Source organism: Chlorocebus sabaeus, chromosome 20 (assembly GCF_047675955.1).
Source record: "Chlorocebus sabaeus isolate Y175 chromosome 20, mChlSab1.0.hap1, whole genome shotgun sequence".
In the NCBI taxonomy this organism is placed as follows: Eukaryota; Metazoa; Chordata; class Mammalia; order Primates; family Cercopithecidae; genus Chlorocebus; species Chlorocebus sabaeus.
In genome coordinates, this window is record NC_132923.1 from 32,800,213 (window position 1) to 32,872,301 (window position 72,089).

General features: G+C 35.7%; 1 pseudogene; it reads right to left on the reverse strand.

Annotated features, from left to right (window-relative positions):
- Positions 1-15,319: 15,319 nt before the first annotated feature.
- LOC103225893 (AP-2 complex subunit beta pseudogene) lies at positions 15,320-31,923 on the reverse strand (annotated as a pseudogene).
- Positions 31,924-72,089: the final 40,166 nt, after the last annotated feature.

Here is a 72,089-nt window from a genome sequence, read left to right on the forward strand (position 1 = left end):
AGAGCCAAGGGCAGACAGTGGTCCTTTATGAGGTCTGCAAATCAATTCAGTGGGCTTACATAGTAATGTTTTGGGTTTTTTCTTTGCCTGTTGTTACTGATAAAAAGAAGAGAAAATAACAAAACAGAAACAAAAAGAATAGGAAATAGAAAACAGAGGGAAAAAGAATGGAAGAAAGAAAAGGAGAGAAAAGAAGAAAGAAAAGAGAAGATGAAAGTGAGGAGAGAAAACTAAAAGGAGAGGATAAAACATTACAACACATTGCTGAATACATGACACTGATTTCAGTAAATATGTATGTTGACATAGTGAATATGGGGTTTTGTGGACTGGTGTTCTAAGAAGTGATGAGAAAACGTAAAATGTAATTCTTGCTGTGATCCATGGCTTAAAAAGTTTGAAAAGGGCTACATTAGCCTAGGTGGTACCACTGAAGGATTTTAAACATATGAATGGCATCCTCTTTGAATTTTAGATTCATCTGTCATAAAGCCTATGGGTGAACAGCCACTTCTTTAGCATATTGTACATACACATGATCTGAGATTTTCATTTCAACATATTGAAAGCAAAATTCTTTAATTTGACATGCAAATGAGAATGCATATTTTATACATATAAGAATGGCAAGTTTCCAGGAGGGTCTTTTCTTATTCAACATTTAATTCATTTACGTAAATATATGTATCTAGTACCTGCACTGGTCAACCCCAAGCTGCTTCAGCTCTACTATTGCAGTTGTAGCCACTATGTCAGTGCAACTGTGTGAGGCACTCAGAGTCAGGATGATCCAACAGAGCCCTTTCTGAGAGTCTGACTCAGAGACCACACGATAGTTAATAAAATGATTGTGTTTACTTTGAGCTACTAATTTTTGGTGTGATTTGTTAGCCAGCAATAAGTAAAGAGATATACTGACAAACCAATAAATATATAATCAAATGATGATTAAGTGCTAAGGAACAAAAATAAAGAAGAACATGGCTAAGAGGTATAAGAGAAGTGGGAGAAAATAAGTACCATACCATAAAAGCTAGTCAGAAAAGACCTCACTGATAAGGTAATATCGGAGCAGAGTAAGGAAGGTAAAGGAGAAGCCCTACATAGATTTAGGGAAAGAAAATTCCTGAGAGAAGATGCGGTAGATACTAAGGCTGAAGCCCAGAATGCTTGGTATGTTAAAGGAACACCTAAAAGAGTGAATAAGAAAGAGGGTATGTTACTAGTCTGTTCTTGCATTCTAAAAAGAAATACCTAAGACTAGGTAATTTATAAAGAAAAGAGGTTTAATTGGCTCATGGTTCTGTAGACTGTACAGGAAACATGGCAACATCTGCTTCTGGGGAGGCCACAGGGGGTTTTTACTCATGGCAGAAGGCAAAGAATGAGCAGGTGTCTCAGATGGCAGGAGCAGGACCAAAAGAGAGAGGAAAAAGATGCTAAACATTGTTAAGTAACCACATATCATGAGAACTCACTCACTATTTTGACAGAGTACCAAGGGGAAAATCCACCCCCATAATCCAATCACCCCCACCAGGACCCACCTCCAACACTGAATATTACAACTCCAAACAATATAATTCCACTCCTGACCTCTCAAAATCTTATGTCCTTCTCACATTTCAAAATACAATCATCCCTTCTCAACAGTCCCCCAAAGTCATAACTCATTCTAGCATTAACTAAAAAATCCAAAGTCCAAAATCTCATCTGAGACAAAGCAAGTCCCTTCCACCTATGAACCTGTAAAATCAATAGCAAGTTAGTTACTTTCAAGATACATGGGAGGTATAAGCATTGGGTAAATATTCCAATTCTAAAAGGGATAAATCAGCCCAAAAGGAAGGGCTACAGGAACCATGGAAGTCTGGATGAAACCCAGCAGGACAATCACTTAAAACTCCAAAATCTTCTTCTTTAATTTCATGTCTCACATCCAGGCACACTAATGCAAAGGCTCCCAAGGTCTTGGGCATCTCTGCCTCTGTGACTTTCCAGGCTTCAGCCCCCACTGCTGCTCTCATGGGCTGGTGCTGAGTGCCTATGGCTTCTCCAGGCAACAGGTGCAAGCTGTGGTGTATCTACTATTCTGGGGGCTGAAGGATGGGTGCCCTCTTTTCACAGCTCTAGTAGGCAGTCCCTCAGTGGGGACTCTGTGGTGGGGCTCCAATCCCACTTTTCCCCTCAGCACTGCTTCAGTAGAGGTTCTCAAAAGAGGGCTCTGCCCCTGCACTAGGCTTCTGCCTGGATATCTTTTTTTTCATACATCCTCTGTAACCTAGGTGGAGGCTCCCAAACATCATCTCATGCCTTCTGTGCACATGCAGGTTTAACAGCATGTGGAAGCCACCAAGGCTTATGACTTAAACCATCTGATATGGTTTGGGTCTGTGTTCCAACCGAAATCTTATGCTAAATTGTACTCCCATATTTCCCACTTGTTATGGGAGGGACCTGGTGGGAGATAATTTGAATCATGGGGGTGGTTTCCCCCATGCTGTTCTCACAGTAGTGAATAAGTCTCATGAGATCTGATTGTTTTTATCAGGAATGTCCACTTTTGCATCTTCCACATTTCCTTTTGCTGCCACCATGTAAGAAGTGCTTTTCACCTCCTGCCATGATTCTGAGGCCTCATCAGCCATGCAGAACTGTAAGTCCACTTAAACCATTTTTTCTTCACAGTCTTGGGTATGTCTTTATCAGCAATGTGAAAATGGACTAATATAGTAAATTGGTACCAGTGGAGTGTGGCATTGCTGAAAAGATATCCAAAACTGTGAAAATAACTTTGAAGCTGTGTAACAGGCAGAGGTTGGAAGAGTTTGGAGGGCTCAGAAGAACACAGGAAAATGTGGGAAAGTCTGGAACTTCCTAGAGACTTGTTGAATGACTATGACAGAAATGCTGATAGTGATATGAACAATAAGGTCCAGGTTGAGGCAGTCTCAGCTGGAGATGCGAAATTTGTTGTGAACTGAAACAAAGGTGACTCTTGTTATGCTTCAGCGAAGAGACTGGTGCCATTTTACCCCTGCCCTAGATATCTGTGGAACTTTGAACTTGACATGATTTAGACTATCTGGTGGAAGAAATTTCTAAGCAGCAAAACATTCAAGAGGTGACTTGGGTGCTATTCAAAGCATTCAGTTTTAAAAGGAAAGCAGAGCATAAAAGTTTGGGAAATTTGCAGCTTGACAATTTAATAGAAAAGAAAAACCTATTTTCTGAGGAGAAATGTAAGCCAACTGCAGAAAAAAAATTGCGTAAGTAATGAGGAGTCAAATGTTATTTGCAAAAACAATGGGGAAAAATATCTCTGGGGAGGCCGGGCGCGGTGGCTCACACCTGTAATCCCAGCACTTTGGGAGGCCGAGGCGGGAGGATCACGAGGTCAGGAGATTGAGACCATCCTGGCTAACGCAGTGAAACCCGTCTCTACTAAAAACACACACACACACACACACACAATATCTCCGGGGCATGTCAGAGGTCTTCACAACAGCCTCTCCCATCATAGACCTGGAGACCTAAGAGAAAATGGTTTCATGGACTGGACTCAGGGTCCCCATGCAGTGTGCAGCCTAGGGACTTAGTTCCCTGAATCCCAGCTGCTCCAGGCATGGCCGAAAGAGGGTTGGGCCATGGTTTCAGAGCGTGCAACATAGAGCTTGGGCTGTGGCTTCAGAGGATGCAAGCCCCAAGCTTTGGCAGCTTCCATATGGTGTTGAGCCAGCGGGTCCACAGAAGTCAATAACTGAGGTTTGGGAACCTCTGTCGGGATTTCAGAAAATGTATGGAAATGGCTCAGTGCTGAAGGGGCAGGGTGCTCATGAAGAACCTCGGTTAAGGCAGTGCAGAAGGGAAATGTGGGGTCAAAGCCCCCCACAGAGTACCAACTGGAGCATCACCTAGTGGAGCTGTGAGAGAAGTGCCACTGTCCTCCACACCCCAGAATGATAGATTTACTGACAGTTTGCACCGTGTGCCTGGAAAAGCCTCAGACACTCAACACCAGCCTGTGAAAGCAGCCAGAAGGAAGACTAAACCCTGCAAAGCCACAGGGGCAGAGCTATCCAAGACCATGGGAACCCACCTCTTCCATCAGCATGACCCAATGCAAGAAATGGCATCAAAGGAAATCATTTTGGAGCTTTTATATTTGACTGCCCTGCTGGATTTCGGACTTGCATGGGCCTGGTAGCCCCTTTATTTTGGCCAATTTCCCCTATTTGGAATGGCTATATTTACTCAATGACAGTACCCCCATTGCATCTAGGAAGTAACTAACTTGCTTTTGATTTTACAGGCTCGAAGATGGAAGGGACTTGCCTTGTCTCAGGTAAGACTTTGGACTGTGGACTTTTGAATTAGTGTTGAAATGAGTTAAGACTTTGGAGGATGGTTGGCAAGGCATGACTGGTCTTGAGATATGAGGACATGAGATTTGGAGGGGCCAGGGGCAAAATAATATGGTTTGGCTCTGTATCCCTACCCAAATCTTATCTTAAATTGTACTCCCATAATTCCTACGTATTGTGGGAGGGTCCCAGAGGGAGATAATTTGAATCATGGGGGTGGTTTCCTCCATACTGTTTTCATGGTAGTGAATAAGTCTCATGAGATCTGACGGTTTTATGAGGAATTTCCGCTTTTGCATCTGCCTCATTTTTCCTGCCACCTCCATGTAAGAAGTGCCTTTTGCCTCCTGCCATGATTCTGAGGCCTCCCCAGCCATGTGGAACTGTAAGTCCAATTAAACCACTTATTCTTCCCAGTCTCTGGTATGTGTTTATCAGCAGCATGAAAATTGACTAACATTCCCTCTGAAGCAGCAGCCTAAGGACCTGGTACCCTTTGAGCCATGTCTGCTGCTAGCACGGCTGGGATCCAGGAAGCAGTGTTCCAAGGCTGCACAGAGCAGCAGTGACCTGGGCCTGGTTCATAAAACCATTTTTCCCTGTTAGGCCTCCAGGCCTTTGACGGAGGGAGTGCCTGGAAAGTCTCTTAAATGCCTTCAAGGTCTTTCCACCATTGTCTTGCCTATGAACATTTGGCTCTTCTTTAGCTTATGTGAATTTCTGCAGCCTGCTTGAATTCCTTCCCTGAGAATGGGCTTTTCTTTTCTACCAATGGCTGGGATAAACATTTTTCAAACTTTTACACTCTGATTCCCTTTTAAATATAAGAGCTCCAGTTTTAGGTCATTTTTGTGCTCACACATATGAGCATAGCTGTTGTTTCAAGCAGCCAGGGCACAGTTTGAACACTTCGCTGCTTAGAAATTTCTTTTGCCAGATACCCTAAATCACTCTCAAGTTCAAAATTGCACAGATCTCTAGGGCAGGGGCATAATCCGACCAATCTCTTTGTTAAAGCACAGTAAAAGTGACCTTTACTTCAGTTCCCCATAAGTTCCTCGTTCCCATCTAAGACTTCCTCAGCCTGGACTTCATTGTCCATATCCCTATCAGAATTTTGGTCACAACAATTCAACAAGTCTCTAGAAAGTTCCAAATTTTTCCTTATCTTCCTGTTTTCCTCTGAGCCATCCAAACTGTTCCAACCTCTGCCCATTACCCAGTTCCAAAGCTGCTTCCACATTTTCTGGTATCTTTATAGCAATGTCCTATTCCTCAGTACCAATTTTCTGTATTAGTCTGTTCTCGCATTAGTATAAGGAAATACCTAAGACTAGGTAATTTATAAAGAAAAGTGGTTTAATTGGTTCATGCTCCTCTGGCTGTACCGGAAGCATGGCAGCATCTGCTTCTGGGGAAATATCAGGGAGCTTTTACTCATGGCAGAAGACAAACTGGGAACAATCATTTTACATGGCAGAAGCAGAACTGGGAGAGAGCGAGGAGGTGCTACAAACTTTTAAAGGACCGGTTCTCACAAGAACTCACTCACTACTGAAACACAGTATAAAGAAGGAAATCCACCCCCATGATCCAATTACTTTCCACTAGGCCCCATCTCCAGCACTGAAAGTTACAATTCAGTGTGAGATTTGAAGGGGGACACAGATCCAAACTATATCAGGGCAGCAGTATGAGCTCGTAGAGAAGGCAGGATGATGGGGAATGGGGAAAAGCCAAAGTACAAAGAGCTTTGTAGGCTATATTAAGAATTCCTACTTTCACTCCGGGTGAGATGGAAAACTCTGGAGTACTTCTGAAAAGTGACGTGATATTTTGAGTGATCTATGTGGTTTCTGTGTAGAGATTAGAAGGGGCAGAAGGGAAAATGCAAATTAAAAATGAATGGCTTAATTCTCTCTGTTGAAAATAAGAGTCTCCTCTTCCTTTTCTTGGAGCATTTACTTTAGAAATCTTATTACTTCTCTCCCTGCCTCTTTAAAATACACATAAATCCTTTTAAAAGCTAAATAAGCCTATTGCTAGCTTTACAGCCCCAGAAATGTCTTTCTCAAGGACCTCAGAGTCACCTATGTGAGATGCAGTCGTCATATATACATATACATGGCACCCTTGTCTCCCAGTTTCTGTGGGAAAGCAAAGACTAACTCTTCAGGGACTCATTCCAAGTTGTAAAACAAACTTTTTCATGAAGATACAAAAACTTCATTATTTCTTTGGATAAAGGCAATTAGCTTACACAGATGGTCACCCCAATTATGAAATGAATTTAGAATGAACTATGTGTGACAAATGGTGCTGTCAAGACCTCTTATTTGGGGCCTAGTTATTGTTTATCTTGAGAACATTTATGTAACGAGTTATAACTGCTTGGCTAAATAAAAGGGTGAAATTTTTTTCTGTCTTTTCAGTCTCTTAGTCCATTGCCTGTGGTACACATCACATTCTAGTTTAGTGCTTATTTAATAATCTAACTGTTACTTTCTCTTCTGCAATTGTGAACAGGTTTTTTGAGTTAGGAGGATATTTTGTTTCTAATTATATTTTCCAATGAAGAGAAAGAGCAGAATCAAATAAAACAGTTAAGAAATTACTGTGGTATTCCAAAAGACCAATAATGGTGAAGTGTGTTGTGTGAAGCAGTGGAAACTAAAAATGTAAGTTTCATGAGTGCCAAGGCTGTGTTTTCAGCAACTAACAATGTGTCACATGGCCAAAGGCATCTATGTGTTCATTTATTCATCTAATTAGCATTTATATAATTCTTTACTATCTTTCAAATATGAGTCTAGACTCCAATAGAAATTAAAAGAAATTCTACTTTTGTTATTTATCAAATTTCCAAGTTTTTAATTTTTTCTGATAATTATTCCATAACTTCTTAATTATTCTAAGCTCTCAATCAGCATACAAGATACAGAGCTTATTTATTCCAGTTCATATACATTTTTAGAGTGTTTTCTTTTGCAGATTATTCATCAAATCAAAATATACTAAACTTAACCATTCCGAATCGTGTATTTAGCAATAAATTCCATGGAATTATATATAAGTCTATATTAGATATAAAAATAATAAAAATGACAATTATCCTAAAATAATAAAACAAGATTTAAAAACAAAGTTTATTAAAGTTTGTGTGCCCATTACTTATGTAGTTGGTGTCTTATTACCTTTCTTTTTTTTTTTTTTTTTTTTTTTTTTCCGGAGAAAGAGAAAAATAAAAAAAAAAGGAAAGCATCCTGGATAATTTTTCCCATAATAGAAAAAATAGAATTAATTGATGATTTCCAATCTGCTCACATTTTCTGACTAACCTGTCTGATATGACTTAAAGTGAGACATTTCTACTGGAATTTTTGAAGGGTAAAGGGAATCTGTACTCATAATTTGAAATGCAGAAAAGTTCAGGCTTATCTCAAAAGAAAATAATGTAAAAAGAAATACTAATAAGAGTATAAAGTGAGCATCATTGAAACCAGTAGGTATCAAGAGCTGCTTAAGCATTTTGTTTAGCATAAGGGTCACTCCAGAGAGTTTCTTTGAATGCACTCTGATGGGTGATATTCCAGTATAACTCTCAACTTCTTGAAACAGGGCAATTTAATTTTCTCAGAACAAGAAAATGAAAATATCCAACTTGTTTCATTGACTTCTGGGCTACCACTGGGACTAGCTCTCAGCAGGCCTAAGTGTCCCAAACATAAAGGAATGATTTTTATCCTCCTAATTGGTTTTATTTTATTAACACAAAACATATTCCATTATGTTAAGAAATAGGACATTTAAGACAAGCAAATCTAAGCATCTACGTAATCAAACCAAAACATGAAATAATTGTGTATGCTATTTTGGCCAAGGAAAATACCACATTGTAGAAATTAGTCTGAGTTCTTAAATCACTTTGAAACGCCGTCTAAAAAATTGAATTTATTAGACGTTTGTTCAATTTTCTGGTTTGTGTTGATTAAGCTAAGTAAATGGCAATGCTTTTAAGTAGAAAAAACTTTTTGAATTTGAAATTAGAATACTCATGTCCTTAATTTCTACACATGTAAACTTAAGCAAGTGAGGTAACATTAAATTGAGTCTTTCCTTCTCTGCAAAATAGAATTAATTGTAACATTTTTCCCTGTGTAACACTGTTAGGATCGGAGGATGCAATTAAAACATGTTTGACAATAGTAATCTATTTCTAAATACAAGGCATGTTATTACCTCCATAATTAGAAATGTTAATTATTGAATGATATTACAAATGTACAAAAATGTTTTCACTTATTTTATTTGACATTTAGAAATTTTATGATAGTCTATAGCTATTAAAAGTGCTCCAATAACCCAAGTGCTAATATTACCGGGCAGATGAGGATCCAGGTTGGTAGGAACAAAATCTGAATTGTTTATGATATATACCTAATGTCTAGATGTTAGTAGATGATATACTCATCTGGAATAGTTAGTAAGTAACATATTATATTCTTAGCACTTTAGTGTCCATGAGTGCAGTATCTTGTCATGCCTTTGCTTGAAGGAAGTAACAAAGAAAATTATCTGCCTAAAGGGAAGGAGCGCATTAGAGAAGGTAGAAACCACATTCACACTCCTCTCCTAATTAAGTTTTAAACAATTATTTATTGATTTCCTTTTGTTGCAGGCATGGGATAACTTTGATATAATATATCCTACAAAGGACAAGAGAGTAGAAAAAGGTAAAAGACACATTTATATGTATTTATTTATTCATTCAACAAAAATTTATTGTACCCAGGACCATTCTAAGCAAAAGGGACACAGCAATAAATAGAACCTTATACTTGTCCCCACAAAACTTACAGAGTGATCAGTAAATAGATGTTTACAGTAAGGAAACCTGATATGATTGGTAAATGCAGAAAACACGAGAACATTAGCCTAAACTTAGAGTCACTGAAGTCTGAACGAATAACAAATGTATACATTGATATCTGAAAAGTGACTTAGACAAACTGAGAGGTGAAGAGTGTCCTAGGAAGAGCCACTTCTTATATAAATATATGCAGACAAGATGAAAGGAATCCCTCCACCCCACTCCTAACCTGGGACTAAGGTTCTTCATTAAACACAACTGTTATCACCCTGCAGTTCTAGAACACTCTTCACATTTGCAACTATTTATTTAAATGGCTATCTTATCAATTATTTTGCGATATCCACAAAGAAAGTGAAATTATTTGCTTTGTTTGTCACTGTATCCTCACGTCTTATTACAGGGATGGTTATTTTTTAAAAGCTCAATAAATAAAAGCTAAATACAAAATAAGTTTTAAAAAAAAGTTTAGTGAAGGTACAGCTGACAACACTAAAAGTAGTTCAGAGAAAAAATGAGATTGCAAGTATGGCCAAAGGTCATATCTTTATTTTAATTTAATGATAAAATCGCTGAACAGTCTTGTGGGGAGACTAAGCTGATCAGAATTGTGCATTTTGGAATATTGCTTTAGCTTGACAGTAAGAGGCATTTGAGAGAGATCTCATCAGGAGAAAGAGATACCAGTTAGGAAAGTGTTGCAATAATCCTTATGATCGATAGTGGTAGTCTGGTATAAGGTATAGTGATACATATGAAGAATAGTGGATGCATTCTGGAAATATTTGGAAAGCTAACAAAAAAGGAAAGAACGACAGAGATCACTATTTCAATTCTGCCTTGACTAATCTTTTTGCACAATAAAAAATATATTTAATATCTAATATAAATTCAAATGTGAGCATATAGGGAAGCTCACATCCATAATAAGAAACCATTATAATACCATAGCACAAGGGCTATAACAGAGTAAGTACAAATAAAAATTATAGAAACAAATAAGGAACTTCACTCATTTATTCAACAAATATTAAATGATTACCCATTATGTACCAGGTACCATGTTTGTAACTGCCTTCAAGAAACATGCAGTATTGTGGGAAACTCAAAGAACTATAGTATAACAGTTAACTAGTGACAAACAGCTAGAATTTCCTGAGTGCTTACTAAAAGTGAACCATAGAACTAAATGGATTTATTGCTGTATCTTTCTTAACCTTTCTGAAAAACTTCTGATGATAATGAGTTAATGATTGTTATTTATTTATTTATTTATTTATTTATTTATTTATCTATTGAAATGGTGTTCGCTCTTGTGGCCCAGGCTGGAGTGCAGTGGCACAGTCTTGGTTCACTGCAACCTCTGCCTCCCAAATGATTCTCCTGTCTTGGCATCCCATGTAGCTGGGATTGCAGGCATGAGCCACCCATGTTGGTCAGCCTCGTCTCAACACCTGACCTCAGGTGATCCAACTGCCTGGGTCTCCCAAAGTGCTGGGATTACAGACGTTTGAGCCACCGTGCCTGGTGGTAATGATTGTTCTTTCTGTTACCTTTGTCGAGTTCTCTTCTCCTCAACCACTTAATGTTGAAATGAGTCAAGGACTCAGTTCTTGATTCTCTTCTCATATCCGTCTACACTTATGTGCAATGTGATTTTATTCCTTTCAGTGACTTTAAATGCATGTATTTGCTGTGACTCCTACATATAGATCTGCTACTCAGACCTTGCTCATAAACTCCAAAGTTCTTTATTAACTGCCTACCAGAAATGTCCTCAGGTAACAAAAATGAAATATTAATACCTGCTTCTTTATCAACCTTTTCCATTTCAGTGGATGGTACAGTCATTTCCAATGGCTCAGGGCAAAAATTGGGGATCATTTTGCACCCCTTTCTTACTCTCATACTGTATAGCTGATTTTATCAGGAAATTCTGTTGGTTTAATCTTCTAAAGATATCCACAATCTGACTGCTTCTTACCTCCTGCATGACCATAAACTTGGTCTGAGCTACTATCATTCCTTACCTTTGTCACGACTGGTCCCTACCTGGTCCCCCGTCATCTGCCATTGCACCCCTGTAGTCCAATCTCACCGGAGCAACTAGAGATATCTTTTTAAATTAAAAGCTAGATAATGTTACTTGTCTGCTAAAAGACCTGCAATAGCTCCGGTTTCCACAGAATTCAAAAATAGGTTCTACTCAATGGCTTATGTACTTCATTGAATAGTCCTCCAAAAGAGCATGTCTATCTGGAATACTGAAGTTTGACTTTTTTGGGAAATATAGTCTTTGCAAATATGATAAAGTTAAGATGAGGTCATCGTGTATTACAATGGTCCCTGTTCTAATGACTGGTAGCTAGGAAGAGCAAAGGAAGGATATTTCTCTACAGCTTTGAGAGAAAGCTTGGTGCTACTGACATCTCAATTTTGCATTTATAGCCTTTATAGCCTCTAGAACTATGAAAAAATAAATTTATGTCATTTCAAGCCATCTAGCTTGTAGTAATTTGTTACAACCCTATGAGTCAAATATAGCTTAGAAGGTCCTGTGTGATCCACACCATCCACTCCCCAGTCTCATCACTAGCATATTCTACTGTAGCCACTCACAGTGCCTGCTACTTCTCATAAACAACAGGAATAGTTGTACCTTGGGCCAATTGTACTGTCTGACACATTATCCTGGAATGCTTTTCTGTTGAGTATCTGCACAGCTATCTCATGTCTTTCAAGCCTTTGATCAACTAGGAAGGTCTCAGTGAAGCTTGGCTTATCACACTATTTGAAATTGCAATTAGTCACAAGTTACAAAAAGCAAATAATCAAATTTTATTGATACTGTGGGCTTATCACATTAGACAAAATGTATTGGTAGAATGCCTTGCAGGAGTTTAATATACCATAATGGAAATAATGAACCCCACATATCTCTTGTGGACACCATAACATATAAACACAAGAAATATTTTGAGCATAAGTACTAAAGTGAATGGTGTGGGTTCTTCTGATGAATAAGAATTCACATCAAAGAAGATCTCAGCAGGGACAGGACACATGAAAGATGTTTGGAACTGTGAAACTTTGATGGGTCACTTAACATTTCTGGATATATATTCCTCATGTTAAGAATGGAGTGGTGAAACCAGATGATGTTTAAAAAATGCCCCATCCTTAACAATTTATTATCAACTCTACATATGATTAAACACAATCTTACAGAAAAAGGTGAGCTAATTGGCTATATCATTTTGCTTATAATAGTTTGCTTTCACCATTAGCATTTGATTTCCTGATGAGTACACAAATGCTACCTTCACAGACAACAATATGAAAACCACAAATTCCCTAAACTTCTAAAAAATTGCTATTGTTGACAAGATTATAGAAGTTCATTGGCAATATATTTGTGTTTCATCATCCCCAATCTAATTATGAAACTATGAAGAAAAAGGTTGGGATTGAGGGAACAGTGAAGACTACAGTATTATACTGGGGAAATAAGATATAGTCAATCTGGTAAAAGACAGAAAATATTGAAGAAACGATCAAATGCTGAAGAAAGAGGCTACTAAAATATATCAGACAGTAATGTATGTGTTTATATGAGAAAACTAGAGAAAGCATGTATCAATAAGATTTAAAATTAGAAGCTGGAATAACAGTCTTAGGAACAACAACAACAGACAAAAAACAAACAAGCAAACAAACAAAAAAAACACCACTACTTAGAAAACTTGAAATAGCAACAGGAATTTCCATAGATAAGTATTTTTTAAAATAAAGTTTGCCTAAGTCAGATCCACTTTATCCTTCAATTAACTGCCTGTTCTTCGAAATGATAAAATAACGATCTCAGAGTGCCCAAATAATTGAGTGCTCTTGAATTATATGAATAAGATTACATTCTTTGTTCTTTTACCCTCTACTGAAATTGGTGTAATGCTTGTAAAAAGATATTCACTTGACAGTTCTAAACATGTAAGCCCTCTATTAACCTAGAAAGCAGGGACAGAATACAAAGGAGATTCCAACAGCTTCACATGAGCTGTGTGCATGCTAAACACTGCTCTTGTTGGACCACTTGTAAAGTGAGAGGTTCATAGTTCATAGACCATTCAGCTCTTTCACTGTTGCTGGCATATTCAGAGATGAAGCTAATTAACCACATATTTGTAAAATTATTTCAGCTCAGAGAGAATCTCCAGAGATATGTTCCTCAGTTTAATGGTGAATTTGCCTCCATTCTGATATTGGCTAAAGAATGTTAATTCATTTCACTCAAGTTAATAAAATAAATGGACCATTCAACCATCCTGTACTCTTATTTTGCCTTAAACGATGTATTTTTATTTCTGTGATCTTCAATTTTATTATTTTTACTATGTACAACCTAAATACATAAGGTGGGAGAAAGATGTATTCTAACCTGAAAATTCCAGGTTATGTAGGTGACACTATAAAAAATTATCTTAAAAGCTTCGCACTCAACATCCATGAGCTAATGTTGAGACCTGCAAAGTGGGTGAAATATTTGAAATTATATCAAATAATATTATATATCTTTATAAACTTGATATGTTGACTGTAGCTAATGTAAAAAAAATACACAATTTAGAAAATCTAAGCACCAAATTCATTATGCACTAGTACTTCCCAGGTATAAGCAATGTTCCCTTATACCAAAAGTTGTCCTCAAAGTGTTGTTCACATTCCTGCATTGGCACAAATTGCTAAGAATTTTATCAAACTGTGAAATGTAACTCCACAGATAAGAAAAAAAGACTCTATATGATAAATCCCCATTTTTCATTTAATACATGTCTGTTTTCCAAAGTTGATGACCCAGAGAATTTAAAACTCAGAAGAAAAATTCCATTAATTCACAATGTGTAATAATATTGAGAAAAGTTATATAAAATTAGAAAATCAAAAGAATGAAGTCATATCGAGAGTATGGCACACACTTTTAATGTCATACCAGAGAATTACTTAAGAATCTCTACGTGTGTTTGAATTTATTTTTCAGTTAGAGGTCAAACATTTACATGTTTCATCTTCAATTGTGGACTTATATCTGGTAGAAAAAATAATTCCAAAGATTTTTTAATATTGCCATATAGCAAATTAACTATTTAACACTGCAGTCTTATTTTAGCATTTTTTCCTTCAAAATAGGTATAGACAGATTCTCAATATCATTTTGTCCTATCTTTACAATATTAAGTACTTTATTAAGAATTAATGAATTAAATTAAGATCTGTGGCATGGGTTTATTTATTTAAGAATCATATTTTAAACTACTTGAAAATTAGGTTTTGATTATAAAACGTTCATGTTAAATAAACTTCAGTTTCTAAACTTTCCAAGTCACCTTCCTTGTTGCTTGATCATGAATAGGCAGACTATTTCATTCCTAAATCTCACTTTTCTAATCAAAATAAAGAAATAATAAAATATAATTTTATTCTAATCAACAGTAGCATATTCATTTGAAGTACACATGGACATTCTCCAGGATAGACAATATTTTAGGCCACTAAACAAGTTTTAATAACTGTTAAAGGATTAAAATTGTACAGTGATTCTTTTCTGATCACAATGGAATGAAACTGAAAAACAATAGTAGAAGTGGGAAATCTACAAGTATGTGTAAATTAAACAACACACTTTTTTTTCAGCAACACGTTCTTGCTTTAATACTTGTTGTCTTTTTCTGCTTTTGAAACGAGCTCTCAATTACAAAATACCAAACTACACTCAAAAGAGGGTGTAGAAAAAGCCGGCCATTGGCACAGCATGGAGAAGCCCACAAGTAAGCACAGATAGCATTAGCAGGTGGCAAGAGGTGGGAGGTGACTGAAGCAGTGGTTACCAATGTTCACAGGAAGCTAAAAGTATCCAACAGGTTATACTCTAATGTTGGCACAGGTTAGACAGGTTAGACTAGTTACTACCTTGCTGGGTTGCCTCAGTATGTTTGGGTTCAGATTCTACACAGCAATACAGTTTCTTCCAGTTAAGAATTCTTGGCTTGCACTGACCACAGCATGATTGGAAGGTAGTGGACCAGTTTTGTTAGTTTTTCAAAATGCCATCCCAGACTTGATGAATGTATTGAGAGACTTCAGGAGCTCTGCACTTCAGTGACAGCATATAATGGGGTTTCCCGGGTGGATACGTAGCTCAGCCAAAATCCAAATGCCATTAGTGAGCTTCAGGGATTTGTACAGCATGTTCTGCCCTTCCACATTCCTCTTGGCAGTAGTATAAACATTATTGTTTTGCAACTTGCTGGAAACAGTGTCAGCATTTAAATGACATTCCTTAATCTAAAACTGAAGTTCATTTCATTGGGAATATCCTTTCTTGCTGCAAGGAAGACCTGGTGCTCCATTTTGCTATCTTCTAAAAAGCACACTGAGTGGGGTGAGGTGGCTGAAGTAGAAGACATCAATATTGTTTTTCACAGCCACCAGCAGGTTATTCAGAGTTTCCATCTTCATGACTGCGCCCAAGGTGTTGAGAGGCAGGGAGACATCAATGTCCTGGTTTGGCATCAGTGGTGTATGGATGGCCATTCTTGTTAAACTAGGTTGCAAAATCTGTCATATGCTGCAGAGCTGTATTGGTGAAGTTCATTTCCATAAAGATGTGCCCTTGGTGGTGAGTCAGTGTTCCTGAAATCTCTAAGCCTTTATCCTTTAATGCAGGTAGCCAGAAAAAGACTTAGGAGCCACATACCCACCAGGTGCCGTGCCTATCCCTGTGGAGACTTCACACAGGTCATTCCGTCCACTGTTGACCACAGCAGGTGTAGATGAAGAAGCAAAGGTTGCAGACATCCACAATAGGATGAAGGATTATCCCACCAGACTATCTAGTCTTCCTCCCAAGAGATCCACTGCTCCCATATGCATGGAGGACCCCTGTGGCACATTGACTGAGGTCAAGTTTTAAAAGATGCCCCAGAAGATCACCTTAAGAGGGGATTACCTAAGGCTGTTTCGGGTTAGTTGCAGTGGTGGTACCAACAGGGCTGTCACCTGAATCAGTGCTCCCATGATGAAATGGCAACTGTTTACAATGGACTCCATGACTTCCTTCCACAAAAATATTTGGAGACTTATGATACACAGAGGCCAAAGAACCAATGTGCACGAGCTCTCCAGTAGAGTTAGCTTAATAAGGTCTGTCTCCTCAGAGATCAGTGACTTCTCAGACAAGACTACTTGTTTAGCTGTGACTTGGATGGTTGAGAGAACACACCAATAAATATAGCACCTGTCTTGAAGGTCAGGATTATCAGAATTCTGTACAGCACACTCTTAAACAACAAGTGGATCAAAAAAGAAATCATAAGGGAAATTATAAAATATCTTGAAACTGATGAAAATTATAGCATAACAGACCAAAGCTTACAGGATGCAGCAAACACAGTGTTATGAGAAAAAATTATAGCTGTAAATAAATGCTTATATTAAAAAGGAAAGAAGATATCACATCAATAAGCCTAAAATTACACTTCAGCAAATTAGAAATAGAAAAACAAACTAAACACGAAACTAGCTCTAAAAAGGAAATAATAAAAATTAGAGCAAAGATAAGCAAAATCAATAATAGAAAAACAATAGAAATAATAAAGGCAAGAGTTGGTTCTTTGGACAGTTCAACAAAATTGATAAACTGTTAGCTAGATGGACTAAGTAAAAGAGAAGATTCAAAAAAGTAACATCAGAAATGAGAGAGAGGACATTACTACTATTCCTTTTTTTTTTTTTTTTTTTTGAGACGGAGTCTCGCTCTGTCGCCCAGGCTGGAGTGCAGTGGCCGGATCTCTGCTCACTGCAAGCTCCGCCTCCCGGGTTCACGCCATTCTCCTGCCTCAGCCTCCCGAGTAGCTGGGACTACAGGCGCCCGCCACCTCGCCCGGCTAGTTTTTTGTATTTTTTTAGTAGAGACGGGGTTTCACCGGGTTAGCCAGGATGGTCTCGATCTCCTGACCTTGTGATCCGCCCGTCTCGGCCTCCCAAAGTGCTGGGATTACAGGCTTGAGCCACCGCGCCCGGCACATTACTACTATTTCTAAACGTACAAAAATATTACAAGAGAGTACTAAGATAAATTGCACTCCAAAAAATTTAATAGCTTAGATGAAATAGACATGTTCCTGGAAAAACAAAACCTACCAAGACTGAATCATGAAAAAGTAGAATATCTGAATAGACCTATAACAAATAAGGAGATTAAATCAATAATCAACAACCTCCCAACAAAGTAAAGCCCAAGACTAGATAGCTTAATGGGTAAATTTTCTCAAACATTTAAAGAATAATTAACACCCATTCTCCTTAAACTCTTCTGAAAATTTAAAGAACACTTTCAAGCCCAGTCTGAGTAAAGTATTAAACTGATACCAAAACCTAACCAAGAAAATACAGAAAAATAAATCTATAGACCAATATCATGATAAATGAATTACTCACCAAAAACATATTATCAAATTGAATTCAATAGCTCATTTAAAATATTATACACCATTACCAGTGGAATTTATTCCTGGAATGTAAGAATGGTTTAATATGTAAAAATCAATCAGTGTAATACATTACCAGAGTGAAGGGGAAACTAAACCACAAATTGATACAAAAAAATCAACAACATGATAAGATTCAACACTATTCCATGACCAATCAACCAACTATGAATAGAAATAAATTACTTCAAAATAATAAAGTCCATGTATGAAAAACCCAGCTAACCTCACACACAATGGTGAAAAACTGGAAGCATTACCATTAAGATTAAAAAGAAGACAAGAATGCTCACTTTTTGTCATTTCTATTCAACAAAGTACTGGAAGTCCTAGCCATGACAATTAGGCAAGAAAAAGAAATAAAAGGAATTCAAATTGAAAAGCCATAAGTAAAATTATCTCTGTTCACAAACAGTATAATTTTATAAGAAGAAAACCCTAAATATTTCACAAAAACATTTTTAGAAATAATAAATTCAACAAAGTTGTGGGATACAAATTTAACACAAAAGAAGTTGCATTTTTATACACTAACAATGAACAATATAAAATAAAAACTTTTTCACTTATAATAGTATTGAAAGGAATAAAATAAAATTCTTAGGAATAAATTAAACCAAGGTAGTGAAAGACTTGTACACTTAAAGTATAAAACATTGTTGAAAGATATTTTTAAAGAAATTAATAAATTAAGGTATACTGATTTCATAGACTACAAAACATAATATTGTTAAGATGTCACTAGCCCAGAGATATCTACAAATTCAATGCAATCTATCAAAATACCAATGATGACTTTTTTCCAGAAATTGAAAAATCTATCCTAAAATTTGCATGTAAATTCAAGGAATTCTGAACAGCCAAAACAATTTTGGAAAAGATGAATTAAGATACTTATCTTCTACATTCTGATTTTAAAACATATTACAAAGCTATGGCAATCAAAACAGTGTGGCACTGGCACAAAGATAGACATATGATTAATGAAATGGAATAGGGAATCTGGAAATAAACCTTCATATGTATTTTCAAATGACCTTCAGCCAGATTTCCCAGACCATTTCAGTAGAAAAAAGAAGCCTTTTAAACTAACTTTGTCAGAAAAATTGGAAATCCCCATGCAAAAGAATAAAGTTGGAATTAAAAATTAACACAAAATAGATCAAGGACCTAAACATAAGACCCAAAACTATAAAATTCTTAAAAAGAAAACATAGGAAAAAGCTTTATGATGTTTGACTTGGCAATATTTTCTTGGCCATGACAACAAAGGCACAGGCAAAATAAGTAGGCAAATTAGACATCAAAAATATTTTTTTTTATGCAAAAAAAGACACCATCAACAAAGTAAAAGGACAGCATGCAGAATTGGAGAAAAAATACTTGCAAATAATGTATCTGATAAAGTATTAATATTCAGAATATATGGAGAATTTCTAAAACTCAACAACAAAAACACAAACAATCCAATTTTAAAATAGACAAAGTAAATAAATAAATGTTCCTCCAAAGGAGATGTACAAATAGTAAGTACATGCATATATTCTCAACATCATTAATAATTAGGGAAATGCAAGTTAAAACCACAATGAGATACCATTTCTCACCCATTAGGGTGGCTATTATGAAAGAAACAGGAAATAACAAGCATTGATAAAGATGTGTAGACACTGGAACCCTTGTGTTTTGCTGGTAGGAATGTAAAATGGTATAGCCACTGTAGGCAACAGTATAGCATTTCCTCAAAAAGTTAAACATAGAATCATCCTGTGATCTACCAATTCCACTTTGATTACATACCTGCAAAAATTGAAAGCAGGGACATGAAGTGATATCTATACAACTATTTTTATAGCAGCATTATTTGCAATAGGCAAAAGGTAGAAGTCAATGGATAAACAAAATATAATTGTATACATACAACGAAATACTATTCAGCCTTAACAAAAAAATGATACTGTGGTACATGCTAAAACATGAATGGATCTTAAGGACATTATGCTGAGTGAAATAAGCCATTGACAAAAGGACAAATACGAGGATTACACTTAGGTATCTAGAGAAGTCACATTCATTGAGGTAGAAAGTAAAATGCTTGTTTCTCAGGGCTTCTGGGAGGGGGAAATAGGAAGTTATTATTTAATGGACACAGTGTTTCGGTTTCACAAAATAAATAAAAATTCTGTGTATGCATGGTGGTGATGGTAGCACAGCAATACTAACACACTTAATTCCACTTAACTGTATACTTTAAAAGGGCTAACACGGTAAGATTCATGTTATGTATATTTTACCATAAATAAAAAATAAATATTGAAGAAAATAAAACTATAAAAGGTGGATAGAATAAATATATCTGTGTTCCTCCTACAATGTCATCCTTAATCCAGCCTTTGAGGAATATAGTGCTAGTGAGAACTCTACAAACTGAATACATGGCTCTTGAAAGACTCCCACAGAAGCAAATTAACAAATTTGCCCTTGTGACTCCTTCAGGTACTAAATCTTCTTGAAGTATTCCTTTTTGTTTAGTGGGAGTATAATTTTTTTCCTATAAGCATGAACATATGTTCTTCACTCTACCTTCACCCTAGCATTTCCTAGCATAGAAATTCAGAAACATAACATCCATGCTATTCTTGTGCTGAAGATCCAATATTTGCAATAGGCAGCTCTGTACATATGATCTTTGTCCTTACAGTGTCTGCAGACTCAATTTCCTGAAATTCTCTCTGCATTGCTTCAAGTGGCAAAAGCATTTTCTATGTCGCTATGAACTGAATTTTTTCCCTCCAGAATTCAAATTTTGAAGCTATAACATCAGATGGTAATATAATATAATAAATAAATAAATAGTATAATAAATAGCATAGAATGAAATAGTAAAAATAGTATTTGAAGATAGGGCCTATAAAGGCATGATAAAGGTTAAATGAGGTAATAAATTGTGGCTCTAATCCAATAGGGCTGGTGCCCTTTATAAGAAGAGACACCACAGCAGTCTCTTTTCCAGCACACAAACAAGAGGTCATGTGAGCACACAATGATATATGACCATCTACAAGCCAGGAAGGAAACCCTCACTAGAAACTAAATGCTGCTGAACTGTGATCAGTGAGAAAATATATCTCTGGTGTTTCAGACACCCAATCGATTGCATTTTGTTATGGCTGCCTGAGCAGACTACGACATAGGCTCTTCTGGCCTGATGTTCTTCTTTTTCTCATATTACCACAAATGAAAATCAGACTCAAAAGATTTTTAAATTGGAAGTATCTTTCATGGAGTTCCCTAAGTCCAAGTGCACAGAGCTTTAGGGAAAAGCAGAGATCCTTGATCATGCTCCTTTTTTTTTTTTTTTTTTTTTTTGGTTTTTATTGAGATGGAGTCTCCTCTATTGCCCAGGCTGGAGTGCAGTGGCACGATCTCTGCTCACTACAACCTCCGCCTCCCAGGTTCAAGTGATTCTCATGCCTCAGCCTCCCAAATGGCTGGGATTTACAGATGTGCACCACCACTCTTGGCTAATTTTTGAATTTTTAGTAGAGACGGGATTTCACCATGTTGGCCAGTCTGGTCTCAAACTCCCGACCTCATGTGATCCACCCATCTTAGCCTCCGGAAGTGCTGGGATTATAGGTGTGAGCCACCACACCCAGCCTCTATCATTCATTTTTGCCTAAAAGTTCTGTGCTAGATTTCCACATTTTCCCTGAGTTTCTCCTAAGGCACTATCAAAGACTCTTTTAAAATTGATTACATACTTCTTTGAGGTTGTGATAATTTTCCCCAGTAATAGTTTTTGCTTGTGAATTATGTCCTGTAATATCTGCATTCCCTGATCTGCTAACAAAGATTCTTAGAATTTTTATAAGAAGATTTAGACACACCAAGCAGGTCAGGCAGAGACTTGAAAACACACATGCGCAAACACACATAGATACACACACCTTTGAGTTTGTGATGATTGCATTCAATTTTTCTCTCTTCACATTAGCTTAGGAAATCTTTCCATGTAGTTAGTTCACCACATGAAATCTATTTTTTGGCAAATTTTATCACTCACCCCCCATAATTGAATCTACATCTCAGAAGTCTTCATGCATGTAGTTTTCTAATATTCACAGGAGCCATCTAGCCAAGACAGAAGGTGGCAAGTCAGGTTGTAGATACCTGGTAGTCAATAAATCACCGAGGGCTGGTCTCCATTAGGTTGCTCTGTTTTGCTTTTTAATTTACTGTAAACAACATAGAACAGGCAAACAAGAGGATTTGGTTGAAACAGTGTGGTTGTGGCTCTTCCAAAACTTTTAAACAAAATGCAACAATATCCCAGTTAGTTATTAGACAAATCATCCCTCCAAGTTTGCCAGAAAAGATAATTACTTGCTCTTAAAACGGAGATCTTAACACAGGCTACCAAAGATTCCAAAGCCTGCCCTCCAAAACCATGTTCTGCCTATTTGGAAAAGAGAATTCCTGGCCTAAAAAGGATTCTATACCTTTTAAGTTGCTACTTATAATCTATTCAGGCTGTACCAGTCAAACTGGGATCCTTGCTCAATGTAATTTCTCCTTTTTGTGTGAGTCTGTGTGTTTAGTCCAAATTCGTTAAGTGTACAGTCGTCAGCTTTGGGCCTTCTAGGCAAGGTAGTTGTTAGAAGTGAATGTGTCCGTAATCCTTTCCATTCAGGTACCAACTCCTGCCATGCTTGATTCTTAAAGAATTTATGGAAAAGGAACACTCCAAGCAAATATGTACTTTTTATTCTTGTAAGAGCTCCTTCCAAAAATCCTTAAGTGGTTACCTATTCTTATTAAGGGGACTGAAAATGGTGTAAACTCAATAATGCCTGGCCTCTTGCAGCCTAGAATTATATTGCCTTAAGCAATTGACCCCAAAGGCAGCACTTTTTTTTACCATGATCCTCACTCTTACCTGCAAAGGGCCTTAGTAACCACCTCTAACTTACACACACTTACTATTCCAGTTCTGTGAAGATAACAATAATGGATTTTTCATAATAAAAGAATGTTGGCCACTTGCATTCAGTATCTGAAAGTTTCATCCCCTGACATTGTTACCTAGAAAAGTTTTAGACTACAGTGCCATATGGAGAATGCATTGAAAACACTGGCCTAAGGACTTTTCTTAAACCTATGAACCCAAACTTCTAGACCAGGGCTATTTTAATATTCTCTATATTGCATTTGTTTCTTAGTGAGAATGGGAGAGAGAAGCCAACCATACTAGAAGCTAAGTTATAAAGTATTTTTGACAATGTATTGATGTCATGATAAATATTAATAAATATTAGTCATTAGAGCTTATTTTATTTTATTTTCACCCAGCATGTAATTTTGTTCCTAGAATATAGTAGGATCTAAGTAAAACTGTGTGGAGTGAATGAATAAATTCCTAACCAGGTATAAAATATCTGCTAATTTACAGCTAATAAACTGTTAAATAACTTAGCCTATATGAACTTCTACTGGAATTATCTTTCAGAAATATTGATTCAGTGCTTATAGTATAGTAAAATGAATGAGTGAATGAATGAACAATAATAACATAAAATAGTATATAAAAATATATTTAAATATATTAAAAGATATAATTTTTAAATCCCTACATTTATTGGGTTTATAGTCTGGTGTTAGAGGTAAGCGTTAAGCAAATTAATAAGTAAATATCTAATAAAATGATATCAACTAGTGACAAGAAATTTTATGAAGAAAAATAAAGTAGAATGAGGGGACAGAGAATGTGTTCGTGCCATTCTTCATAAGATAGAGGAGGGACAGTGGGGCAAATACGTAAGGGAAGGAATCACAGGCATAGCGGGAAAAGACAAGGCAAGTAGTTTTAACATCGTAGTGAACAAGTATAATCCATACATATATCTTATTTAAGAAACCCTATTTAATATATCTGTGGTCTTTTGGAGAAGATGTTAGTTAAAGACATTTTAAGATAAATTTTAACAATCAGTACAAACTCTCTTGTTGCTGGTAAATATTAACTATATATCATACATATGCAGTAAAGAGTTCCAAAACCTGAAATCTTTATGTTCTTTTAGCATGGTTGCACCACTTACTGAGCATGTCATTATAATATACAGCTTAAGTAAGTGTTTGGAGTCAGAAAACATGAGCTCAAATCCAAATTTTGTCTCTTCTCATAATTCAGGGCATGTATCTCAATTTGGATTCAGTTTTCTTGCCTGTAAAGTGAGTAAAATGATCTCTACCTCTAACTTCAATGTTTTATATTCATTAATTCATTCGCTCATTTGTTTAGCCATTCAACACATAGTTAATCATTGTTTACAGCATGGCAAGCGTCATCTGACCGTGTGGATACAGGGCTGCTGTCAAGACTTTGTGAAGAGATCATCAGGAAATCATTAAACAAAGAAATTTGTAATATGTCCGGTGGTAATAGGTATTAAAAAGAAAAACAGAACAAGAGAAGAGAAAGTACTTGGGACATTCTACTATTCACAATAATGTTGTAAGGAAAATTTGTCTTACAGCATGAGAGAAATTTAAAGGTAATGAGAGATCCACCCTTGTGCAATCATCTAGGGAAAAATGATCCAGATACAAGAATATAAGTTCAAAGGCCCTATGATTGATCATGCAGAGACAGGTGTGGCTATAGTGGAATGTGTGAGGGGCCAAGTGATAGAGCAAAGGCAAGCAGATAAACTGGAGGCCTGATTTAGAGACATGTGAACCATGATGAGCATTTTAAATGTAATTTTGAGAGGGAACGGAAACCGTTAGAAAAGTGTATAAGATGTGGGAGAAGAATGAACCATACAATGGCAAGGTTAGAAGCAAGGGGATTAGCTGGAGGTTGTCCTTGAATCCAGATTACAGTGATTTCAACAATTTGGGGTCAGAGAAGGTGATAAGAAGTGGTCAGACTATGGGTACATTTCAAAAGTAGATTTAGGACTGGGTGTGGAACTTGTGCCTGTAAACTCAGCACTTTGGGAGCCAAGCTGGGAGGATTGCTTGAGCCGAGGAGTTCAAAATCAGCCTGGGCAACATAGCGAGACTCTGTCTCTATAAAAGTTTGGAAAACTGTAACCAGGTATGGTAGTGTGCACCTGTAGTCCAAGTTACTCAGGAGACTGAGGTGGGAGGATCACTTGAGTCCAGGAGGTCAAAGCTGCAATGAGCCATGGTTGTGTCACTGCACTCCAGCCTGAGTGACAGGGCAAGGCCCGGTTTCAAAAATATATGTGTATACATCGTAGGATTTGTTGATGAATTGGATGTGGTTTGTGAAAGAGAGCAGTGAAGAATGACTCCAAGGCATATAGTCTGTTGTAGGCTGAATTAATTGCATTCTGAATATGTGCTAATCCCAGGAACCTGTGAATATTAAATTATATGGCAAAAGGGATTTAGGAGTTGAAATTAAGTTAAAGATCTTGAAATGGGGAGATTATTTTAGATTTTCATGGCAGGCTCAATGTAACCAGAAAAAATATTTTAAGGATGACTCAGGAATCATCAGAGAGGAAGAGGGCTATGTGATGACAGAAATGAAGGGAGAAAATGCTATGTAATGTATGATAAGGAGCTAGGAATAAAAACAGCCTCTGGGTACTGGAAAAGGTAAAAGAATGAATTATACCTTTGAGCCGTTAGTACAAACCAGCCCTGACAACATCTTGATTTTAGCTTGATAAAACTTGCTTGAGACTTTTGATTTCCAGAACTGCAAGAGAATACATTTGTGTTGCTTTAAGCTATAAAAATTGTCCTAACTTGATACAACAGCAATAGGAAACAAATTCAGGGTTTACATAACTGAAAGGATAGAGAAGAATGGAGGAAGACAGGAAGAAGCAGGTTTAGGACTGTACATGAAAATCAAGGAATTTGGATTTGAATATGATTACTTGAGATAACTTTAAAATATCAAGGTGGAAAAGTCAAATAGATTGGTGGATACATAAATCTATAATACAGAAGAAGGTTCCTAGTTGGATAAATAAATTTAGAAGTAAGCAGCATTATGTATTTGGTATGTAATTCATGAGTCTCAGAAGAATAGTCTAGGCTATAAGTACAGTTGGAGAAAAGAAAGAAAAATACTAAAACCAGCAGTTCTTCAAAGTTTAAAGACAGAAAACTCAAGGTAATTCAGGAAAGCAGTGGTCAGTGAAGTAAAGAGAAAACTAAAAGGCTAGTGTTTTGAAGGCCAGATAGAGAAAGTATTTTAAGAAAAAGTGAGGATTAGTTGTGTCAAATGCTGCTGAGAGAATAGAGCAGACTGAAAATGCACCATTAAATTTAGCAGCTTGTGTTCATTTATAACTTTGATGACAGCAAAAACTATAACCTTAATAAGACCTGCTTCGGTGGAAGGAGGGGGCAAAGTCAAATGAACTGTGGAAAAAATAGGTGAAGAGAAAAAGGAGACCCTGGTCAGAGTATAGCATCCTTGAGCTTCAAGAAGGAAGGCACTCCAGTTTGCAAGTCAAGGAAGGCACGTTAGATAAGAATATAAGCAGTCCACATATTGCTGTGAAGATGAATGAGCTAAAACAAAAGGTCCACATATCTGCACAAAATAGTTACTCAATTCAGTGTGGGTATTATTAACATAAAAATTATCCCCAGAATCTGATAAATTGTGTTAGTAGGATGTCCACGTTACAATTAAAGAAATCAACTTTTAGCTAAATTAGCTGAATTTCCCAGGTGTATTACTCTACCTCACTTTCCAGAATACCTTACAATATGAGCAAAGTTGCATAATGAAAAAAATTCTGGTCATGAAAGACAGAAAACTTGGAGTTGAAAAACTTTTCTGTTATGAAATATTTATCAATATTGTGGTTTTGAAAACAACTTCAATTATTCATGTTCATAATAGAACGAATGATACCTTCTTTACACAAGGTTGCTGACAGGATTAAATAAAATTGTTCAGGTTAAAAATTTTTATAAACTGTCCGACATTTTGAAAACGGTATCACAAAACTGAGACAAATCTTTTCTCCATTGGAGAAATATTCTTAGAGCAAAGAAATCTGAAAATTGACTTTCACTGAAGACTGAATGCTGGCAGACAGATGAAGAAAGTGACTCAAACATAGGAGAAAACATAAAAGAAATTATTTGACACACTAAGGAAAACTGTATTTATGTTTGAGCGCCAAACGCGAAAGTCAAAAGCAACAAAGAAAGGCATAAAATGCCAGACCTAGGTCGTCGATTTGAATGTTTGAGAAACTCAGAAATGGTGGGGGAGTGGGGAGATGCAGCGGCTGTCATGAAAGTGTCATCCTGGAAGTTTAGTTACTGATAGATTGAAAATGAATGGAGGCCAGTGGTTCATACGTTAGACTCACAGGTAAAAGAAACCAGGGCCCATGTGAGATGGAAATAAATTCAAATAGGATGAGGTAAACTACAGAGATTTAGTCAGTTGTCAATCAAGGTGACAATTCCTTAAATTCTCATCAGAAAATACTACTACTTTTACTTTCTTAATTAGACTCTTTCCTTTCGTGATCTCACTTACTATAGACCTTTCCGCCAAGTAAAAACAGGAAGAGTATAGATTTAAACTAGCCCTTCTGCTCATTTGACTTCAGGTAAATACTTTTTGTAAAAATAAGATAATTGGAAATAATTAAATAAATACAAATGAAGTAAGTGTACACAGAATCACACATACGCACACAAAATGCTGGGACCCAGGCAATCAGAGCTCGAAGAAATACAGATTGAGCTCAGACAATGGAGAAGAGGAAGTCGATTTGTCCAGGCTAAGACATTTCTTTAGTTTAAGGTATAAATGGAATGCAGTAAAATTTCAGAAAACAAAACAGAAGAATTAGTAGTTTCTAGGGTTTTCTTTATTATTCACTTTTATTTATGTAAAACTTGGATCAGATACTTAGTCATATGCATTCCAAACTAAAACCATTAGACCTGTATGTTTCCTGATAAAGTTTGCATCATTGTTCTCATCATTCTCCAAGTTATTATCACTCATATTCTAAAGACTCTGTACTTCATTTTTCTCCACAGTGATGAGTACACTAAAGTCACTAACATGAGGAAAAAAAGGCTAACCTTTAAGGGCATTTTGAAAATAGATGTTGAGAATATTTTGTTAGTAATTTAAATAATTCTCAATATACAGAATAAAAAGAGACACATCAGCTTTTTTTCCTTCCAAAACATTAATAATGTGCATAGGAAGGCAATGCTGTCATTCTAAAGCTCTAAATTAAACTGTCTGTTAATGGAACACACCACAAGGCAATTGTGAGGGTCAAATGATAAGATCTATGTACAAGATAAGCATAGTAGTTGTTCTATAATAAGGACTCAATAAAAGTAGAATATGTGTTATTATCAAGATATATTATTTTCTTAAAACACATTTATCTTTACTGCAGAAATAATAATTACTTTGTGCCTAGACATGCTTCATTAATATGAAAGCAAAATTTGATGCTTCAGTGTATCATTGATTTTTCAAAATCTATTTTTTTTAATTTCCCTCATTAATACAAAGGAAAGCTTCATGTATATCCATCTTTGCTATTGGGTCTTTAAAAATTGTAATGTTTACATTGTGCAAATAGTATATTTCATAAGACTGAGAGTATTGTATGGATTAATAAAGTGTATATAATTCATTAATAGATTTTGTTTTAAATTATGGAACTCCAGGATGCATAATACTTTTTTGAAGGAGCTTAAACTGTTCTGATGGCTTAAGTTAAGTATTTCTTTTGTGAATTATATTAACCTGTCTGTAGTAACTATACTATAATAGGTTTGTTTATTTTAGAATTTTTAAAAAATGCATTAACTATTTCAAATGTGTTTTCTGGTGTATGATCAGTAAAGAAAGTATTTTCTCCTCACAATTGTCATCAGAGGAGTATCTATTCTTCTCAATAGAAAAAAGTATAAAGCAAGTAAACATTTTTAAAACAAATTTCAGGATAACTTGAGAAGTGTTTACTCAGGAAAAAAAAAAAAGGGCAATGCATTAGATTAAAAAATGAGTCTGTAGCATCCTTGCCTATAGGCATTTCCATCTTATCAGTTTGGTTTGGCAAAATCCCAGAGCTTTACTTGATGCTGGTTGTGGACTCAAATCAGGGCGGTTAGAAGAGCAAGTAGAAATTCATTGGGAAGATTTAGAAGCAAGAGAGCCAGAGAAGAACTGAAATAATAAATTTTTCAAATACAATTGGCTGGCAGCTAAAATAAAAATGTGTGAGAAACCCCAGAGAGCTCAGTGAAAATTGAAAGCCTGGGGAGAATATGAACTTGCTGAACCTTTGCATATAATCCTCAACTCACATATAGCTGGAGTGGTAGGGGTAGAAAACTTACGGTATTACTTTGAGGTCCTTGAGCACATCCTTTGCTAGAATCACTAAGTAATGTCGAACTATGCGGACATAGGGGAGATCCCAAGGGAATCAGGAAAAAAAAAAAAAAAAAACAGCAGATACATGAGAGGCTGTGATATGGCTTCGATGTGTGTCCCCGCTCAAATCTCATGTCAAATTGTAATCCCCAATGTTAAGAAGTGGGGCCTGGTGGAAGGTGATTGGATTATGGGAGAGGATTTCCCTTTTGGTGCGGTTCTCATGGCAGCCAGTGAGTTACACGAGATCCGGTTGTTTAGAAATGTGTAATATCTGCCACCTCAGCCTCTTCCCCCTGCTCAGGCACGTAAGACGTGCCTGCTTCCCCTTCATCTTTCATTATAACTGAAAGTTTCCTGAGGCCTACCCGGCCATGCTTTCTGTACAGCCTGTAGAACTGTGAGCCAATTAAACTTCTTTTCTTTGTAAGTTATTCAGTCTCAGGTAGTTAGTTATAGCAGTATGAATATGGACTAATAAATGCTGCATAACATAATGGAGACCTATTTCACAATTTGAGTGCAGATAATTGACTACTAAAATAAACAAAAATAGTCTTCAGGAGAACAAAAGAGTGCCCAAAATTGATATATATCTGTTATTATAATTATTAACCAAATTGCCATTCATGAACTAGACAAAGAAATAGGAAAGGGAACAATAACCAGGAAAAAAAAAAAAAAAAAAAAAAAACAGCCAGTAGAAATTGGCTTCAGATGGATCTAGACATTAGCGTAGATTTTTTTATAATTTATAAAAGTAGAGATTATGTATATATTCAAAGAAATGAAGGAATCCATGTTCAAATAATCAAAGAAAAACATGCACCAAATAAATCAATAAGACATCTCAATGGAAGTTGTAAATTATAAAATAAAAGTGTAAATTGTAAAAAAAAGATTGTAAATTGTAAAAAAAAAAAAAGAAAGAAATGAGTGTAAATTAGAGGACTCAAAAATGTAATAGCTAAAATTAAAATCTCTGCTGTTTAATAAGCAACTTGAAATAAATCAAGAATGTGTCAGCCTAACGATAAAACAACAGAAATTTTAAAATTCAAAAAATGGAGAGAAAAAAATGAAAAAAAAAAAAAGAGATGTTATGTGGTATGTGGAACAAAAGGAAGCATTTCAACATAAGTGAACTGGAGTTCCAGGAAATGAATAAAAACATAAGGTATCAGAAAAATATCTGTAGTGATAGTGATTCCAAATGCTCAAAATTTGATGAGAAAGATTAACTTACAGATCTAACAACTTCAATGAACCCCAAACAGTAGAAACACAGAGAGTATCATACCTGAATATATCAAACAGCTGAAAGCTAAAAACAAAGAAAATTATTGAAAGTATACATCAAATAAACCAAATGATACAATTAATGGCTGACTTCTCACTAGAAAAAATAGAGGAAAAAAAAGACATTGAAATAACATATTTGAACTGCTGAAGGAAAAAAAAAAACCCTACCGATTATGAATTTTCATATTCAGTGAAATTAGGTTTTAGAAATGTATGTGAAATAAAGGTTTTTCCAATTAATAACAAAGAATTCAAGACTAACACAAGTTCACTGCAGGAAATACTAAAGGAAGGACATCAGGTTGAAAGAAAGTGTTATCAATGCATAGTCAAATCCATAGGGAGGAATGAAAAGCACTAGAAATGTTAACATAATAAATATAAATAAATAATGTATATTTATATATAAATATATAATTTATATTTATTTAAAAATATATATTTATTTAATATTCATGTAATAATTCATGTAAATATTCATGTAATACTTTTCACTTAATTTTTATAAAGGGCATATAATAGAATCGGTGATTGCAAAAGTAATTGTCATTTTTGCATAGTTGGAATTTGTCATTTGATATTGGAATACATTCTTAAATAAACATGCTTATGTTATACATTGTTTTAATGAAAATTTCTCACTTTATGTTTTTTTGTTTGTTTGCTTGTTTTTACTAATGATTTATTACCTGCTGTCTATTTTATGTTTATTTTAGACTATGGAAATGATGTTAGACAAAAAGCATATTCCAGCAATTTTTCTTATTTGAATTCAAAATGGGTCATAAGGCAGTGGAGACAACTCACAACACAGTTTGGTGCAGGAACTGCTAACGAACATACAGCGCAGTGGTGGTTCAAGTTTTGCAAAAGAGACAAGCACCTTAAAGATAAGAAATGTAGTGACTGGCCATTAGAAGTTGACAACAACCAATTGACAGCAATCATCCAAGCTGATCTTCCTACAACTACATGAGAAGTTGCCGAATAATTCAAGGTCTACCATTCTATGGTGGTTCTGCATTAGAAGCAAATTGGAAAATATAAAAGTTCAATCAAGTGGGTCCCTCATGAGTTGAGCAATATTTTTTTTAAATATGTAGTTTTGAAGTATCCTCTTCTCTTATTCTAAGCAAGAACAATAAACCGTTTCTTGATCAGATTGTGATGTGTGATGAAAAGTGGATTTCATATGACAACTAGTGATGACCAGCTCAGTAACTGGACTGATAAGCAGGTCCAAATCACTTCCCACAGTTAAAATTGTGCCATTAAAAGGTAATGGTCACTCTTTGGTGGTCTGCTGCCAGTAATATCCAATACAGCTTTCTGAATCCTGGTGAAACCATTACATCTGAGAAGTACGCTCAGCAGTCGATGAGATGCACCAAAAACTGCAATGCCTACAGCTGACATTGCTCAACAGAAAGGGTACAATTCCTCTCCACCACAACACTTGACTGCACATCAGACAACCAATGCTTCAAAAGTTGAACGGATTGGGCTACAACATTGTGTCTCATCCACCATATTCACCTGACCTCTTGCCAACCGACTACCACTTCTTCAAGCATCTTGACAACTTTTTGCAGGAAAAATGCTTTCACAACTAGCAGGATACAGAAAGATCTTTTAAGAGTTCATAAATTCTCAAAGCACAAATTTTGATTCTATAGGCATAAACAAACTTATTTATCGTTGAATATGCATTGATTGTAATGAATCACATTTTGATTAATAAAGATTTATTTGAGCCTAGTTATAATGATTTAATGTTCATGTTCCAAAACCACAGTTGCTTTTGCACCAACCTATATTATGTGAAGATTATAGAGATTCCTGTTCAAGGTGGTAGACCAGAAGCAACTAGTGAGCTCAGCTCTCACAGAGAGGAAACAAGATGATGAGTAAATGCTAACTCTTCAAGTGGACCATCCAAGACCACGTTGGGATTCAGCAAGGAAGCAACAGAATCCATGGAGAACAGAGAGGTGCAAAGCTAGGCAGCTGCCCACCCAGGACCAGTACAGATCCAAGATAAGCTCCCTAACATGGGGAAAGTGAGAGTGAGAACCCCCCAAAGACCCACACTTCTGCCATGGATCTTTGCAATCCTGGCCATCAGAAAGCTGCCCACATCTCTTCCCGCCCAGGCTTCCAGACAGACACAGAACACCACTTGATTCTGCAGATACACCCCTCAAGCCCATAAGGCGTGCCATTAGCCTTGGATTCCTGAACACCTTAGTGCCAGCTGCCATATCCCCACCAACAAGAGAGGACAGGCTCTTTGCAGGCCCCTAGGGTAGATGTTGCATCACTGCTGCTGAGGAGTGAACAGACTACAGACCTTACCCCTACTTCTCCTTGCCAGGCAAGGGCCACAGGCTTGGGCCCCAGGGCAGATGTTCCATCCAGGAGGTAATTGGCAGGCCCTTCTCCAGTGGTAACCGACAGGCTAGGGAGAGAACAAAGGGACTGACAGCTTTCACAGGTCACAGCCTGCCACAGCATGCCACAGCCACACTACTGAGAGGCAGCCAGATTGCTTACTACAGGACTCCCCCTCCTCTGCTACTCCCTGCCTAACAGGGCTTGTTGCCTTCTGGCATCCTAGCTCCCTCACCCTTCCCCCACATGAGCATTTCAGCTGTGGCCCAGAACTTTTCTTAAAACCTTACCCCCACAGGCCTGTGGTCTTCATTTGGATTCACACCACTGAGGTGTTCTGCCTACCTGTGCCTGAGAGTTTGGCCAGTGATTTGGGGACCAGCCCATCTCCCTCCGTCACAGCCAACACCTGAATTCTGGGCTGACCAAACCCCCATCCAGCCTTATAAGGACTCATACAGGCTGCCCAGTGGGCCATCTAGGGGCTGAGGAATTGGGAAACTACTTATCCCATATCAACTCTGCTGGCACCTGACCACTTTCGCTCCCCAGTGCCTGAGGTTAGGCCAGCTTAACAAGCTGCCACCACCACAACCAACACACACTCACAGGAATCCAAAGGTGGACCCCCTCCTCCTTTATATAAAGCTGCAGTGCTACTATATCAGAGAACAGGCAAACCATAATGCTATCTGTATCAGGGTGAATGATGAAGTTCTGTTCCAAAACCACTCCTGAAGAGAGTTACAAAATAGGCATTTCCCAAGACTTTCAACCACGTTGTGATCTGGATCGACACTATAGTGTGCATCTCCACTAGGAGTCACAAGCTCTGGAGCAGGGTTCTAATAGAGTAACCGTCCATGTTCCTGATTACCTGGGATGAGGAGCCAGTGCAACCACCTCACTGCCCAGCAGATAGATACTTCAGTGCATTTCACCACAAGCTCTTCCTAGCCACCCTCATTAGGGCCAGTGCTTGCATTGCCATAGGGGTATTCATAGCCAAGTCAGGAATTTTTGCTCTGTCCAGCTGTGTCCCCTAACCCTTTTGAAAGAGAAAGTTTAGGACACCTAGCACTCCACTATCCAACCCATCACCTGAAGCAACAGAGAGTACCTCACAGTAAGCAAAGATCAGGTACATACCATCTGCTTGTACCACAGCTGGCTTTTACTTGTAGGTATTATTTACTGGGCTGTAGATAGAACTCCACAGCCCAATGTAAAATCTGCTGTCAGAAGTGTTAGGTTTTAAAGCAAAGCAAAAAGACTCTAATCAAAATACTCTACAGTCCCACACCCTAGGTGGGGAGAAGAAGGGAATTTTTTTACAAACATAATAATATAGAAAAAAAGAAAGAAAATTCTTTTGAGAATGAGAAATGCCAACATCTCTAGATGAAAAGGAACCAGTGCAAGAATTCTGGAACTGTGAAAAATCTGAATGTTGTGATACCACCAAAGGATAACATAAGCTCTGCAGAAAGAGTCCCTAACCAAAATGGAAACTCAGAAATGACAGATAAAGAATTTGAAGTATGGATTGCAAGGAAGCTAGCGAGATTCAAGATAAGGTTGAAAGTCAACACAAAGAAACTTTTAAAGCAATCCAGAAAATGAAGGAAGTGATAAACATCTCAAAAAGAAATCAATCAGAGCTTCTGGAATTGAAAAACTCAAGAAATTTTGAAGCATAATTGAATCTTTTATCAATAGGTTAGACCAAACAGAAGAAAAAAATTTAGAGCTTGAAGGTTGTTTTTTTGTTGTTGTTGTTGTTGTCGTTGTTGTTGTTTTTAACTAACAAAATCAGGGGAAAAAAAGAGAAAAAAGAATTTTTTAAATTAACAAAGTATTAGAGAAATATGAGATTAAATAAAATGACTAAACCTATGAATTATTGGCATTCCTGAGAGAGAAGGAACAAAAGTAAAAAACAACTCAAAACATATTGGAGGAAATTATTTTTTTTTAAATTCCCTAATTTTGCTAGAAAAGTAGATATCTAGATACCAGAAATCCAGAGAACACCTTTAAGATACTATACAAAATGCATGTCACCAAGGTATATCATCAACAGACCACAAGGTAAACGCTGAAGGAAAAAAATTTTAAAGCAGTTAGAAAAAAAGATCAGATACTTAAAAAGGAAACCCAGTCAAACTAACAACAGATTTCTCAGCAGAAACCTTATAGACTGGAAGAGATTGGGGAACTATTTTTAGTATTCTGAAAGGAAAGAAATTCCAGTAAAGAATTTTGTATTCTGCCAAGTAAGCTTCATAAGTGAGGGAGAAATAAGATCATTTTTTAGACAAACAATCACTAAGGAAATTCATTATTACTACAGAAGCCTCACAAGAGATCCTTAATGCAGTTCTAAGCATGGAAACAAAAGAATCGTACCTGTTACCACAAAAACACACTTAAACACACCATAGACCCTACAAAGCAACTGCACAATATAAACAACTAAGACGCAGCCTAACAACTCCACAATGGGATCAAAACCTCACATATCAACATTAACTTTGAATGTAAATAGTATAAGTGCCCCACGTAAAGGCTCAGAGTGGCAAGTTAAATTTTTTTTAAAAGGACGGATTTATCTACTGTCTTCAAGAGACCCATTTCACATGTAATGACATTCACAGGCTCAAAGTGAAGAGTTGGAGAAAGATCTATCACACAAACAAAAAACAAAAAAGGACAAGGGTCCCTATTCTTATACCAGATAAAGCAAACTTGAGGACAGCAACAGTCAAAAAGGACAAAGATGGGCATTACATAGTGATAAAGGGTTCAATTCAGCAATAAGACTTTACTATTCTAAATATATACACACTCAACATTGGAGCACCCAGATTCATAAAACAAGTACTTTTAGACTCATGAGCAGGCTTAGACCACCACACAATTATAGTGGGGAAATTTGACACTCCACTGGCAGTGTTAGGTAATTCAGGCAGAAAACCAGCAATGAAAATCTGGACTTAAATTCTACACTTGAAAAATTGGAGCTATAGAAATTTACAGAATACTCCACCTGTCAACTACAGAATATACATTCTTCTAATCTTCACACAGAACATACTCTAAGACCACATGCTCAGTCATAAAGCAAGTCTCAATAAATTAAAAAAATGAAATTATATCAACCATACTGTCAGACTGCTATGAAAGAAAAAGGAAAATCAATCCCAATAAGATCTCTCAAACCCACACAATAACATAGAAATTAAGCAAACTTCTAAATAACTTTTGGGTAAACAAAAAAAATCAGGTAGAAATAAAAAAAGAATTTGAAACAAATGAAAACAGGGACACAAGCATCAACATTTCTAGGATTCAGTAAAAGCAGCATTCATAGGAAAGTTTATAGTGCTAAATACGAGTTAGAAATATCTCAAATTAACAATCTAATATCACACCTAGAGGAATTAGGAAAACAACAAACTAACCCCAAAGCTGGCAGGTGAAAAGAAATACTAAAGTAAGAGCATAACTGAATGAGACTGAGACCCAAAAATCCACACAAAAAGATTAATGAAACCAAAAGTTGCTTCTTTGGAAGAATATACAAGATAGATAGACCACTAGCAAGATTAACAAATAAAAAAAAGAGAGAGAGTCCAACTAAACAAAATCAGGGATGACAAAGGTAGTATTACAATCAATCACACAGAAATACAATCTCCAAGTAGCATAACAAACAGCTCTCTATATACAAACTAGAAAATCTAGAGGATATAAATAAATTCATAAAAACAAAATCTCTCAAGATTAAATCAGGAAGACATTGAAACTCTATACATACCAATATTGAATTTCAAAATTTAATTACTTTTTTTTTTTTTTAAAGAACTACCAACTAAATAGCCTCAGAGCAGATAGATTCACAGCCAAATTCTACCAGAATTCTACCACAAAGAAGAGCTGGTACCAATTCTACTAAAATTATTCCAAAAAAAAAAAAAAAAAAAAAAACAAAAACAGGAGAAAGAACTCCTTCCCAACACATTCTATGATGCCAACATCACTCTAATAAAAAATCTGGCAAAGCCACAACCATAAAAGAAAACTACAGGCCAGCATCCTTGATGAATATAGACACAAAAATCTTTAACAAACTAATAGCAAACCAAATCCAGCAGCACATCTAAATGTTAATTCACCATGATCAAGTAGGCATTATTCTTGGAATGAAAGTTTGGTTCAACAAATGCAAGTCGATAAATGTGATTCATTACATTAAAAAATTAAAAACAGAAAGTATATAACCATCTCAATACGTACAGAAAAGGGTTTTGATAAAATTCAATATTGCTTCATGATAAAATCCCTCACCAGACTAGGCATTGAAGGAACACAACAAACAGTAAGAGCCATCTATGACAAACACATAGCCAACATCATACTGAATAGGGAAAAGCTGGGGGCATTTGCCTTAAGAACAGGCTCAAGACAAGGTTGTTCCACACAGTACTGGAAGTCCTACCCAGAGCAATCAGGCAAGAGAAAGAAATAAAAATCATCTAAATAGGAAAAGAAAAGGTCAAATTATCTCTCTTCACAGAGATATGATTTTACACCTAGAAAATTCTAAAGACTGAGGTAAAAGGCTCCTAGAACAGATAAATGAGTTCAGTAAAATTTTAGGACACAAAATCAATGTATAAGAATCAGTAGCACTTATATCTACAATAATATTTAAGCTGAGAGCCAAATCAAGAATACAATCCCATTTATAAATGCCACAAACAAAAATAAAAAGGAATATATCTAACCAAAAAAGGTGAAAGATCTCTACAATGAGAACTTTAAAACACTGCTAACAGAAATCAAAGATGAAAACAAAGAAATGGAAAAATATTCCATGCTCATGGATAGGAAAAATCAATATTATTATAATGATCATACTGCCCAAAGCAATCTATAGATTTAATGTTATTCCTATCAAATTACTGAAGTTATTTTTCACAGATGTAGAATAAACTGCTCTAAAATTCATATGGAACAACAAAGAGCCTGAATAGTCAAAGTACTCCTAAGCAAAAAGAACAAAGAGAGATGCATCACATTATCAAACTTCAAACTATATTCTAAGGTAACTGTAACCTCTGCAGCATGATACTGGTACAAAAACAGACACACAGACTAAGAGGACACAGAAATAAACCCTAACACCTGCAACCATCTGATATTTGACAAAGTCAACAAAAATAAGCAATGAGGAAAGGACACATTATTCAATAAATGACACTGGGGTAACTGGTTAGCCATATGCAGAAGATTGAAACTGGACTCCTACTTTTCACCATATACAAACATCAATTCAATATGGATTAAAGATTTAAATATGATAGTTAAAACCATAAAAATCCTAGATGAAAACTTAGAAAATGCCCTTCTTGACATTAGCCTTAGCCCAAAAGTTTATAACTAAGTCCTCAAAAGTAATTGCGACAAAAACAAAAATTTGAAGTGGAATCTAATTAAAATAAAGAGATTCTGAACATTAAAATAAATTATTAAGAATATACAAACAACCTATAGAATGAGAGAAAATATTCTCAAACTATGCACAAGATAAATGTCTAGTTCCAGAATTTATATGAAACTGAAACAATTCAACAAGCAAAAACAAATAACCCCATTTAAAAATGGGCAAGGAACATACACAGGCATTTCTCAAAAGAAAGCAAACATTAGTGGCCAAAAAACGTGAAAAAATTCTCAACATCACTAATCCTCAGAGAAATGCAAATCAAAACCTCAATAAGATACCATCTCACCCCAGTAAGTATGGCTATTGCTTTTTGAGTTTTTGTTTGTTTGCTTTGTTTTGAGATGGAGTCTCACTCTGTCACCAGGGATGGAATGCAGTGACGTGATCTTGGCTCACTACAGCCTCCACCTCCTGCATTCAAGTAATTCCCCCACTTTAGCCTCCCAAGTAGCTGGAATTACAAGTGTGCACCACCATGCCCAGCTAATTTTATATTTTTAGTAGACATGGGCTTTCACCATGTTGACCAGACTGGTCTAGAACTTCTGGCCTCAAGTGATCTTCAACGGCCTTGGCCTCCCAAAGTAGAATGGCTATTGTTAAAAAGTCAAAAAATAATAGATGACAAGGTTGTGGAGATAAGGGAATGTTTATACACTGTTGGTAGAAATGTGAATTAGTTCAGTCACTATGGAAAGCAGTTTGAAGATTTCTAGGAATTTAAAACAGAGCTACCATTCAACTCATTGATCCCATTACTGGATTTATACCCAAAGGAAAATTAATCATTCTACCCAAAAGATGCATGTACTATTACATTTATGTCACCACTAGTCACAATAGCAAGGACATGGAATCAATCTAGGTGCCCATCCACAGTAGAATGAATAAAGAAAACGTGGTTCATATACACTGTGGAATACTATGCAGCCATAAAAAAGAATGAAATCATGGTCTCTGCAACAACACGGATACCACTGGAGGGCATTATCCTAAGCAAATTAATGTGGGGAAAAAAACCAAATACCACATGTTCTCACATATAAGTGGGAGCTAAGCATTGGGTACACATGAACATAAAGAAAATACTTGATGGGGACTACTCAAGGAGGGAGTAGGAGAGGGGCAAAGGGCTATAAATGTAGATATTATGGTCACTTCCTGGGTGATAGGATAATTTGTGCCCCAAACCTTAGTGTCATGATATATACCCATGTAACAAACCTGCACATGTACCCCCTGATTCTAAAATTAAATTTGAAAGTATAAAAAATTATAACATCCATTATTGGATTTATAACATATACATATATAATAGTTATGGCAGTAATAACATAAAGAAGTGGGATCTGGTGCAATATTTCTATGTTTTTTTCTAAAAGTAATTTAGTACACAGTGTATGATAAGTCAAAGATGCATATTTTAAGTTCTAAATAAAACACTTTAATCAGTGTGAAGAAATTGGTATTAATTTTGCAAAGAAATTGATTGTGGTAATAGTTACATGACATTTGTCAAAACTCACTTTTTAGAGGTAGATTTTATTGTATGTAAATTACATCAGTGAAGCTGATTTTAAAAATGAAAAATGAGCTTTCCCAGACTTTTTCTACAAAAAAAGGAGGTCTTATTTGAATATAAACGATCTTAGGAACAACTCAAAATTGGCTAAAACTGGGAAGATGTAGGAAGCTGTGATAGTTAAACAAACTCAGAATAGAAAAAAAGACAATGTTTTCCCTCCACACTAAACTGTGCACCAATAAACAACATATTGAAGAGAGAACATTTTTTAAAATAATGGTTGAAATATGAGAATTTCAAATAAAATAGGCAAATAAAATAGAGCTTTAATTTTAATCAAATAGCAGAATGTCATAGAACTTTTCTTTCTTATTGAATGTACAATTTGTGTGAAATATGGCAAAAGTTTGTCAAACGCATCAAGGAGAGTCACAATGTTAATGCTTTGACCTCTGCAATAACACTAACGATTCTAATCTGAAAGTATAGCTTTCATGTATCAATCTTAATTTAGCAACAGTATCAACTAAATAATGTAGTAAACACAATGCTTTTTAATTCAATATTTACCAAAAGCAGTACCCATGATTTTGTTAAGGAAAATCACCAAATGGTAAAAATAGCAGGCTCCTGCCATGAGTGCATCTTTCCTCAGTTCAGCAGATATACATAGCACAGGTTTGTTTTTTTTTTTTTTTCAGAGGTATTTTATTGTTTTCCCACTTTTCATCAGGGTTCTGTTGCCATAGCAATAAAGTAGGCTATCTTGTTGGCTTTCACCTTTACTGTCTTGCTTCATATGGTTCTGTCTGCTCAGAGCAAACATGGTGGGTACCGCACACATACAAATGTCTGATTTCGTATTTCCTTCTTGAGAGTGCTTGGCAGCTCTTCTCTAGAGACAGCTGAAACAGCACTTCACAAAGTGGCATTCATCCTTCCCTCTAATGGCCTCCGTCATATGTCTCACTTGTTTTGTGATCTCTCTTTTAAGAAGGACACAGCTCCTCTTGAAAGATTTCTTTTTCCCATTGAAAACAGAGGTCTTCTAACATTTCAATTAACTTGGTTGTCAGATCAGCTCTAAATACATTCCCTGTTTAATGTTACCCATTGTTAGGGTGTGAAATAAAAAAGAAAACTCAAAAGAGCATATAGGCTCACCACAAATACAAGCGAACAGATTTATTCAGTGCACAAACACTTTAACTTTTAGTCTCTTCTCATTTACCTACAGCAATTACCAATTCTTTCAAGTATCTAAATGTAAATCATGATTCCTGTCAAGGGCTATTTTAGTCTTTGAACAGGGCAAAACAGCATGCATTAAATATTTGTTGAAGAGATGAATAAAAAAACACGTAAGTAAAGGACACACGTGCACATAGGCACACACATACCAAATATTGTTGAATTAAATCCAGAAAGAAACTCCAACAGGGATTAAACCTGGTGCTTATTTTTTCTGGGAGAGGGGGAGATTGATTGGAAAACAATGTAATATGTTCTATTTAAAATTTTGGTATATGGCATTTTCTAACTTAATGTTCTTGGCCTATCATGACATTGGGTAGCATTAACTGTAAGTTTTATGCTTCCAAATCACTTTTTGGTTTTTAAGAATTTCTTGATATTCTTGTAGCCTGCCTTGGATTTTGATCCTTTATTCTATTTGTCAGGTGCACAAGATTACCTTCCTTTTTTAACCTTCTGTCTCGTCACCAACACTTCTATTTGGTGGCCATGTACTTGGAAAAAGGCCGCATGATCTTTCTGACCCCACTCAATGTCTAAGGCACCCTGCTTCCTTTGCTTGCACCCCACAGACTATGTCCCTCATCCTATTTACTGCAGCAAATCTCTCCTTAGTTGATGAGATTGTGTTTATCTCCCTTTAAAACCCTACCTATCCTGAATGGTCTGTCATTGTCTGCCTTTAAAATCCTTCCTCTTTCTTCTTCCTCTATTCTCTAAATAATGATGGGGCTAAGTTATACCCAAAGGTCACTTGAACAAAATATTTCCTCAGTACTTTGCAGAAAACACCAAACAAAAATGCCATTTTAAACGAGGTGTATTTTTTCTTTTAGAATGTAAGTTACTCAAGAGCAGGGACAATGTTTTCTGTACGTTCTATTGTGCCTAGTACACTGTAAATGCTCAATACATTTTGATGATGGGAGGCAGTGAGTCTTGATGATAAGGGTGAGAAAGTGAAATCCCAAACATTGTTTTGTTGCTTGTTTTATTATGACCTCAGATTAAATTGGGAAATATTGGCCCTTTTGAATAATTGTCCCAAATATTACATTCAAATAAAAGTGCAATGGGAAAAAAATAAAGATAGAGGGAGTCCTTCCACACCACCAGGCTTTTCCCTTCTGCCAAAAACAAATATTTCCCCCCATATTTCCTACCTATTTTTGATTTCCTAAGCTTAATGTTAACATATTTATTTGCATCTTATAGCCATTGTTCTTCAATAATATTTATTCATCAGGTTTTTTGGCTTGTAATTATTTCCAAAGGAAATTTTTAGTCCTATTACTTCCAGATTAAAATATAAATTTTATATATCATTCATAAGGCAGATTTCTATGAATTTAAGCAAAGTTTACAAAGAGAAAATGGTAATTTTTTAAGATTTCATAGTTCTGAATTTTGTTTAATTTTGTGTTTGTAGTCAGCATTGTCTAGATAATTCTTACCACATTATTATTATTAATCTCACACTTTAAACATTTTTCTGTCTTAAAAATTGATGACTCATTTTATTTAAGCAGTCCCTTTTGCATCCAGGTGCATAGAATGTTCATCCCATATTTTCTAAACAATCAATATTATGTATTATGGGATTATCATTAGTTCTTGTTGGCAGAGCTACTTTTTTTCTGCCTGTCAGGATTTCCCTATCCTTTTTTGTCTAGTTCATTTGCAGAATCACTTCACTGACTTCCCCGTTTCTGAAGCATCCATCCATTATAGTACTCATTTCCAATTCCAGGAACAGTCCTATGTCCCAGGTTGGCCAGAGATAGCACCCCTTCTCCTGAGTGATTACTTCAGGAATGAATATATTACTCCTTCAGAGACAGGGAGTTCTTAGAGGAGAAATCGCTGCATAAACAATGTAGATATTAAGTAGTTAAGATATTTATTGTGAGCCATCTTGCTCACAATATAAAGTTCTTCTCTGTGGAATATGCCACATAGAGAAAAGCTGAGTGAACAGAGAGAGTGAGACATGGAGGTGACTATATGTATATCTAAAACCAGCTTTTTACATAACTGTTTCAGTTATATGTCCTAATATAGACCACTTTTCTTAAGCTCAGGTCATACATAACTTCAGAGAGGACTTCCTTGCCCGCAGTAAATAAACTTTTAGTTTTTCTTTTACTGCATATTTTTATAACAAGAATAACACTACTCTGATCTGAATTCTCTCATTTATTTATTTTATTTTTATAGTCTCTTTCCCCTAGTAAGACATAAGCTCCACTTTGGCAGTATATTTGCTAGCAACATGCCTGGCTTTCAATAAACTGTTGTTGAATGGATAAATGAATGAATAAAGCTTGTTTGAGGGGAGTTTCTATAACTAGAAACTGAAAGAACCTGACTAATGCATAGTTTGTTTTTCTAGGTTATAGCAATAACATAAAAATCTAGGTATGGTTGACCCTATTTTATTAACTTTTTGCATTACTTTTTCTTCACATCATTATGGCTTTTATCTAATTTTATTCTCTCAAATGGGTTTTCAAAAGAGTCTTCTAGCAGCATTTTCTGTACCTTAGCTTAACCCTTTGTTTTGGTCTTCATACTGTCAGCAGAGTAATATTTATGAGAAAAAAAAATGATTATGTGAACTCTGTGTGCTCTGATTTTCAGCAGAAATCTTCCAATCTTCAGGTTCTTCAGATGAAATCGTATTTCCCGTGGCTTCCACATATCCATGGACAGGAATTAAGAGGGATCCAAGAGCTCTATGTACTTCAAATTAAACTTTGTCTCCTGCAAACTCCACATCCCCACTAACAAGTGAAAACCATGGAACTTTATGCTTCTGGCAAGACTCATACCCTTCCTTTCCAATATTCACACCTCACCTCCACCTGATTTGAGACCAACATTTTATTTTGCCCTTTATCCATTTTCAAATCAGTCATCACAGGACATTCAGAACACTTAGTTCACCCTTTCCTCTAGATTCTAAACAACTTGATGCCTCCATAAGCAGAAGTGCAGCACTCTCATTCTCTCCCCACGCCCAGCAATCTTTAAATCACTTTCTGCTCTATTTTTATTCTTAGAATCTACATATATCATATACTGTCTTTCCTGACAAGAATGAATATAAATTTCCCTATCATTGTTTCCCAATTTCTCTAATCCTTCCATTATCTTATAGTCTGGTATAGACACCAGACTCAGACCTGGCCAAACATAGTACTTCATTCTCCTTCCCATAAGAGATGGCTATGTCTGGTTTGCCTGCCAAAGTTGCCTCTGTTCTAATTCCTGGAGCCCATTAATGTATTGTTCTATGTGGCAAAAGGGAAATAAGGTAACGGACGGAATTAAGCTTGCTAATACCTTAATCTTAAAATAGAGAAATCATCCTGGATTATCCAGGTGGGCCCAGCGTAATTGCAAGGGTCATTAAACATGGAAAAAAAGGAGACAGAAGAGTTCGGTCCATGCAATGTGAGTATGGCTTTGAAGATGATTGAAGGGCCATAAGCCAAGGAACACGGCAGGCTATGGTAGCTGGAAAATGCAAGGAAACAGATCCTCCAGAAAGAAATGGAGTCCTCCTGACACCTTGATTTTAGACCAATGAAACCCATTTAAAACTTCTGACCTCCAGAATTGTACATAATATGAGTGTGCTGTTTTAAGCCACTGTTTTTGGTAATTTGTTAAAGCAATTTCTTAGTTCATTTGCTTTGATATAATAAAAAGTACCTTATTTGTACTTCATAAGATAAAATATATACCATATTATGTTATAAACAAGGGAAATGTATTTCCCACAGTTCTGGGGGCTGGAAAGTCCAAGATCAAGGTGCTGGCTTTGACACTGACTCAATGTCTGGTGAAGGCCCACTTCCTTATAGATGGCACCTTCTTGCTGTATTCTCACATGGTGAAGGAGACTAGCAAGCTCTGTGAGGTCTTTTGTAAGAACACTAATCCCATTCATGAAGGCTGTGCCCTCATGACCTCATCACATCTCAAAGTTCCTACCTCTTAATATTTTCACCTTTGGGGTTACGTTCAAGATATAAAGTTTGGGAGGATAAAAATAATCAAACCATAGCAAGCAACATTAGGAAACTAATACATCATGTGGCCCCAAAGGGCCAGTGTTTCATGAAAATATTTATCATATTGATATATCGATAATGTAAGAGAAGAGAACTCTTTTCAGTAAGATCCCAAGATGTAAGAACTATAGGGCTGAGGCCACCAGGAGCCTCTTTCCACCACAGGAATAAACAAATAAACTCATTCAGGAATTTAACCCACACAAGGATGTCACATACAAGAGAACAAGCTCTGAGTAAACATTTTGTGTATACTGGACTTTTTCAGTTACGTGAGTCAATGCGTCTTTTTTATCTTAAGCTAGTTTGAGTCACATTTTTGTCACTTTAACACACAAAATAATTATTAAGGAATATAATCTTATACTTCCTTGATTATGCCTTTTATCTCCTAAAATATTTCTATATATACATAAAGATTTTACTTGACTCTCCTCTCTCCGTAAGGTTTCCCTGACTCTCACAAGTAGATTTATTGCTACTCTATGCCTACAATATAACTACATTATTAAACTTATTGTATCTTACAATGATTTTAGTGAGAAAGTGAGCTAAGGCTGTCTTTACACCCCCTGCTATGCCTTCACCCCGATGAGGAAAGAAGACTGGAACATGGGTCTTAATCACGAGAATGCTTTCTAATATAAGCCGGAGGAAAAAAAAAGAATAAATTAACAGTATAAGGCCAGAATACTAGTTCATAAGAAATAAAGCCAATGTCACATTAATCACAGGGATATGTATTTTTCAGTGAAACAAAATGAAATGTTTGGAAAGGAATTTTGCCCACCCTTGAGTAGATATGTTTGATTTTTTTTTACATCAGTGTCAATATCAGCCAAATATCTTACTTGTCCTCTCGATAATTCTCTTCACCCGTAATATTATAGTTTAGAGCATGTATAAATGTATGCATCCAAATGCACACACACACACACACACACACACACACACACAAACGCAGTGCCTTTCCTGATAAACCAGTGGACTGAAATAATACTTTTCCTCTGCAATAATGTGAAAAGACTATGAGGTATTTTTTAGTTTGTAGGTTTTGTTTTTTCCAAAAGTTTTCAGTATATGGGAAAGGAAAAAAAAAATGTTACATAAAATAATGTAAGAAGGTAGTGATAGAATAGGAAAATCAGTTTCTTTCAATTCCCTTTCCCACCAGGCCTAGACAGTGAGGTTCTGTACTTTCACATTATGTTAAAGTAGCTATCTCAGAGACATCATACCCAATGTCCTACTACCCCTCATATCCACTCTGTATAGTCTTTAAACAGCCATCAAAATTTCAAATTCCTTTAATAAATAACAACTTAAACCTTCAAAAGTATCAGGGTCATATTAATTTTAGGAAAAAAAAAAGAGTTTAGAACAATATTAGATCAGTAATGTACATTCACATAGATACTCAGAACCTTTCATCTTGCAAAATGGAAACTCTTACCTGGTTAACAATTCCATTTCCTCTTCTCCCCAGTCCCTGGCAACCACCATTTTACTTTCTATTTCTATGAGTTTGACTATGTTAGATAGTTCTGTTATGGTTTGAATGTTCCTCCTAAAGTTCCAGTGCAATAGTGTTGGGAACTGGGGCCAAAAAAAGAGGTGATTAGGCAGATCAGGGCTCTGCCTTCGTGAATGGGTTAATGCCATTATGTTGGAATGGTTTAGTATCATGGCAGTGGGTTTTCTATAAAAGTGAGTTTGGGCCTGTCTTGTCCTTGCTTGAGCAATCTTGCCCTTCTGTTTTCCACCATGAGATTATGCAACATCTTGCCACATGTAGGTTCCTCAATCTTGTAATTCCCAGCCTTCAGAACTATAAAAAATAAATCTCTTTTATTTATAAATTAGTTAGTCTCAGGTATATAGCAACACAAAACAGACTAAGATGATTATATATATATATATTTAAAAACCAGCAATATTCAAAAGAGTAAGAGAATCCCTCTGCTCCTTGTAAAATCAGGTAGTAGCAATAGCAATACCATCACTGTAAAGTATGGGACTCAGGTAGTATCTATGGATGGCTGGCAGACATCAAGGGATGGTATGTACCTAACCTACTGGTGAAGGAACAACTGGAGAGGTACTTGGTTCAATGGGTTTTTTAACTCTTCCTGTCTCTATTGATAAATAATATTTGTAGATAAATCTTAATAAAGGAAAGAGAAGAGTTCTAGCACCCAGATACATGGGTTTACATCTCTAACTCTCCTAAAGACTATAGGCTCCTTGAGGAAAAAAAAAAAAAAAAAAAAAGACTGAGTTTATTTACCTTCGAGATAGAACCAGTTGGTAGAGAACCTTAAAATTTTTATTAAATAAAAACTGGAGAGTAATTATAATGAGTAACAGCAAGGGACACACACATAGAGAGAGAGAGAGAGAGGGAAAACAAACATGTTTAGAAAATAACGTTCAATTCCTAAAATTAGTAACAAGTATAGCCAGAATTAAAACTCTCATTTTCAACTTCTTTGTCATAGTCTGCCATTGTTTACTGTCTCTTTCCCAATTATCACTTGGTGAGTAACAGAAGATATTTTCAAGTCTCTTATAGGGCTTGTACTGAGACTTAAGGTTAAGAATATTCTTATTTCTTTTCACTTTCTTAGCAAGTTTATATTTAATGGATATAAGAAGCTTTATTCATAAAAGTAGATCACATTTCCTGTGTTCTTCCTGTAAAATATGTATGTAATCTGTTCCATTTTTGTAGTTTCTACTTGAGAATCAGTATATTCTGCAAAATTAATAAAATTACTGAATCTATATTTTACACATATCCACATATCTTTGCAACACTTATTGTCTAATAATATTTAATATTATATTGTTTGTTACTTAATCAATATTAAAAGTGATTAAAATAAATCTATTCTTGTTTTAACAGTATTAGTTTATATTTTGCCCAACATACCCCAAAGCTCCTATTGTACTTTTCTAAGCAGATATTACCTTCAGTACAGAAGGGGATAGTGAATGTATTACTAAATAATGCCAAAACATTTGTGGATAGAAAATTCCCCTTGATAGAACAAAATATTATTTCTAAAAGTAAGTACTGAAAATAAACTCAGAAAAATAAATACAAATAGTATTCAAATAAAAATTGTCAGAGTTTAATAAGAAAAATAGTGAGGTAGTTTCCATAAATAAAGAGTTCATTATGGAACAAATATAAATTAACAATAACTACAAAATATTAAATAAATATTCTAAGAACAGAAGATTAGGATGCAAAGATTTTCCTAAATAATAGATTTGCTCAAGATGACAAAGTGTACAAATGCTGTAACATGCCTGTGCATCCAAGATTTCATGAAATAAGAAAAAAAGATTTCATATATATTTACATACATGCATGTATTTTCTATACCAAACATATGTATACACACAATGGAGAATAAATCCGTAAGAGACAATAAAAAAAATTTAAAGTGCCATTGTAGTCCAAATGTTATGAGCAATACCTGAAAGACATAAAGTAAGTAGGATCAGATCCAAAGAAAAGCAAGAGAAAAAAAGACATTGCAAAATATATTCTGAAGCAGACTGTTGCAAAGGTAAAGGCATTTGAGGTTCTGAGGAATGAAGCAAAGTTAATGAAGCAATCAGAAGAGTTTAGATAAAGCATCACTGATATCTTCAGAAACAGCCAAGGGGATATCACAGCCATGAAAAATTTGCTAGAAGTCTTGGCATTTAAAACTTGATCACCTACACTGGAAACACGAGTCTAAATAGCAGAATGGGCATGGTTGAAGTATAAATTACTGGGCTAGAAATCTACCAAGGTATTATCTCAGACTACAGAGATAAATGCTAATGAGAGGAAAAGTGTAAGTGATGAGAAACGAAGTACAGATTCATAGGTTCCAATATCTCTCTAAAATGAATTCCAGAAGGAGAAGAGGAATACATGGAATAGAGTAAAACATAATAATAATGTAGTAAAAAATAACACTTCCAGTAACAAAAAAGGAATGAGTCTATAGTTTAAAAACCATGTGAAGCAATGGTGAAATCTCAGAACATCCAATGTTAATGTTAATTGTGTTTTCCCAAAAATTCCTATGTTGAAGTCCTAATACCCAGTACTCTAGAAAGTGACTGTATTTGAAAATGGGGTTTTGAAGAAGTTATTAAATTAAAATGAAGCCATCCAGTAGACCCTGATTCAATACGACTGATGTTCTTCTAAAAACAGAAGATTAAGATGCAAAAAAAGACATCAGTGATGGTCCCTCGCAAAAGAAAGGTAATGTGAGGGCACAGTGAGAAGGCAGCCATCTGTGAGACAAGGGGAGAGGGTTCAGAAGAAATCAAACCTGCCCACACCTTGATCTTGGACTTCTAGCCTCTAGAACTGTGAGAAAATAAACTTCTGTTATTTTAGCTACCAACTCTGAGGTGTTTTATTATGGTAGCCCTGACAGACTAATACACCAACAATGAAAATATTATTCTAAAAACATCTTGTAAGAAAACACAAGCAATCTAACAAAAAAAATTCAGCTTAATATTATATTTCATTTAAACATGACTTCTACCTTTATCGTTATCACTCAAAGATAATTTTTTTTTTTCCTCATAGCATCCATATGTGTTTACTGGTGTCTATTCTCCTAATCCACCTGTAGTCAATTTCTTATTATACAGGCAAAATTATCTTGTGCAAATAAGATCACATAATGCCTTCTGTTCAAAACTCCTGATGGCTTTACATCCAAAATAAAATCCCAAAGAATCACAGAATGTATTAGCACCTACAATATCTCTTTTATTGGTCTTTCTTTCCCTTTCACTCTTTATCCACATTGAACATCTTTTAGTTTCTGGAACAAACCAAGTTAATTAATATCTAACACAGTGATTTTCAACCTTGGCTGAGTATTGGAAACACCTGCAGAGACATTAAAATATTGATGTTTGATTTCTACTCCCTAGAGTTCTAAATGCATTTGGTCAGGCATTCAACCGTGGTCTCAGAATGTTTTCTAAGCTCCCAGGGGATTGTTAGGGTCAGAGAAGTTTGGAAACCACTAGCCTAAGTAAGTCCCTGTTCCATTTGCCCACACCTTCACCTGGCTCCCTTCTTTATTTCTTTCAAAAGAAGGTCAAATGTCTGATCAAATGCTCTCTGACATAAATGTCTCCTTAGACATCCTTTAAGATCATCACATATAAAGCACCTTCATCTTGCCCCTCCACGCATGTATTCACTCACTAAACATTTACTTTAATTTTTTTGTAGTACTTATAACCACCTGACCCAATTTGTTTATTATCTGCCTTCTCCAACAGAATGTGAACGTCTTACAGAACAGCTGCTTCTTACTCAACTCTGTATTCCCAATGACTAGTACATAGTAAAAGCTCATTAAATATTTGTTAAGTCAATAAATCAATTTGTCAATAGGTAACAAAGTGGAACTTCAGAGTTCTAGGACAAAATTACTTTGAGTGTAAAATCCTAACCCAGCAAGTTAATATTAACCTAGGAGGGAGACGATTAAACAGGGCCATCCAAAAGTACAAAACAAGATAGGGAAATAATGAAGAGATATTTAAATAGGACAGAAAGAGCATGAGAAAGCTGCATGTCTACAGTAATAAAAGACCTTGAGATTTAAACAGAAGACCTGGGTTCATATAAATTATCTGAGTCTTGTTTTTCACAATGTTGAATTGCAGATATTATCTTCTTTAAGTTTTTTCAGGCCCCTTCTCCCAGGACTAAAGTAGACTGAGGCAGTAAAAGGTTTTGGCACTTCAAGAATTGTGTAATGGATTTTTAAAGTAAATTTAAAATAAAAGCCTTCTATTAGTCTCCTCAGGCTGCCATTCAGAATACCACAGACTAGGTGTTTTAAACAACAGAAATCTATTTTCTCAGGGTTCTGGAGGCCAGAAGTCCAAAGTAACTGGTTCAGCAGGGTTGGTTTCTGAGAGGCTTCTCCTCCTGGCTTGCAGATGGCTGCCTTCTCACAGCTTCCTCTCATGGCCTTTCCTCCCTGCATAGACACTGCTGGTGTCCCTTCCTCTTCTTAAAAGGACACTAGTCCTATTGAATTAATGCCCCACCTTTCTGAATTAATTCAACCTAATTACCTTCTTAAAGGCCTTTTATCCCAAATACAGTCATATTGAGGAGATAGGTTTTAAAATATGAATATTGCAGGGGAGGGGACACAATTCCGTCTACACCAAGCTTCAATTAACAAATACATTGACAGCCTGGACAGAGTGAGACCCAGTCTCTACAAAAATAAAAATAAAATAATTATCCAGGTGTGGGGGCAGACACCAGTAGTCCTGGGTACTCAGGAGGCTGAAACAGGAAAGGGCTTGAGTCCAGGAGTTCCAGATATTGCAATAAACTATGATCATGCCACTGCCCTAGGTGACAGAGCAAGACTGTGTCTCTAGGATAACACACACACACACACACACACACACACACACAAATTGAAAGTTTAGTTAGGAAACTAAAAGAAAATTCATAAAATATCAGCCGTAGATGGACATTCAACAAATGTTTAAACGCTACATAGTTTCTCATTCACTAGGTTTTGTCTGTGATGAGTAAAGCAATGTGCTAGCTACTTTTGGTTAAAGCTCAGAAACAAAATTAGAAAATCAAATTTGTGAAGAATATTTTCAAAACCTGAAGTGTTTCACAAGCAGTTCTCAGTGACAGAAATTAGCATTGTAAGACAGAAACTAGTGTCATTACGTCTCTTTCCTAATCTAACAGGTTAAGTAGTGTATTCTGCGGAACACTAACTCTTTAAGAACTTTCTCAAAAGGTTTCAAAATCTAGAATTTTGAAAAATATTTTGATAATATACTACTTTCTAAAGATTCCAAATGTGAATTAGCATATTTTACCAAATGAACAGATGCTACAGAAATGATACATTTTATTTTGCTTATTCCAGCACTTCCAAAGTTATCTGAGTCTTTTTTCAAATATTCTTTAAAACCATTAGACAATAATGTCTTGGGGATACAATAACAAACACCTGTGTTTATTTAAGAATAAAAATGAGAAGGGGAGAGAGGCCCAGAGTAATTGATCGTATAAAATATAAATTCTAAAGTGGCACAGCTTTATTTCCAATTAGAAATGCTGGATAGAAAAAGAAAATAGGTGTCCTTTGAAATATTTTTAGTGGAAATCTTGAAAATAAAAAATAACAAGAAATGAAACAAAAAACACTTAGATTTTACATAAAAGAAATTTCTATTTTCAGGATCTGTCTTAAGCTTCTTAAAATGTGTATGGTCCACTTATTTTAAAGTAGCAATGTACATAACTTTTCTATTAAGACTTCATATGATGAATGATTTATAGATACAAAATAGTCATTACTCTCCCTTTAAAATCATATTTTCTCTTTCTTATCTAAAATGACATAGATGTGAGGTGGCCACTTGAGTTAAATTACCAATGGCATTAGATACCGTAAGCGGAATAGAGTCTTATTAAACAAATCCAGGAGGATCTTTTCCTCTGCACTCTCTAGACTGCTTCACCAACTCTCTCTGTTGCTTCCCCTTCTCTGCCCTTTCTCAAATCGATTCATTTCTATGCAAATGCTTGTCTCTCTGTAAGGAGGAAATGTGATAAGAAACCAGGCTTTTTCTATAGACAGGCTGCTTATTGAGTAATTTATCCATCCTTTACTCAAACAGAAAATCTATGACTATCATCATTTATTCATTCACAAGAGTGTTTTCCCACCTGAGGCAAGGACACTATTTTAATTTTGCTTTAGAGCTGGTGGGCACATTTCTGTTCTATTATGGTCAGCAGCTCCACTTTGAATGTACGTTCCAGGGGCAATCTCCCCTCAGAACCTTCCAAATATTCTTAACTCACAGAATGCCATTAATCTTCCATGTTTTCTGATTTACCCAAACCTAGCTGTCTTTTTGAAAGTGCAGCCTCCTTGGCTGTTGCAACTCACCTTTATGTCATTAATCCGTATTATACAAGTTAGCACTTAAGTGGTTCACTTTTCTTTGTCTTGTAATCTCCCTAAAGCAGATAAGAAATTCCTTGAACACAAATAGTACTTCTAATGTGCTTTCTGTTCTCAACACTTATTATAATATGCTTAGCCCATAATAGATGTTCATAAAGATTTGCTGAATTAAAATCAGTGGGGTTAATAAGAAAGATGAATTAAAATCAGTGGGTTAGGGGTGAACTTGGTTAAAGGAGGATAAAGACCTGTAGACCTAAGTTAGTGAAGTTATATTATCTCACAGGTCCATGTCTTCAAAGTGTGGAAGTTTCTGGTTGCACTTTGTGATGATTAACTTTATGTATCAGCTTGAGTGGGATATGGGATCCCCAGATTAAACATTGTTTCTGAGTGTGTTTCTGAAGGCTTTTTTTGGTGAGATTAGCATTTGAATGTGTAGACTCTGGTGTTCACCGCTCTCTTCAATGTGCTTCGGAATCATGCAATCCTTGTAGGGCCTGAATAAGACAAAAGGCAAAGAAAGGAGAAATTTCTTCCTTTTTCTCCTGTCTCACTGCTGAGCTGAAACATCTAATTTCATCTTCCTCTGGCCTAGGACTGGGATTTACATCATCAGTTCTCTGGTTCTCAGGCCTTCAGACTCACACTGAATTATCCCAACAGGTTTCTGGTGTTTCCAGCTTGCAGAGGACAGACTGGAGGACTAACTGGTCCCCATAATTGTGTGAGTCCATTTCTCATAATAAATTTATATATTTTTATATATACTACATAAGTATCATTTAGATATTATGTATAAACACATATATAATAAATATACATAAAAATATATATTAATTTATAATGTATAAGATAGATACATGTGTTCTGGAGAACCAAATACAAATATTCTATTAAGATCCTAGAAAGTTGCCAAATAAAAGGCTCAGATGAATTAAGATATATTACATTTCAATCACAAACTTTCATGCCTTAAAAAATAGCCATGTTTTGGCTTTTGTTCTGTTTTGTCTTTTTAAACATTGTTTTGTTTTGAATATCAAATTCTACTATAGTGAATGCTGCTTTCAAATCAGTCATTTTCCTTACACATAGATCTACGTTTGAAATAACAACAATATATAATTGAACTTGAGGGATAAATGTTATACAGAGATTTTTAAAATAATATATTGGCAAGAGTAAAAAAAAATTGCTTGCTTTTTTGTTAAGTTTATTTCCACAACTGTTTAGCGGTTAATACAAAAGTACATAATTTTGAATGCCCCGCATTCACGCAAAAAGACGGAAATTGTATCAAATGTTTATAACCTGATGCTTCAAATAGCCAAATCAGAGTATGAGACAGTTTTATTTGGCAGATACATGTTATAGTTAAAAATAGGCTTTCTTTTATTTTCTGTGTTCTCTCAAGCTATAGCTACAGAATTCAATGAATTATTACAAATCTAATAAGATAAACATCATTATTATTTTTCCCTCTACACATATTTGAGTAGGCACTGAGTATAAAAAAGTCAACACAAGAGACATGGTTCCTTTCTTTGTGGACATTATAATTCTATGGAGATGTGTGAATAGCCAATAAAAAAAAATACACAAAAAGGAAAAAAACAAGAAAAAGGAATAGGTCATCAACAACATATTTACACAGTAAATTCATGGAAAGGAGAGTTAGGTGCTGAGAAATTAGACAGTGTTTTAGAGATTTGTTTTAGAAAGTGACATTTAACCTAAGACTTCAAAGATGAGAATCACCACAACAACAAAAAAAATCCAGATAGAAGAGAGAGAGGAAAAAAAAAAAAAAAAAAAAAAGTATCTAAAGCAGGAAAGGATTTGATAATATAGGGGAAACAAGGGGGAGTAATGAACACGGTAAGGATGGAGAAATTGGCAGGGGCCAAGTTGTAAGGGGACAATAGAACAGGATAAATACAATGGGGGGTTGTTAAAATTTTCAAGCAAAAAAAAAAAGTGCAATATTAATTTAAGTTTTTAAAAGTTTACAAGCTGCTATGTTGAAAGTATTGGAAGGAAATTAAGTGTGAAAACAAGAGGAACAGTTAAGACACAATTATGTTATCTTAGAGGTAGATAAGAAATAATTTTGACCTGACTTGGGGTAAAACAGTGGACATAATAAGTGATACGAGTTAAAAAATATTTTGGTGGGAGAATTGAAAGAATATGAAAGAAAGGGAAAGGAGGGATTTGAGCAACTAGATGGATGTCTTAAACACCAAAATAGGCACTGTGTTAATTTGGATTATGTTCATTATTAGCGACAGAAACTCATCTCAAATTATCTCATGCAAAAAGGGTAATTTATTAGCCCAAGACTATAGATTGTTTTTCAGGTACCACTGGATATAAGGCTTTAAGCCAGGTGGATTGTTTTCTGCTTCCCTCTGTGTGTTCCTTTCATTTTCTTAAAGGCTTTCTCCACATGATGGGAACGGTGCCCAGTTACGGTCATAGTAAGATTCAGCATTTATACATCAAATTTTAGAGTGGAGCCAAGTAACCCCTTCTAGTTCGACCTCTGTTACACCACTCAGTTGACCCCTCCATCAATGTTATATGAATGAAGTGAGTCAATAGTGGAATAAAACTGATGGTCCTGGCTGGGTGTAGTGGCTCATGCCTGCAATCTCAGCCCTTTGGGAAGCCGAGGCAGGCAGATCAGGAGATCAGGAGATCGAGATCATCCTAACTGGCTAAGACGGTGAAATCCTGTCTCTACTAAAAAAAAAAAAAAAAAAAAAAAAAAAAATGGCCGGGCGTGGTGACAGGCGCCTGTAGTCCCAGTTACTCGGGAGGCTGAGGCAGGAGAATTGTTTGAACCAGGGAGGAGGAGCTTGCAGTGAGCTGAGATGGCACAACTGCACTCCAGCTTGGGCGACAGAGTGAGACTCCGTCTCAAACAACCGAACAAACAAACAACTGATGGTCCTTTTTGTTTCCTTAATTTTATTCTTTCTTGATTTTCATAATATCATCTTTTACTCAGTTCTCTTCACACTTCTGTATATTCCTTTTCTTTATTCTCTTACAGTCCTTGGCTTACACCTTAAATACTGACGTTTTTCCACCTCAACCCAATTCTCTACTGCTCATTCTTAGTATCTTTCCCTGAGCCTACACATCTATTATTACAACTTTAAATTTTCTTATAATTACTCAGAAATTACTCATTGGGTGCTACTCAATACTAGATATTATTCCAGGCACTATGGATATTATTAACAAAACATCTATTCAAGTATATCTCTCTACCTACTTGTCTATCTACCATCTATCTATCATTTATCTATCAACTATAGATTGTTAACTGAAAAAAAAAAAAAAAAAAAAGGATTGACACAGAAGTCAAAGGAAATAGCATTTATTTGTGAAACAAAGAAGGTACACTGAGTCAAAGCAGCCCTGAATAGTGTCCTGTAAGGTAGATACAGGAGAGTTTGTTTGCAGGGGATTTTCACAAAAAGTTGTTTTTGGAGTCAGTTTATTGAGTGGGCAAAAATCCGAAATTGCAAACCCATTCAGATTGGTCAGTTAATTAGAGTATTCCCAGCTAAAAGATACTGACGGCCAGTGGATGCTGACTTTAGTTGTTATCCAAATCTACTGGAACATTCTGTGGCTTGACCTTCAGCAGGTGTCAGTACAATTTTCTTCAGACCCCACTTTAAGGCCGTAGTTATAATGACTTCATTTTCTTTCACACTGGGTTCCTTTCCCATCATGTGGAGAAAGCCTGTTTATGTCATTTTGTCATCTCCTGACACCTCTCAAATCTATATTCTCGCCCAAAACTCTCTCATGAGAGATTCTATCTCCACTGAGTTTCAGACTGATATATACAACTTCCTGTTGTACATATTTGCCTAAACAACTCACAGACACTCAAAAGATCCAAACAAAAATTATCTTATCTCTTAAACCTATTTATTCTTCCTTTTTAATAGGTTTAAAAAAAATAAACCTATTTAATCTTCCTGTAGATTTTTCATCTCTACAGTTGATACAACCATCCATTCAGACATCAGGGGGTCTTTCCTTCCTCACCTCTACTTCAATCAGTCACCGACATTTTAAATCCAAATTAATGTTTGAGTTAATTCAAGCCCCCGTCATCTATCAGCTGGTCTATTGCTGTAGTCTTCACACTTACCTCCCTTACTCCAATCTCCTTTCCCTCAAATCAAACTTCCACACCAGTGACAGAAGGGTCCACATAAAACAAAATTCTGATCACCCTAGTACTCCTCTTATAACCGTTATAAAAATTCAAGCAACTTAGCATGACATAGGTCATCTGACCATGACCTCCCCCTTCCTCAACCCATCCTTATCTTTTTGCCAATTCTCCTTAAGAATTTAATGTTCAGCATTTACTCTTGAAACCCCCGGCCTTGAAATTTCTTACTTTCCATTGATCCTTGTTCATAAGATTAATTACTTATCCTACATCACAGATTATTTCCAGAAGGCTCTCTTGGAATCTTGAGATTGTATTACATGTCTCTCCTTTGTGCACTCATTCTCTCATTCATTTATTAACTTATAGCAACTTTTGCTTACTCTCCTATGTGCTGTACTTGACACACATTCACATGCTGTTTTTCTTGATAGTCATGAGAGAGAAGAAATCATGTGTGAGCCATGAGAGAAAAGCAAAACATCTTATTTGTCTTCCTCTATCCAGTTACTAATTTAGTGCTTTACACAACAGATGTTTATCAAGTGAGGGAATAATGTCCTTCTGTCTTGAAGCTAAATATTTCAAACCACTGTTCATACACATTCCTCATTATAATAATTCATATAACCTTTACATTTATAAAATGGTTTCACATTTATTATCATGTTCAATCCAAATCATTTTTAACGGATTATTAATAGGTTTTTATATTCCCATTTTTAATAACAGGGAAGTTGAAAGATTTATTTAAAGTCAAACAACAAGTGATGGACCTGTAACTCTGGAAAATTCTTTGGACCCCAAACTACATAAATTTTCCCAACATAGCACATTGCCTGCTCGCTAGTGTGGTGACTCAATCTCTTCAACTCCTTCTTTCTGAAACGTGCCAGACATGTTTCTAATTCTGGAGAGCTTAACTTAATGAAAACAGACACCTCTGTTCAAGCAAGCTTGACCTTTTCCCCCTGAGCTCCAACCTATTTCTAGCTACCTACTTCATATATCTCTCCTTGGGTTTGCTGTATCATTTCAAAAGCCAACATGTCTAAAATAAAATGTATCATTGCTCTGCTCCCATACCCTATGGTTCCCACCAGTACTAGCTTGACCTCCAAATTTTATGATTTCCGTCATTGCTGCTTTGTCTTGGGAATCTGGAAATTAAAGTTACACCTGTATCTACGTATTCTTCTCATGAAAATAAACCTCTTTACTGATAAATTGTCATTATTTATTGAAAACCTGCCAGGCTATCATTCATCCCTTCAGGCCCTTACAGAACAAGTTCATTTTAGAGAATTAAATGTGGCATACTGAAAATAGTACTCTCCCTCTTGCATAATTTAGGTTTAGGCATAAAAATATTTCAGTGACAACCTAAGCTGATAAAATATGAAAATCTCTAACAATTAGGAGATTACTTTTATTACCTCAGTTACATTTTTTGAGTGAAAAGTATATTACTATTTTTTTCATCTTGTTTTTATTTCATTTAATTTTTTTATAATGAGGAGGGCAGTGATGCCATCTGTTTTATTTCTGTTTATTCCTATTTTTGCTTCATGCCTGTCAGTTATTTAGCTGCACTAATGGAACCAAGGCAAAAGAGATTTACCTTTTGGATTCACCAGGTTTGGTAGTGGTGGGGTTAACTCTTTCTGCATTTTAACAACTTTCCTGTTATTTTAATATCTGCTTTAAACAATTTAATAAATGAACATGTAATTGTTAAAATTAAAGTATCTAAAAAGGCAAGAGAGTTCAAAATACAAATTAACTACTCACTCAGTAAACCACACCTATATTACATTATTGTACAAGTGAGGCGTAAATATTTTAATCAAATCATTTATCTTAATTGGTCTTTAAATTAGATTTTAGAAATGAATTCAGAAAGTTACTTCTGTGAATAAAATTAAAGAAAGAAAGCTGACAATTTTAGGGTTAGGTTTCTAACTGATTGAAGTAGTGGATGTGGGCAGCACTGTGATGTGTCATCCAGATGCCATCTGTAGAAGACTTTGTTGCCTCAGCTGCCAGGAAAGCTGTCAAGTAAACAGGCTTTGGCTATCAGCCCCTTCAGATACTACATCTGCTGCAGGGTGACCTAAATCACATCCCTTTCTGGGTGTCCCACTCAATGAATGGTCAATGGAGGAAGGTTCAACTTGGGACAACACTGAGGGCCATTCTAGCTCCCGAAGATGATTGCCGTATAAGATTGAGATTGGCTGAGGCTTTATTGGTTCTGCCAACAAAGCTCTGCCCTCTGCATCATAGTTCTGTCCTCTGCCCAATCTTGCCTTCATGCCCTGCTTTCCACAGGTGTTGCTTCCTAATAAATGTTCCACATTCTAAACTCTCTCTTACAGTCAGCTTCCTCATTCTACCCAACCTGAAGCACCAGGCTTCAAGAAATCTGTGTCTTGTCTAAATTTACATGCAAAGGTTTATTTTAATAGGTATTTGTGCATTTTCCTGGGAGAGGTTCTTCTTCATTGACCTTTATATATAAAAAAAGTAACTACTCTTGTTCTAGTGTATTGAGAAACATCTGGTTACCTAGAAATGAAATGCCGTTAGTTTTAGCCTTTGAATTAACTCTGACAAATTCTGTGCCATGACTAATGAACACCAATCATTCAATGGCTATCCTATTATATGAATGGATAAAAATAAAACTAAATCAATGAATGTTTAAAAAGCAAAGAACACCTTGCTAAGGTAAAAAGATAAATGGCTTTATACCACAAACTTTGAAAAAAGAGATGATATTCTTTGTGGCCAGGAGACTCAGGTCATCCTTTTCATTTTTATAATTTTTTTAAAGGACACATGAAAACACACCAAGGTGATGATACCCCCTGAATTTTTTTTAAAAGACTGTGATGCACTTTTGAAATTGTGTGCATGATTTCTTGCCTAGAGCTCTGCTGAATCTTTTTTCAAATTCATCAAAAAATTCCCTCAGGATATTTCACAGTGTGAGGATACACGATCTCCTTTCCTGACAGGTCATTATTGCATAGCATGCTGGGATTGAGTACAGGACTGGAGAGTGGCTGCTCTCCCTGCCTCTTCTGTAAATGTACGTGGGATTCAAGCTTCGGAATCTTAAATGTCCACAAGAGCTCATAGGGTACTTGGTGATTGATTTGCACTATAGGACAGAGTGACACAAGAATTGCAGTCTCGTTCAGCAGGATTGCACTCAGAGTCCTTGGCAAAAGTCACATTGCATGAGGTTGACCACCATGCGGCTATGACCACCTGCTGCAATTTTTTATGACTTGATGATAGGTAAGGTTTCATTCTTCCCCTTTTAAAATTTTGTAATTAAAAGCAGTTTTTTCAAAAGGAAAAGTTTAACTGCAAAAGAACACATCTACCAAGTTCTGACTAAAGAATAGAAACCAATATAAAGTAAACGAAACCATAGGGAGGCATATGGTGTGTGTCTAATTAGTCTGCAGTCTTCTAAGCTGAGACATAACACAGCAGAGAGTGTGCTTGGAGCAAAGCTACTTCCTTTCCTTAATGATGGTATACTTCCAAATCATTAAAATATTTAAGCCCTAGCAAATGTTATGGCACACAATTTATGGTTTCACGATATATAATCGAGAAGTCAGTGGGAAAAAAAAGTATGCTTTTTTCATTAATATGCTATAATAAATTATGTTTTTCCACTGCTAATCTCATCGCAAGAAAATTTAAAACTGCATAAGAAAATATAGCAATAAACGAAAATAACTTAGAATCCCATTAGTTACAGAAAGTATCACCTGGACCCCCATGAGTAGACCAACAGAGAATCCAAATCCACTGAAAATGTCAAACAAATTTTAATTTGTTGTTGAAAGCTATCAATAATTTAAATTGACTAATCTTTCAAGTAAATTAACTAATTTTTTTTTTTTCAGTTACACTGGTACTTTTTTTTTGTTTAATATATGTCAAGCACACAGAAGCAAATAGTTGCTTCAGAGAACTGATTTGAACCAAGATCAAAGGTTTATCAAAATGAAGTAACATAAATGATTCTAAGGGCTTTGGTGTAAAATAAGCACTCAAATACAAAATCAAATTCTATTAATACTTTAATAATATTAGAAGTTTATTTAAATCTTCACAGAACATTTTTATATGCCAGTAATATTTCTTGTCAAATTTTAATTAATAATATTGGTCTATTGAAAGAATATTATGACTCTGAGAACATACGTATAAAACCTATGAGTCTTGAAAAATGATGGCCAAATCCTCACTCAATCCCAGATGGCTATATGTTTTATTTCTGATACTGAAGGGGATTGTGGGTTTTTAAAACTTTTTGTTTTTGTTTTATAACCTCAGGGATGCTTTTCCTTATAGAAATAAATATTCAGAGGTTTATTTTGATCTTTTAAAAATTCAATGAATTAAATTTATAATTATAAATATTTAGTTCACTTTTAATAAGTTCAGGTTACCTGCCTTATTTTAAATATATGTCTAACACATTCTCAAATTATTTGAAGGGTTTTTCAATAATTTCTGGTCTCACATACAAGCACAATTAAAAACATCTAAACAATGTAAGCTAAATTAAATATTTAATAATTTGTTTTCTTAGGTTTTCGAGTTTTCTGACAAATTTCCTGAACACTAAATACTTCTTATAATTCCAATACATCAAGTTTATAAAGTGAAACTGGAATTATTTTACATATTCTTTAAAAAAGTAAGATTTCAACAAAAAAGTATAAGCCAAAAACAGTTACACATTAGATATTTTGATTTTAAATCACAGGAATTTAAAAATTGAATGTCTCCTTATGATTTCAATTGGCCAATTCTCTTCAGCGTTACAGAGCCCAACAGAAAGTATGCTCCTGTTTCTTTTTTGTTTTTTTCAAAAAAGGGTCCCACTACGTTGCCCAGACTGGCATGCAATGGCTCTTCACAGTCACAACATAGTGCACTACAGCCTCAATCTCCTGGGCTCGAGTTATCCTCCCACCTCAGCCTTCTGAGTAGCTGGAACTACAGTAATGCACCACCACACCCAGCTTCCCATTCTTTACTAAAGAATATAATGTTAATGAGTTTGAGTCTTTCACATTTTTTATATTCAATTCTAAATCTTTCTAAGACTGAAAAATGCCTTCTCCTCTCCCCACTGAGAAATATTTTTGACATTCCTTAAATTTAGAGGGCTAACTTTACAAATCTACCATACACTTGACCCTTGAAAAATGTGGAAGTTAGGGACACTGATCCCCACTTCCCGTGCAATCCAAAATCCACATGCAACATTTAACTCCCCCAAAACTTAATTACTAATAACCTTTGTTGACTGGAAGCCTTAAGGATAACATAAATAATCAATTAATGCTTATTTTGTGTATTATATGTATTATATTCTGTATTCTTAACATAAAGGTAAGCTAGAGAAAGGACTGTGTTATTAAGAAAATCATACGGGAAATAAAATATATTTGCTATTTGTTAAGTGAAAGTGAATTCTCACAAAATTCATTATCATTTTTGTCTTCAATTTGAGCTGGCTGAAGAGGAGGAGGCAGGGGAGGAGTTGGTCTTGCTGTCTCGGGGATGGCAGATGTAAAAGAAAATAAGTGGATACAGGTAGTTCAAATCCATGCTATCAACTGTATTTATAAATTATCATGTTGTATCTGTGCACATAGATTCATTTGCATCTACTCTATATATTGATAGTTCTTACCTAGGTTGACAGCTTGATTAGGTTTTGCATTTTGTTGTCTTTGGAGATAGATAAATATATTTTCTGTCAAAGCCTAAAGATTTTTAAATTTGAATGGGAACTTCATTATTTCATATGCTTCCCAAGACTATGCAACTCTTTTGGGTATTAAATATTAGGTCCAACATAAAACGTGTTTCCTCAGAAACCAACATTTCCCATGTTTCTGATATTGATGCTATGGGAAGAGAAATAACAAAAGATGGCGGTCAATATAGCCTTGCCCAGAGTATTTGAATAGACTAAAAATTCAGCACATGCAGATTATAGTAGGGAAGTGGGCTCTAAGAGGATAATGCAATTTTTTGAACTGGGATTTGAGAATTTCGGTTTTGGGCTACTGATTTCTGGGAACTGTTTAATGCTGCATTGTGATAGCATGTATTGAGAGTTATCTGCTGCAGTAGCAGTAGCAGTAAGAGCAGAAAGCATAAAACTAAGGTTGTATGACTTTTGGAAAGTCTCATAATAATGCCTTCTCTCTATCACAACCTTGCACCATCACCACATTTCACTTGCAAAATAAGAGAATTAGTCGTGGGGTTGGGGGAGGGGAGGTATAGCATTAGGAGAAATGCCTAATGTAAATGACGAGTTGATGGGTGCAGCACACCAATACAGCACATGTATACATATGTAACAAACCTGCACGTTGTGCGCGTGTACCCTAGAAGTTAAAGTATAATAGTAAAAATAAAAAATAAAATTAAAAATTTTTTTAAAAAGAGAATTTGTCCTCACAAATATTCTTCCTTCCATTTTATTTGAAGTACATGGGTCTTTTTTGTATATCTTTCATTTGTCCATTTTTGATAAAACACAGAAAACTATTCCTCCTCTACCAGAAAACAAAACAAAACAAAACAAAACAAAACCATGGTCTATGGGAAAAAAAAGAACGGACAATCTACCTTCGAGTAAAAGGAGGCAATAGAACTTTGTGAGATCTGCAGTCACTTAGGAAGTATACAGGGCTTTTATATTCTGTTAAGAAACTACCACTCAGCTTTAGCCAATTCTTTTCATGTTGGAATACAGACACAACATTGCCAGAAACTCGAATTTTTATGTGAAATTGCACTATAGTCAATTATTTGTTCAAATTCTCAATAAAACCTTATTAAGCATAAACCAAATGCTCCAGTAAGATTTATTCAGGCCCCAGGCAGCTAGTTTGCCTTTGAGTGTCCTTTAATTCGAAGTGCTGCATGCTTTCTAACATGAATTATCTCAATGCCAGAAGGGTCCACCTGCCTGCTTGAAAAATTTTGTAATAGTCATTTCTGTAAGTCAAGATTGTGGTTTACATGCCTTTCCTGTTAAAACTTAAAGCACCCTCCTTCAGTTAACATAATAAATTATTTAAGCTAATAGAAATAATATTATACCTTATCATGAATAATTAGGTATTATTTTCTGATTGGCTAATTTTACTTTCCCATCTTTCATGGTCCAGAGCAAATGTATTTTCCATTGTGAAGGGCTTCTAACATAAACATTCCATTTTTCATCTTTCTATCTATATTCTCAGCACTCTATAAAGTACCTCAGCAGTGACAAATTGCCATGAAAGTAACATGCTTTGGTCAGTCTTCTTGTTCAAAAAGGAATACTAATGTGTGAAGCAAAGCTGAACCCAACCACAGCTTGGAGCCAAACCAAGCCAAACACAGACAAAATAATTCTATTCCAACCAATGTATGATAGGTGATTAAGAAAAAAAGTATTGTATTTTTTGGGTGGTGTGTTATGCAGCAGTACTGTGGCAATAACTATCTAGTACACCTGATTAGAGTCTTATCACAATTATAAAGTGATCATTTGAGGGCACTGTATTCCTGGAGATTAGAGCACTGAAATAAAAGTAAAAATTTTGGCCAGGTGCAGTGGCTTATGCCTGTAATCCCAACACTTTGGAAGGCTGAGGCGGGCAGATCACCTGAGGTCAGGAGTTCAAGATTAGCCTGACCAACATGGAGAAACCCCATCTCTACTGAAAATACAAAATTAGCAGGACATGGTGGCACATACCTGTAATCTTAGCTACTCGGGAGGCTGAAGAAGGAGAATCGCTTGAACCCAGGAGGGGAGGTTGCGGTGAGCCGATATTGCGCCATTGCACTCCAGCCTGGGAAACAAGAGTAACACTCCATCTCGAAAAGAAAAATAAATTTGCTTTTAATAATTTTTCCGGAAACTATTCCCTGAGAAGAAACAGCTGCTCATTTTGAGTAAATATATAAGTGATCCTTGAAGTCCATGAGGTTCTTGTTTATTATTCTGAAAGGAATATTTGTGATATAGAAAGAAATACAGAAATCATCATTCACTTTCCAGTTGAACAAACACCTTTAAAAGTGTTAATTCCATTCACTATATATATATATGTGTGTGTGTGTATATATATATGTAACCCTTACTCTATACTAAATGTAAAATGAAGAGATCTAGCGATCGTAGGTGAGGAAGAGATCATGAGTTCAATTGGGAAACATCCATGAATGGATTTCACGTAAACTTTTGCTCTGTTAGCAGAGAAGGTTACTAGGTATCATCAGTGGTCAAGCAGCCACTAAAGGAAAGATTTGAAATCATCTTCCAAGAAGAACATAGAGAAGAGAGGAGGAGAAAATGGAGATAGAACTCTGGATAATACTAACATTTAAATATAAGACAAAGGAAGAAGAAACCAAAAATGAGAGCAAGGACTGGCCCTAGAATTAGAAGAAACATTTAGAATAACTGGTGTCACAAAAGCCAAAGGAGGAACAAATTTCAATTAGGGTAGTTGGTAGGGTAAAATATTTGAGAAAGTGTGGGCTATATAACAAGGAAAATTATTCATTAGATTTGGCAATTAGGAATTCACAGATAATTTCAATTATAAAAAATTTTAAATGCAGAAAGGCAATTAGCCATGCTATAGTAGATTGAGGACTGGATGGGCTGTTTAATGGAAAAGACTTAATGGATAAAGCTTTTCTAGAAGCTTGACTGTGACTGAAACTGGGATTAAAACGCATCTATCTGACTCATAATTTTCACATACTTGCTTATGAATGTTCTATTAAGCTTTCTTTAAGATACATTGATGAATTTTTTTAAATTTTCATTTTCCTTTATCTTATTTTGCTTTTTTAAAATTATTTTTTAAAATTTCAACTTTTATATTAGATTCAGTGAGTACATGTGCACATTTGTTACATGGGTACATGGCATTGTGTTGAGTTTTAGGGTACAAACGATCCTATCACCCAATTAATGAGCATGGTACCTAATAGGTAGATTTTTCAGCCCCTCTTTATCTCCTTTCCCTCCAGTAATCCCCAGTGTCTATTGTTCTCATCTTTCTGTCCATATATCCCCAATGCTTAGCTGCTGCTTATTAACAAGAAAATGTGGTATTTGTTTTGCTGTTCCTGCCTTAATTCACATAGAATAATGGCCTCCAGTTTCATCCATGTTGCTGCAAAAAATAATTTTGTTTTGTTTTTTTATGGTTGCATACTATTCGATGGTGCATATGTACCACATTTTCTTTACTCAATCCACCATTGATGGGCACCCAGGTTGATTCCAGGTTGATTCCATGTCTTTGCTACTGTGCATAGTGCAGAGATAATCAAGTGCACGTGTCCTTTTGGAAGAACAATATATACCCAGTAATGGATTTCTAGGTTGAAAGTTATATTTTCCATTCTTTGAAAAATCTCCAAACTGCTTTCTACAGTGGCAGAATTAATTTACACTTATAAATAATATTTTTTACATTTATAAATTAATATTAAAATAAATTTACATTTATTCCAACCGTGTATATGCATTCTCCTTTCTCTGCAGCCTTGCCAACGTCTGTTATTTTTTCACTTTTATTAATAGCCATTCGGACTGGGGTGAGGTGATATCTCATTGCGCTTTTGATTTGCATTCTCTGATGATTAGTGATGTTGAACTTGTTTTTCACATATTTGTAGGCAACTTGTATGTCTTTTTCTGAGAAGTGTCTGTTCATGCCCTTTACTTACTTTTAAACGGGATTATTAGCTTTTTGCTTGTTGAATTAAGTTTCATGTGGATTCTAAATATTAGACCTTTGTCCTATGCACAATTTGTAAATATTTCCTCCCATTCTATAGGTTGTCTATTTACTCTGTTGATAATTTTTTTTGTTGTGAACAGCTCTATGATATAACGTAATTTTTTTTTTTAAATTAAACACTTACCAAAAAAATGGTACTAGGACAAATTACATCAACATGCAAAAATAACTAGTTTTTACTTCTACTTCGTATCATACAAAAAAATTCACTGACAATGGTTCTAAGAACTAAATGAAAGAGATAAAACCACGAAACTCTTAAAAGATAATATAGACATCAATCTTTGTGAACTTGGATTAGGCAATAGTTCCCTAGATATGACATCAAAGACATAAACAATTAGAGAAAATAATTTTAAAAATTTTGTGCTTCACAGTTTCAAAGCCATGAAGAAAGTGAAAAGATGACCCACAGAATAAGAGAAAATACTTGCAAATCATGTCTGATCATGGAATTGTATCCAGAATATATAGAGAACACTTACAACTCAATAATAAAAAGACAACTCAATTGAAAAATGTGGAAAGGATCTTTTTTTGTTGTTGTTTTTCTTTGTTGTGAGACAGAGCCTCACTCTGTTGCTCAGGCTGCATTGCAGTGGTGTGATCTCAACTCACTGCAACATCTGCCTCCCGGTTTCAAGCAATTCTCCTGCATCAGCTTCCTGAGTAGCTGGGACTACACGTGTGTGCCACCCCATCCAGCTAATTTTTGTATTTTTAGTAGAAACAGGGTTTCACCATATTGGCCAGGCTGGTCTCGAACTTCTGACCTAGTGATCTGCCTGCCTCTGCTTCCCAAAGTGCTGGGATTACAGTTGTGAGCCACCGCACCTGGCTGCAAAGGATCTTAAAAGACATTTCTCCAAAGAGGATAAACAAATGGCCAGTAAACAGATCAAAAAAGATGCTTAACATCACTAGCCATCAGGAAAATGCAAATCAAAACCATATGGGAAGACCATATAGCACGCACTAAGATTACTATAATCAAAGCAACAAAATAATAGCAAGTCCTGGCAAAAATGTGGAAAAATTAAAATCCTCATATGTTGCTGATGGAGGTAAAATGGCACAGCTGCTTTGGAAAACAATCTGGAAATTCCTCAAAACAATAAACACAGAGTTACCATATGACCTACTAATTCTAATCTTAGGTATATATTCAAATGAAATAAAAACATATGTACATGCGTACAAAAATTTGTTGGCAAATGTTTATAATAACACCATTCACAACAGCCAAAAATTGGAAATAAGCCAAATGTTCATCAACTGAAGAATAGACAAGTAAAATGTGATATATGCACACAATGAGATATTATTTGCCAATAAAATAAAGTACTGATACATACTAAAACATGTATGAACCTTAAAAACATTACACTGGCTGGGTGCTGTGACTCAAGCCTGTAATCCCAGCATTTTGGGAGGCCAAAGTGGGCAGATCACCTGAGGTCAGGAGTTTAAGACCAGCCTGACCAACATGGAGAAACCCCGTCTCTACTAAAAATACAAAATTAGACAGGCGTGGTGGCGCAGGCCTGTAATTCCAGCTACTCAGGAGGCTGAGGCAGGAGAACTGCTTGAACCCAGAAGGCAGAAGTTGCAGTGAGCTGAGATCGCACCATTGCACTCCATGCTGGGCAACAAGAGCGAAACTCCATCTCAAAACCAAACAAAAAACAAAACAAAACAAAAAACATTATGCTAAATAAAAGAAGCCTGTCACAAAAGACCACATATTGTGTAATTTCTTATTTAGGAAATATCCAGAATAGGCAAATCTGTAAAGACAGAAGGTGGTTTAGTGGTTACCTAGGGTTTGTGGTGGGGTGAGATTGGAGAATTGGGTAGTAACTGCTAATAAGTATGGGGTTTCTTTTTGAGTTGATGAAAACATTTCAAAATTGATTAGCTTAATGATGATTGTGCAACTCTGTGAATACACTAAAAACCATTAAATTTTACATTTTTAAATGGGTGAATTTTATGGTATATGAGGTTATCCCAAATAAGTTCTTACTAAAACAAATTTATAAGTATACATTTATTTAATATTTGTTACAATAATGCAGTGACGAGGTACTTGTTATAGTTTCCTTTTTTTAACTTTTAGGTTTGAGGGTACATGTGAAGGTTTGTTATATAGGGAAACTTATGTCATGGGGGTTTGTGGTACAGATTATTTCATTACTCAGGTTACTAAGTAATTAAGTAATTATTTCATTACTCAGGACACTAAGCCTAGTGTCAGGCCTGGTGTGGTGGCTCACGACTGTAATCCCAACACTTTGGGAGGCCAAGGCGGGTGGATCACGAAGTCAGGCGTTCAAGACCAGCCTGGCCAACATGGTGAAACCCCGTTTCTACTAAAACTACAAAAGTTAGCTGGGCGTGGTGACACGTGCCTGTAATCCCAGCTCCTTGGGAGGCTGAGGCAGGACAATCGCTTGAACCTGGGGAGGTGGAGGTTGCAGTGAGCTGAGATTGCACCATTGCACTCCAGTCTGGGTGACAGAGTGAAACTCCATCTCAGGGAAAAAAAAAAAAAAAAAAAAGGGCTGGTGTCCATGGTTATTGCTTTTTCTGCTCCTTTCTCTCCTCCCACCTTCCATCCTCAAGGACACTCCATGTCTGTTGTTCTCCTCTTTGTGTTCATGAGTTTTCATTATTTGGCTCCCACATAAATGAGAAAATATGGTATTTGATTTTTTGTTCTTGAATTAGTTTGATAAGGATAATAATCTCCAGTTCCATCTGTGTTCCCACAAAATATATAATCTTATTTCTTTATGATTACCTACCATTCCATAGTGTATATGTACCACATTTTCTTCATTCAATCTATCATTAATTAACATTTAGATTGATTCCATGTCTTTGTTACTGTGAATAGTGCTGCAATGAACATTTCCATGCATGTGCCTTAATGGTAAAATAATTCATATTCTTTTGGGCATATACCCAATAATGGGCTTGCTGGGTCAGTGGTAGTTCTCCTTTTAGCTCTTTGAGGAATCGCGACACTGTTTTCCACAATGGCTGCACTAATTTACATTCCCACCAAAGTGTTTCCTTTTCTCCAAAACCTTGCCAGCATCTGTTATATTTTGACTTTAGTAATAGCCATTCTGACTGGTGTAAGATACCATCTCACAGTGGCTTTAATTTGCATCTCTGTAATAATCGGTGACATTAAACTTTTTTTCATGTTTGTTGGCTGCATGTATGTCTTCATTTGAAAAGTTTATTCACATTTCATGCCAACTTCTCTATGGGTTTTCTTTTTCTTATAAATTTAAGATCCTTATAGATACTGAATACTGGACCTTTGTCAGATGCATATCTTGCAAATATTTTCTCCTATTCTGTAAGTTGTCTGTTTACTCTGTTGATAGTTTCCTTTGCTGTGCAGAAGCTCTTAAGCTTAATCATATCCCATTTGCCAAGTTTTGCTTTGGTTGCGATTGCTTTTGGTGTCGTTTTTATGAAATCTTTGCCTGTTCACGTGTTCATGGTGGTATTGTCCAGGTTTTCTTGCAGGGTTTTTAGTTTTGTTTTAAATTTAAGTCTTTAATCCATCTTGAATTGATTTTTCTAGATGGTGTAAGGAAGGGATCCAGCTTCAATGTTCTGCACATAGCTAGCCAGTTATCTCAGCACCATTTATTGAATAAAGAGTTTTCACTATTGCTTGTTCTTGTCACCTTTGTCAAAGACAGACTAAAGATGGTGATGGTTGTAGGTGTGTGGCCTAATTTCTGAGTTCTCTATTCTGTTCCATTGGTCTATGTGCCTGTTTTTGTACCAGCACCATGCTATTTTGGTTACTGTAGCCCTGAAGTATAGTTTGAAATCAGGTAACATGATGCCTCCAGTTTTGTTCTTTTTGCTTAGGATTGCCTTAGCTATTCAGGCTCTTTTTTGGTACTATATGTATTTTAAAATAGTTTTTTTTTTTTCCTAGTTGTGTGAAGAATGTCATTGGTAGGTTGATAGGAATAGCATTGAATGTATAAATTGTTATGGACAGTATGCGTATTTTAATTATATTGATTCTTCTTATCCATGAGCATGGGATGTTTTTCCATTTATCGGTGTCTTGTCTGATTTCTTTGAGCAGTGTTTCGTATTCTCATTGTAGAGATCTTTCCCTTCCCTGCTTAGTTGTAGTCATAGGTATTTTATTCTATTTGTGGTAATTGTGAATGGGCTTTTTTTGGTGATTCCTCACTCAGCTTGGCTATTGTTGGTGTATAGGAATGCTAATGATTTTTCTACATTTTGTATCCTGAAACTTTGCTGAAGTTGCTTATTAGCTGAAATAGCTTTTGGGATGAGACTGAACTTCTCTAGATATAGAATCATGTCATCTGCAAACAGAGATAGTTTGACTTTCTCTCTTCCTGTTTGGATGTCCCTAAGTTATTTCTCTTAACTGATTACTCTGGCTAGGACTTCCAATACTATGTTGAATAGGAGTGATGAGAGTCGGCATCCTTGCCTTGTGCTGATTTTTCAGAGGGAATGCTTCTAGCTTTTGTCCATTCAGTATGTTGGCTGTTGGTTTGTCATGGATCACTGATATGTTTTTGAGGTATGTTTCTTCAATACCTAGTTTATTGAGAGTTTTTAACATGAAGCGATGCTGAATTTTATCAAAAGCCTTTTCTGCATCTATTGAGATAATCATGTAGCTTTTTGCTTTAGTTCTATTTATAGGATGAATCACA